The 65,570-nt window shown below is 45.9% G+C and overlaps 1 protein-coding gene across 1 annotated transcript; it reads left to right on the top strand.

Annotated features, from left to right (window-relative positions):
* Window positions 1-34,126: 34,126 nt before the first annotated feature.
* On the top strand, window positions 34,127-64,923 carry PARD6B (par-6 family cell polarity regulator beta). The gene is made up of 3 exons (XM_040435390.1): window positions 34,127-34,288; window positions 41,612-41,834; window positions 63,416-64,923. Exons 1-3 carry the CDS (start codon window positions 34,220-34,222, stop codon window positions 64,246-64,248), a joined length of 1,125 nt encoding a protein of 374 aa, XP_040291324.1. The 5' UTR covers window positions 34,127-34,219; the 3' UTR covers window positions 64,249-64,923.
* The last annotated feature ends 647 nt before the right edge of the window (window positions 64,924-65,570 follow it).

Genomic DNA, 65,570 nt, shown 5'->3' with positions numbered 1-65,570 from the left:
TCACCTCTCCTCTGCAGTGCTGCTGACCCCATCTATCACCTCTCCCTCTGCAGTGCTGCTGACCCCATCTATCACTTCTACTTCTGCAGTGCTGCTGACCCCGTCTATCACTTCTACTTCTGCAGTGCTGCTGAACCCGTCTATCACCTCTCCCTCTGCAGTGCTGCTGACCCGTCTGTCACTTCTACTTCTGCAGTGCTGCTGACCCCCGTCTATCACTTCTACTTCTGCAGTGCTTCTGACCCCGTCTATCACCTCTCCCTCTGCAGTGCTGCTGACCCCGTCTATCACCTCTCCTCTGCAGTGCTACTGACCCCATCTATCATCTCTCCATCTGCAGTGCTGCTGACCCTGTCTATCACCTCTCCCTCTGCAATGATGCTCACCCTGTCTATCACCTCTTCTCTGCAGTGCTGCTGACCCCGTCTATCACTTCTACTTCTGCAGTGCTGCTGAACCCGTCTATCACCTCTCCTCTGCAGTGCTGCTGACCCCGTCTATCGCCTCTCCTCTGCAGTGCTGCTGACCCCGTCTATCACCTCTCCCTCTGCAATGCTGCTGACCCCGTCTATCGCCTCTCCTCTGCAGTGCTACTGACCCCGTCTATCGCCTCTCCTCTGCAGTGCTGCTGACCCCGTCTATCGCCTCTCCTCTGCAGTGCTGCTGACCCCGTCTATCACCTCTTCCTCTGCAGTGCTGCTGACCCCATCTATCAACTCTTCATCTGCAGTGATGCTGACCCTGTCTATCACCTCTCCCTCTGCAATGCTGCTGACCCCCATCTATCACCTCTCCATCTGCAGTACAGTTTGGCACACACTATTGCAGTCTGTTATCAGCCTTTCCGGATGGGGAGAGGCCCTTTATGACTTTATATTGAGACATGAAATGAGTTATCATATTGCTGCATCTCTGCAACGTCACATAAACTCACAATTTATTTATCGCTATCAGGAAAGTGAACGCTGACACAGCAGGGGTTTTCCATTCTCTGTCCACGCATACAGATACTACACTACATTTATGTAATTAATGAGAGATGGACGCCTCCCCCCTCCCCCACCCCACATATTTTCCCATGCACCAATGCATTAGTATTATAATCAAAACACAATATTGCCAGGCCACATGCTTTCAGGAATGAGAGGAGGGTTGTGTGGGCCCCTTCATATGTATGTCAGGGTTCACTGACTTCCTATACATGGAAGCATTTACCATACAGCTCTGTGGACTATGGAGCACATGAGGTTGTGCTTCGCAGCATTTTTCCTGGCTTAGAAATATGATGCTATGATGTTTGTTCGAGTGTTAAGGATGAGCATTTCTATTCACATAGTAGAGGGAGAATTATCAAACTGGTGCAAAGGAAAACTGGTTTAGTTGCCGACAGCAACCTATCAGATTCCACCTTTTATTTTCGAAAGGAGCTCTGAAAAATATAAGGTGGAATCTGATTGGTTGCTATGGGCAACTAAACCATTTTTTTTTCTTTACACCAGTTTTGATAAATCTGCCCGTGTCTAAAAACTGTGTGGTTTTGCTGGCACAATAGGCCCACTATCAAAGAGATATGGCAGAAGTACTTGGTAGGCAGGCTCGGACTGGCCCACAGGGGTACAGGGGAATCCCCCGGTGGGCCCCTGAGCAAGGTGGGCCCCTAGTCTCCCACCCCCTGCACAAGTGACACATAACACATTCGATTTACTGCACTACATGCATATAGTCAATGTACAGCCCCTCAACCAGCTGTTAGATTATTTATTATATTTGAATGTATCTGTACGGTGGGCCCCCAAAATAAATTTTACTGGTGGGCCCTAGGTACCCCAGTCCGACACTGTTGGTAGGGGTGTAGAAGCTGTTTACACCAGCTGGTTGTAGTGACTGTTTGCAGATCTCAATCCCAAACATAATGGGGGAGATTTATCAAAACTGGGGTAAAGGAAAACGGGCTTAGTTTCCCATAGCAACCAATCAGATTCCACCTTTCATTTTTCAGAGCCCCTTTGGAAAATGAAAGTTAGAATCTGATTGGTCACTATGGGCAGCTAATCCAGTTGTACTTTACACCAGTTTTGCTAAATCTTCCCCCATGTTTTCTTTTTCTTTGAGAGACAATAAAAACATATCAATTAATGGGAATGTGGGTACCCAGCTTTAAGTTATCAGATTTCTTTATCTGTAATTGAGTCTTCTGGGACACCTATCTCTAAAACGACGCTCCCAAAGTGAACAAACACGCACTGTACACGCGCAGCCACCCTCCATTCATTCATTTCTATGCGAGCACTGGCTTGGCTATTTCCGGCAGTTTCATAGAGGTAAATGGAGCGGTGGCTGTGCTTGTGCTGTGCGCTCTACAGTACATTCATTTCTATGGGAACTCCGAAAATAGCCGAGCACGCCGCTTGGCTACTTTCGGCCCTCCCATAAGAATTAATGGAGGGCTGCCGCACGTATACCGTGAGCTCTTGTTCACTTTGGGAGTTCTGTTCTAGAGAGGCGCAGGTCCCAGAGGTGGGACCTTCACCTATTTGACATTGTTGGCATTTCCTAGAGATATGTCACAAATGTTTTAGGTGAGACAACCCCTTTAATACAGTACAGACCAAAAATTTGGACACACCTTCTCATTCAAAGAGTTTTTTTTATTTTCATGACTATGAAAATTGTAGATTCACACTGAAGGCATCAAAACTATGAATTGACACATGTGGAATTATATACATAACAAACAAGTGTGAAACAACTGAAAATATGTCATATTCTAGGTTCTTCAAAGTAGCCACCTTTTGCTTTAAATAACTGCTTTGCACACTCTTGGCATTCTCTTGATGAGCTTCAAGAGGTAGTCCCCTGAAATGGTTTTTACTTCACAGGTGTGCCCTGTCAGGTTTAATAAGTGGGATTTCTTGCCTTATAAATGGGGTTGGGACCATCAGTTGCGTTGAGGAGAAGTCAGGTAGATACACAGCTGATAGTCCTACTGAATAGACTGTTAGAATTGGTATTATGGCAAGAAAAAAGCAGCTAAGTAAAGAAAAACGAGTGGCCATCATTACTTTAAGAAATGAAGGTCAGTCAGTCAGCCGAAAAATTGGGAAAACTTTGAAAGTAAGGGCTATTTGACCATGAAGGAGAGTGATGGGGTGCTGCGCCAGATGACCTGGCCTCCACAGTCACCGGACCTGAACCCAATCGAGATGGTTTGGGGTGAGCTGGACCGCAGAGTGAAGGCAAAAGGGCCAACAAGTGCTAAGCATCTCTGGGAACTCCTTCAAGACTGTTGGAAGACCATTTCAGGGGACTACCTCTTGAAGATCATCAAGAGAATGCCAAGAGTGTGCAAAGCAGTAATCAAAGCAAAAAAGCTGGCTACTTTGAAGAACCTAGAATATGACATATTTTCAGTTGTTTCACACTTGTTTGTTATGTATATAATTCCACATGTGTTAATTCATAGTTTTGATGCCTTCATAGTCATGAAAATAAAGAAAACTCTTTGAATGAGAAGGTGTGTCCAAACTTTTGGTCTGTACTGTATACAATATTTAAAGTTTCCACAGATTCTGACTCCACCAAAATCAACTCCTAATGGTACAACCACACAGCATGGCCGTGCTGCAGATGGTCTCTTATTAACTAACTAGGACCGCATAGTTTAGTGGGCCTGCATTGTTAATGGTTACATGGCACCTGCACAACCGCGCGTCCATTAATAGTGAAGACCAACTAAACAGTGCAGTCCTAATTAGTTAATCAAAGGATGCTGTGGCTCATATGGCCATGTGGTACTCCATCGTAACTTGGCCATGTTGTATCTGCAATATAACAAAATAATAACAAAGACAGGTACACTCTGCAGTCTTACTAAACCCTCAAACTGATTTAAAAATTGAGAGATTAGCCAACATGTCCTACGGTGTAGGACATGTCTGAGCCCGAGCACCGCGCCAAGGTTTCTCAAGCAGTAGGCCTCATGCTCCTGTAATTTGCCCACTGGCTCCTGGTATTGCCCTTATGGCACAGGTAGGTGAGTGTTAGGTCCCGGAGCTCGGACTCAGACATGTCCTACACCGTAGGACATGTTGGCTAATCTCTCAATTTTTAAATCAGTTTGAGGGTTTAGTAAGACCGCAGAGTGCGCCTGTCTTTGTTATTATTTTGTTATATTGCTATATTGATTATCACATCCACATAATTGCTATCTTGTGTAGGATGTCTATTGTGGTACTTGTGGTTTGCTGTGGGCATCCTCCACTGTATACATTTTTGCTGGGGATCGTCATTAGCAACGGGCCACAAGTGCAGGAATTGCTCCCCTATATATATGCACAACTGCATGTGGGTTTGAGCACTTCCTGCTTGTTTAATACCACGCCATTCTTTTCATGTTGTATCTGCGGCACGGCTATGCCGTCTAGTTGTTTCCTAACTCCCACTTCATAGACCTGGTCATCACGGTTGGGGTACGAACGCTATCTCTGCAGCCCCCAGTAGATGGTCATTAATTACCCTGATGACTGTTTTCCAGACAGAGAGGCATTTTGGTAAGATGAGAGCAGGGGAATCATCCCCATTGTAGCAGAGTAAACAATTCTCCATAATAGACTCTTCCCTTCTGGTCGTTGTTTACACAGTGCTATAGTAGTGACAACAGGGATCAGATTGGGGAAGCCTTGTGCCGGTTGGATCATTATGACCCTTTATGTTCGGAAACAAATCTTCTTCCTAAATGCAGGAGACCCAACGAGGGTGGCAGAAGTGACGTCTGTGCAGCACTCAGGGCTCTGTAGTCCAGGAGAAATCATGTGTCTGAGCTGCAGGCTAAGGCTTCCCACATCCGCTGTGCAGATATCACAATCATTCCTATCATTTGTTTGTAAATCAAAGTCATGATCTTGTGGATGATGTGTAGTCAGCGCTATGCAGATGCTACTCACATCAACACGTGTGCAGTCATGTCTATTGCCTAACAGGTGCTGAATACAGATGAGAGAGCGTAACATTCCAGCGCTCCCTGCTACTTCATCCTCTGATCTGCGCCAATCACAGCATTTTCTGAACTGGTAAAGGGCGTTTGTTTAATTATTGTATAATGAAAGGTCCTGTAACTTTTGTTTCTGTTTCTCACCATTTTCAAGATTTCTGGTCCCTATTAGTGAACAGAAACAAAATAATAATAATAATAATAATAATAATAATTGTATCCATTACATAGTAAGTTGGTTAAAAAATATCTGTTGTTATATTTCTACAATCCTGCTCCTTTGCAATAGAATCCTGCCAACTCACACTTTCTTGCACGGGCGTCAAAACTTTGGATATTATGTATTTATTCAGTCCTTGCTATCCTACACTATCTCCCAAACAGCCATGACCAAATGGACAACTGATATCTCACAGTTAGGGCTTGTGCACAGGACCGTAGCCTGTTTTGCGGTCTGCAAAACACGTATACCAGCCGTGTATGTTCCACATTTTGCGGAATGTAACTTTCAGGCCATAGGAGAACAGTCCTATCCTAGTCTGTAATGCGGACGAGAATATGACATGTTCTATTTTTTTGCGGGTGCCGTGGAAAGAACATAGGAAAGGGGACAGTACACGGTGTGCTGTCCGCATCTTTTGAGGCCTCATTGAAGTGAATGGGATCGCATCTGACCCGCAAAAAATGTGGATTGGAAGTGGACAAAAAATAAGTTTGTGTGCATGAGCCCCTATTGATTGTGACTCTGCTTACTGCTGTAGAATGTAGAGCCAAGTATCTTCCTTCTAGCAGAAACACAGAGGCAGTGCATGCCTTTCCCTCTTTGGGGATGCAAAATGAATGTGTTCCCTACAGACAAATGTTTTAAGGGTTGTATGGTCATAGACTCTACAGGGCAAATTTCCTGGGGGGCCGATGCCCACCGGGCCACCTGAGCCCTCCACATGGCCGCTAGCCAGGTAAGTAAAGATTTGTCGTGCACAGAGTTATTTAATGCTTGGGGCATCAAGTAGTTATGTACCTGGCCGGTGTGACCACAGGTGTCCTCCTCATTCCTGAATTCAATTTTATTGCCATCCTGAGGCAACTGGAAAAGGAGGACAGAACGTGGCGGCTGACGCTGGCCACCACAGGGGTCAGCTTTTGAGGAGATATTTTGTGCTGCTGGGGCAGTATTTTGTGCTGCACTGTTTTTGATGCTGCTGGGGCACTTCATTGTGTCGCACTGAGGTATTTGGCTGGGGTGGTATTTTGTGTTGCAATATGGTATTGCTGGCCCTGTCTACTTGTGTTACCCCCGCTTTCTGTCAATTTGAACCCAATTACAACATGGGGCCACTTGATTTTTTTTCATGGCTTGGCCACTGGAATGTTTTACATGCCAGTCAGACTCGGCTGACATTTATCACTGTTTCTGGAGCTGTCCACTAGTACAAGTCTTTTGGGAGAGGGTACACACCTTTACCACTACACACCTTATAAATTATACCTCCCTCAACAAGACTTGGCCCATAATTGGCTATATTGATGTTGATACCCCGGGCAGTAGAAAACTACCTTACATGGTCTTGGCAGTGGAACACAAAACAACCTTGGACTCAACCTTCACCCCCTATGTTTGAACTATATTTGGAGAAACTGTCTTTCTTGATAAAAACTGACTGGGTGAAGGCAGGGGTACACATAGCCTTTCTGCTGCCTGAGGCAAAAACTGAAACGGCTCCCCCCCCCAATGCCAATTTCTTAATCTAACTCCTTTGCCAAAATGAAAGCCCTCATTGCCCATGGTCCTTATGCTCCCCCCCCCCCTCTTGCCCCTACCTGGTGCTGCCTGAGGCGATCGCCTCACCTGGCCTCATTGGTGGTGCACCCCTGGATGAAGGCTTTGACTCCATACTTGCTTCCACGAGCTTCCGATCAGTGCCTCCGTTCCATATTCAAGTGAATGGGTCCGTGATACGGTGCGCACGTGGCCAGTGCCCGTATATTGCGGACCCACAATACGGGCATGGACCTGCTAAGGTTGTGTGCTTGAGGCCTGACTGGAGACCCACCAGTTGTCTTGGAGTAGTTTTTCTTTTCAATGGTCCTATGCTGTGAGGTCCCATGATCTAATGATGACCTGTTAGAAATGGTAAATTATAATTGGGTGAGTTTACTGGAGCTATTTGAGAGAGACTGGGTTGTTGGTTGTTGGTTGACGGTTCTGGTTTTCCACCATTGTATTTTTCTGTTCCCTCCCCCCCTCCTTTTGTTTTCCTCCCCTCCCATTTTCCTACTTTCCTCTTCACTTCTGACAATGGACAAATGACATTGCCTGATTAGTTGTAGACTGGCATCTTTCAGCATAGATTGGTATTAGTGCTTAAGCCTCTTTCACAAGTCCATATCCATGATGATGTCCCTGACAAGATGGTCAGTCTTTCACCTGTGAAGGGTCCGTTGATAATCTGTGTATCTGATTTTTGCCCTCTGTATCATCAGCATTCCACTTACACTGCTAGGCTGGAAAGGGATTTCCAGAGCGCCATTTATAACACGGCTCTGTACATATGAAAAGGGTATAAATTCATAATACAAAAACAAGTACAATAAACAAGCTAGTACAGAAAGAGGACGCCGCCATTGTGCGGCCGTTCCGTGCATTGGGGGCCGCAATTTGCGCTCCCCAATGCACGGGCAGCATCTGTGCGGCAGGCGGGATGGATCGAGACCCATTCAACTTGAATGGGTCCGTGATCCATCCGCACAGTAAAAAAATAAAACATGTGGCACGGACAGAAACACGGCGGAAGCACTCCATAGTGCTTCCGTGGGGGGTTCCGTTCCGCACCGCAGCTCCAGATTGCGGACCCATTCAAGTGATTGAGTCCGCATCCGTGATGCGGGGAGCACACAGCCGGTGCTTGCATGGCCGGGCAACAGCAGTGTGCATGAGGCCTAAAAGGGATAGCGGAAGAAGATAGTAGGTGGGGGCAAAGCTGCTTATATGGCGGTATAGTGGCAGCACAGTTGCAGTAGGTTGTAGGCTTCTCTGAAGAAGTACGTTTTCAGATTTCTTCTGAAGGTTTCAGTGGTAGGTAAGGCTACTTTCACACCTGCGTTCGATGCGGATCCATCTTGTATCTGCACAGACGGATCCGCACCGATAATGCAAACGCTTGTATCTGTTCAGAACGGATCCTTTGCATTATTCTTAAAAAAATAAAGTCTAAGTCAAAGCGGATCTGTCTTGACTTACATTGAAAGTCAATAGGGGACGGATCCGTTTTCAATTGCACCATTTTGTCTCAGTGAAAACGGATCCGTCCCCATTGACTTACATTGTTAGTCAGGACGGATCCGTTTGGCTCCGCATCGTCAGAGCGGAATGGAGGCAGAACGGAGCCAAACTGATGCATTCTGAACAGATCCTTATCCATTCAGAATGCATTGGGGCTGATCCGTTTTGGGCCGCTTGTGAGAGCCCATGACGGATCTCACAAGCGGACCCAGAAACACCAGTGTAAATGTAGCCTAAGGCCTAGTTCACACGAACGTATGGCTTTTATAGTTTTTTGCGGTCCGTTTTTCACAGATCCGTTTTTTCCGTTTTTGAGTTCCATTGTGTTTCCGTTTCCTTTCCGTTTTTTTCGGTTCCGTTTTTCCATATGGCATAGACAGTATACAGTAATTACATAGAAAAAATTGGGCTGGGCATAACATTTTCAATAGATGGTTCAGCAAAAACGGAACAGATACGGAAGACATATGTATGCATTTCCGTATGTGTTCAGTTTTTTTTGCAGACCCATTGACTTTAATGGAGCCACGGAACGTGATTTGCGGCCAAATATAGGACATGTTCTATCTTTCAACGGAACGGAAAAACGGAAATACGGAAACGGAATGCATACGGAACTTTTGGCGAAACCATTGAAATGAATGGTTCCGTATACGGACCGTATACGGAACACAAAAAAACGGCCCTAACACTCGCAAAAAAAAAACATTCGTGTGAACTAGGCCTCAGTGTTCGGTCAGTGTTTGATCAGTGATTTCTTTTAGTGATTGTGAACCAAAACAAGGTGCAGGTCAAAAAAACACAACTAGGTGCAAATCTCCACTCCTGGTTGGCACACAATCACTGATGGAAATCAGTGATCAAATATTGACCAAACGCTGACTGTGTGAAAGCAGTCTTAGGCCTCTTGCACATGACAGTATGACTTTTTCAGTATTTTGCGGTCCGAAAAAAATACGGATGACATCCGTGTGCATTCTGTTTTTTTTGCGGAAAGGAACAGCTGGCCCCTGATAGAACAGTACTATCCTTGTCCATTATGCAGACAATAATAGTATATGTTCTATCTTTGAACAGAACGGAAAAATGGAAATACAGAAACGGAAGACATACGGAGTACCCTCCGTATTTTTTTTGCGGATCCATTGAAATGAATGGTTCCGTATACGGAATGCAAAAAATGGAACGTAAACAAAAAAACGTTTGTGTGCAAGAGGCCTTAGTGCTTATTCACATGAACATGTGAAGCCCGTGCCCGTGCTGTGGACCGCAAATTGCGGTCCACAATGCACGGGCACCATCCGTGGGGCAGGCGCATGGGTATTGCAGACCCATTCACTTGAATGGGTCCGCGATCCTTCCGGTCCGCAAAAAGATAGAGAAAGTTCTATCTTTTTGCGGTGCGGAAGCACGGAACGGAACCCCAGAAAGCACTCCGTAGTGTTCCATTCCGTTCTTCCGTTCCGCATCTCTGGATTTGCAGACTCATTGAACTGAATGGGTCCGCATCCGTGATGCGGAATGGCCACGGAATGGTGCCCGTGTATGGCGGATCAGCAAATGCAGTCCGCAATACGGCAACCCTTAAGGTGCATTTAGACGGCCAAAGAATCGGCAGATTATTGGGAACTACTGACCATGTAAATGTGCCACGCTCGTTCAGCAGGTGATCCTGTTGTTCATGCAGGCACCACAGATCATGGCTTCTGGGCAGCACATCATGGCATAAACAGCGATCTAGTGCTCAGAAACCATGATTCTGTATGAGGACGAGACTGTGTTCTCCACGGACAGCGCACGTACGCACTGATTTTAATGTGTTTATTCATGGACAAGCGCCACTTTGGTCCGCGATGTAGACCAAATACACTCATTGAAGTCTATGGCCCCTTTCACACGGGCGAGTATTCCCCGCGGATGCGATGCGTGAGTTGAACGCATTGCACCCGCACTGAATCCGGACCCATTCATTTCTATGGGGCTGTTCACATGAGCGGTGATTTTCACGCATCACTTGTGCGTTGCGTGAAAATTGCAGCATGCTCTATATTCTGCGTTTTTCCAGCAACGCAGGCCCCATAGAAGTGAATGGGGCTGCGTGAAAATCGCAAGCATCCGCAAGCAAGTGCGGATGCGGTGCGATTTTCACGCACGGTTGCTAGGAGGTTATATGGTTATAAGGGAAAATAATAGCATTCTGAATACAGACTGCATAGTAAAATGCACCTTAATCCACTTGATCGCGCAGCCCGGCTTCTCTTCTGTCTTCATCTTAGCTGTGTGCAGCAACATGACCTGTGGTGACGTCACTCCGGTCATCACATGGTCCATCACATGATCTTTTACCATGGTGATGGATCATGTGATGACCGGAGTGACGTCACCACAGGTCCTGTTGCTGCACACAGCTAAGATGAAGACAGAAGGAGATAAGGTGAGTTAAATAATAATTTTTTTTTTTTTAACCCCTCCAGCTCTATTGTACTATGCATTCTGTATACAGAATGCTATTATTTTCCCTTATAACCATGTTATAAGGGAAAATAATACAATCTACAGAACACAGATCCCAAGCCCGAACTTCTGTGAAGAATTTCGGGTTTGGGTACCAAACATGCGCGATTTTTCTCACGCGAGTGCAAAACGCATTACAATGTTTTGCACTCGCGCGGAAAAATCGCACCTGCACATTTTCCCGCAACGCCCGTGTGAAACCAGCCTATGGGTCTATGAAAAATCACTGACACAACATGGATGGCATCGCTCTGGGAATTAATTTTCATTTCAGCAGTGTCTGTGGAATATGGATGACACACAGAGGACAAAAAAACAGATTTTTCACGGATATCAGCAAGGATAAAACACAGACGGTATTTCCACAGACGTCAAATGGACACAGAAATGGGAAAAAGGCATTAGTTGGGAGGCCACAAAGAAAGATGTTGCAGTAGTCTACGTGGGAGATGATGAGGGCATCTACAATCATCTATCAATGGTCAGTGAAAACCACTGACACAACATGGATGCCTTCTGAGTTTTAGACTTCAATTGGTGTGTTTGGTCCAAAACACGGCTAAAGTAGCGCATGTCTCTGTTGCTTTCTCATTGACCCACTCACACCAGGTCTACAAAAGTGAGTGAGTTGGGGAAAGGGGACGGGCCGCTAGGCCCTCTCATTCATCATTTTCTACACCTGTTTTAGGCCTCATGCACACGACCGTATGTGTTTTGCGGTCCGCAAATTGCGGATCCTCAAAAAAAAACGATGACATCCGTATGCCATCCGTTTTTTTTTTTGCGGATCCACTGTAACAATGCTTAAAACGGACAAGAATAGAACATTTTTTTGCGGGGCTACGGAACGGACATACTGATGCGGGCAGCACACGGTGTGCTGTCCACATTTTTTGCGGACCCATTGAAAAAAACGGAACAGACACGGAAACAAACAACGTTCGTGTGCATGTAGCCTTAGGCATAGAAAGTGGTCTAAATCTACCAGCAAGGAAGCTGGCGTAGATTTAGAAGTGGCCGAAGTTATGTAGAGGGCGGCGCAGGGTTCCACCATTATATGTCTGCGATTTGCTGCGTATGAAAAAAAACTTAGGCTAGTTGCACACTAGGGCTATACATCTGGCAGGGAACAGCCTGCCGGAAGTCTTTGCATAGGCACCGATCATGTGCCCGCCGTCTGCGGACATGGACCCATTCACTTGAATGGGGTCTGCAATCCGCATCTGACGGTCCGCGGTGAGGAGGCATGTAAATGGGTCCGCGTCCGTGATACAGTGCCCACAAGGCTGGTGCCCATATGATGTAGACCAGCTGTTTGCAGGCCGCAATATGGGTACGGTCGTGTGCATCAGCCCTATATTAGGGAACGCTTCCTTCCCGACAATCACTTGCTCAATCGGCCTGCGTAATACAGGCGTTAGTTACAACAATGTACTTACCGCCTGTCATGTGTGCCTTTGTGAATATGAAGTCAGTGCCATCTGTACCACTCTACCCTTTTATTTAAAAAGTTCAGTAAAAACATTATTATATACAATATAAAAAAAAACATCCATCATGTTCAGCCTTTTAATACTCAGAAACCCATTCCGTGGCTAAAATCCTGTTCTGGACAGCTACTTCTCACAGCTGAGGGTTTGTTACAATTGTATTAGTCTAGACCATGGGCCAGCAACCTCCGGCACTCCAGGTGTTGGGAAGCTACATCTCCCAGCATGCACACTTGCTTGACTGCTCTCTAAACTCCCACACAGGTGGAAAGAGCACGCTGGGAGTTGTAGTTGCACAGCAGCTGGAGTGCCGAAGGTTGCTGATCCCTGGTCTGGAGTAGACAATCCTCTGTAAGCTATCAGCAGCACAAATCTCTCTGTGCCCTGAGGGTTTGGTAAAACGTATTGACTGCAGTCCAAGCTACTTAGCTCACAATAGTTTACCTATACAATTGTAAAAAAACCTCAACTGTTTGTACAGATTTATCACCCTCCAGATGTAATGTTACCATTTAGTGACCATTCACTGACAGCAAACAGAGATAATCAAAATGGTTAACCCATTAGCACCATAAACAATTGTAATTTTTCTTTATTCTTTCGCCTTTCCATAAAGCCTCCTGCACACGAACATGTGCACCCTGTGGCGGTGCTGCGGCCTGCAAAATGCAGGCCGCAATGCACGAACACTAACCGTGGGGCAGCCGCAGGGGATCGCGGACCCATTCACTTTAATGGGTCCCCAATCCAACCATTCTGCAAAAAGATAGGACATGTTCTATCTTTTTGCGGAACGGAAGTACGGGACGAAACCCCACAGAAGCACTCCGTAGTGCTTCCGTAGGGTTCCGTTCCGTGCTTCCGTTCCACCACCATTCTGCATCTCCGGATTTGCGGACCCATTGAAGTGAATGCGTCCGCATCCGTGATGCGGAATGCACCAGGAACGGTGCCCGTGTATTGCGGATCCGCAAATGCGGTCCGCAATACGGCAACGGGACACCTATGGTCGTGTGCAGAAGGCCTAACTCTTTTCCCTTTCCATTCAGGTGTTTTTTTTTGCAGGACAAGTAGTTTTTTTAATGGTAATGCCATTTAATGTAATACCTCATGTATTTAAAAACAGGAAAACCATCTTTGTGGGCTGGGTAAGATTTAAAAAAATTCAATCATTGTTTTTTTCTGCTTTAGTTTTTATGGTGTTCACTTTGATTTTTATAATTTTTTACTTCTGCTTTACCACTCCAAAAAATAAAGAATTAAAAAAGTTTCTTTTTGTCACCATTAGAAATGAGCGAAGTTATGGAAAATCCGATTCGTCTGCTTCGCCACATTTCACAAAGAAATTCGCTTCATGGCGAATTACTTCGTCACGAAGCGCATTTCTTTGTATATAGCAGGTGCAATGACGGGGAACGGCGATCGCGCTGCCCTCCATCATTCGACCCCTCAGATGCTGCGTTCATCACTGATTGCGGCATCTGAGGCTGCCATTTATGCTTTTCAGGGATTAATCAGGGTAAAAAAAATATATATAAATACTCACCTTATCCATTTGATCGCGTAGAGGCAGTCACAGGCATCTTAGTTGAAGACACCGTGCAAAATCTTGCGCAGTGACGTGATGACATCATCACACTGGGCGGCGTGGTGATGTCATACGTCACCGCATACAAAATTTCACGCAGTATTTTCAAGATGGCCTCTTCTCGCTCAAATGGATGAGGTGAGTACGTTTTTGTTTTTTTTTTACCGCTATTTCAGGGAAAATTGATTTGTTAACATGAAAATTCGGCTTCACAGCACAGCAAAAAAAAAATATGAAATTCAGATTGAAGTCAATTTGAGTGTAATTCGCTCAACACTAGTCGCCATGTTCTGACACAACTTTCTTTCTATTTCTGTCTACAGAGCTGTGTATTTGTTTTGGTACACTGGTTTTGGTTACTGGTACATACACCTTTTATTCAAATTTTTTTCAGGGTGTACTGAGTCTGAGAATAAAAGAATTAGCAATTTTGGTATAATGATTTGTTTCCTGTGACAGTATTCACTGTGCAGGTTAATACTTTAATATTTTAATACTCCAGACATTTTCAGACACGGCAATACCAATTATGTTTTTTTTATTGTTTATTTTTATATGTAATATTGGGAAAGGGGTCATTTGAATTTTTATTATATATAAAAAAAACAGGTGGGTGCAAAAAGCCTAATTGGGGATAAGCAAACCCCGTATATAGAAAACTGAAAAACGGGCAGCACTCCAAAAAATAAAGTATTTACCCATAAGGCAATGCAACGTTTCAGCTCAGTGCTAGAGCCTTCATCAAGCATTTTTTGGAGTGCTGCCCGTTTTTCTGTTATATATATATATATATATATATATTATTTTTTTTTTGTCCTCCTAGGAGACTTGAACAGGAGATAATTTAATACTTATATAGATTCCAATAATTTAGTATTGTTCTCTATGCTAACTGTGACTTCTTCCTATTAAGCCCTGACATAGATTACAATGGCAGACCTGGGGGGCTTCACAAGACCATATGATGCATGACAACTGCAATTTCACTAGAGGGAAGCCCTCTGACTAAGGCCGGGTTCACACGAACGTGTGTGACCCGTGCCTGTGAAGCGGCCCGCAAATAGCGGGCCGCAATGCTTGTTCGCCGGCCGTAGGTCAGCCGCATCGGATCGCGGACCCATTCACTTTAATGGGTCCGCGATCCGGCCGTTCCGCGAAAAGATAGGACTTGTTCTATCTTTTAGCGGAACGGAACAACGGGACGTAACCCCAGGAGGCACTCCGTAGTGCTTCCGAGGGGTCCCGTCCCGTGCGGCCGTTCCGCGATTCCGGATTAGCGGACCCATTGAAGTGAATGGGTCCGCATCCGTGATGCGGAATTCACACGGAACTGTGGCCGTGTATTGCGGCCCGCGATTTGCGGGCCGCAATACGGCCACGGGTCACGCACGTTCGTGTGAACTTAGCCTAAGGGCTCATTTAGACGACTGTATCCATTTTGCAGTCCCCAAATTGCAGATCCACATTTTGCGGAACTGACCGTCAGACCTATGATAGAAATGCCTATTCTTGTCCACAATTGTGGACAAGAATAGGACATGTTCTTATTATGCTTGTTAATAAAAACAAAATTTACAAGAATAGGACATGTTCTATCTTTTTTGCAGGACCACGGAACGGAAGTACGGATGCGGACGGATTGAAATGAATGGGTCCATATCCATTCAGCAAAATAGAAGAACAGATGCAGACACAAATATACAAGTCGTGTGAATGCGCCCTAACTACTCAGATGCGGTTACTATTGACCGTGAGATGTTAAGTCTCCGCGATTGGCGATAACTGTAAAACAGCCATCATCCACTCGCTATGATGCTGGCGATACATGTATGTCAGATGTCATCAAGGGGTTAAAGCACAATGAGGCAGATGCATCATTGATCTAAAGCCACTTTTATTGTATAAAAAAGATGAAAATATGGCGTGTGCCATGTTGGCACTGTAAAGTGTGACTATATACTTTTACCACTGTGAAAAGTAGGCAGGGGTAGCAGGAGGGAGTGTGGCAAAGTCACTAGAACTGACGGAAACCATAGTTTAGATCTACTTTACCATAGCTCATAGCTGGTGTTAATTTAATTTTCAGGAGCATAGACCATAAACCTTTGACTAATAGTGGCGTACAAAATGTTGATCTTATTGGAAACTGCCCTAAAGTCTGTTAAAAAGTCACAAAAATGTAATTAATATGAAGATTAAACTGAAAAACCCCCTTCATTTACACAAGTGCCTGGATGAGCCCTGGGTGTTATATATGATGTCATCAGCCTATTCTCATGCAGATGAGCTTGTTAATCTGGGGGTAAATGAATGCACATATCATCACCATAAAGGAGGGGCACCGGAGGAACACAAAACGCTGCATGCCAGGCTGGGAGAAGCGGGCAGGCAGGGTCACCCCGCTGAATGCAGTCTGTATATCATTTGTGCTTCCCACATTGCTCAGAATTCATTTCTACGGTTACTAAAGAGAATGTCCCCCTAAAATGATCAATTCCCAACAATATTCAGTTAATATGTCTACGTACAGTTGGATCCAGAAATATTTGGACAGTGACACAATTTAGCCTCTATACCCCACCACAGTGGAATTGAAACAGTATCATCAAGATATGATAGAAGTGTAGTCTTTTAGCTTTAAAGGGGTTGTGCCAAGTTTTGACGTTATCTCCTATCCACAGGATAGGGGAGAACTATCTGATCTGTGGGGGAGACGAACCCTCTACTTGGCTATCTCCGGCAGTCCCATAAAGAATAAGTGGTACAGCAGGGTGCGTGCTCGACCTGCTGCTCCATCAGATTGGGAACACGGGACACAGGTCCCAGGGGTCAAACCTCCACCGATCAGTTAGTTCTCTGATGCCAGGTTAAAGGAACTTTACTGTAACATGTTGTTGTACCACACATTAACCTTTTCCCTTTCTTATTGATCGGCATTCCAGAAGCAGCACTGTAGATAAGGTGAGCAGCCTCCAGAATCAGTATGGTGACTACAGAGAAAGTGAGGGGTCAGTCAATTACTACATCCAGGTTTAATATCCGTGTAATTATCGGCAGATGAGATAAAGGCGACGCTAGACTCTATGGTGATGTCATGAAAATAATGCTAATTATTAAAAGAATAAGGAACTAAGTACAAAGGGGAGTTCAGAGGTTTACAGTTAGGTCAACTACATATTAGTATGAGGTTTCATGTCATAGAAAATATGTACCGTATGTACCGACTTTTCGGTTCCTCTTATTCAGACCAATGAAGGGCGGGTTGATCAGTGCTCATTGAAAGGGCCTTTCACACAGCCCGATGCAAAGTGCAAGGGAGGCAGACGATCATTATTACCATTGTTTGTCCCCATTCACTTTGCATATTATTATTATTATTATTATTTATTATTAAAGCGCCATTCATTCCATAGCGCTGTACATATGATAAGCGGTGCACATACATAATACAGACAATTGCACTAATCATAAACAAGACAAGTTACAAACTGGTACAGAAGGAGAGAGGGCCCTGCCCGTGAGGGCTTACAATCTACATGGTATGGGAGAAGGACACAGTAGGTGCGAGTTAAGTTGGTCATGGTGGTATAGAGGCAGCAGGGTCACTGGTTGTAGGCTTGTCTGAAGAGGTGGGGTTTCAGGTTTCTTATTGGCAACAAGTGAGTATTTGCTTGTATGTCAGGTGATTGACGGAACCTTTACATTAGACAGTTATCAGGAACGAGTATTTGGATGAACATTCATTCCCAAAAACTGGCATGATCCTAGGCGCATCAGGTAGTTATGCACCCAGCCGACAGCGGCAGGTGCCCTCCTGACCTCAACTGTATTACCGTACTCAGGACGTCGGTGATACAGTTAAATACTGTGGCAAGGGCGGCAGTATTTTGTGCCTCACTTTGGTATTTGGTTCTGCTGAAGCAGAATTTTGTGCTGCACTGTGATATTTGGTTCTGCAGGGGCGGTATTTTGTGCTGCAGTATGGTATGGCTGACTCCACCTACTTCTGTTGTCCCTGCCTACTTGTGTTGGTCCTCCCCATCTTCTGTCAATCCTGACCTTCCTACAACATGTTGGGCACTGTTAGGTTTTTTCCAGGGCCACTTTAAAGGGAACCTGTCACTGGGATTTTGTGTATAGAGCTGAGGACATGGGTTGCTAGATGGCCGCTAGCACATCCACAATACCCAGTCCCCATAGCTCTGTGTGCTTTTATTCTGTACAAAAAAAATTATTTGATCCATATGCAAAATAACCTGAGATGAGTCCTATCCCTGACAACATCTCAGGGACAGGACTCATCTCAGGTTAATTTGCATATGTATCAAATCATGTTTTTTACACAATAAAAGCACACAGAGCTATGGGGACTGGGTTTTGCAGATGTGCTAGCGGCCATCTAGCAACTGATGTCCTCAGCTCTATACACACAATCCCGGTGACAGGTTCCCTTTAAGTTCCCAGTCTGCCCCTGGCTGATGGCACCACCCACACCATGTCTTTACTTTGCCCCCTTTCTGGAAAATGCCAACAGTGGCATAAAAACTACATAAAATATTGCACAAATGTAATTTAAAAAGCTGCAATCTCGAGATTTGAGACTTTTTTACACCAGAAAACTGGCGAAGGTTAAATGAGTGCCCAGCACTGGAAGCATGTAAACATCTATTAGCTATTTCATAGTCATGCTTGTCTACTAAGCTTACAGTCTTAAACTCCGAACAGCAGGATCAGCCCATGGGTGACCAGTTTATTTAGTAATCCTCAAAAATCTGTGTGGCTCGGGGTGGTCTAAAGACGGTTGTAATAATATTCCTAGAACATGGAACTAGATCTTATATGCCCTTACAGATGCATCCACACATGGCTGAGCACAGTGGCGTACATAGAGATGTAAGGGCCCCATAGCAAGGATAAAACCAAGCCCCCCACACAGGACAGAAGGGTTTCTGCCTAAACCCCTTTCAGTGACCCTTGGGACATTATTCCACTGCCTTATTTGCTAAAAGTTGTTCCTTTAGAGGGGTAGAGTCCTGACCAAGTTTTCAACCCCCAGTAGAAGAGGAGATAATCCCAACTAAGACTGGGCCCCTTCTTGCTCTGGGCCCCATAGCAGTCGCCTGGTCTGCTGCTATGGTAGTTACGCCTCTGACTGAGCAGTTCCCTGGTTTATGGGGTAAAATGTCAATTTCAGAAATGGTGTTAGAACATTAGAGAATATGGAGCTCCTCCAAGTTCACAGTTATGCCACTTACAATAACACAACACAAGTATAATATATGTCCCCAGCTTTGAGGCTGGAGCAGCCTTATTTGTGCCGTGCATCGGTCAGCAGGGGAGGAGTAAGGTGGAGAAGATAGGAGTGGTGTTGGCTGCAGCAACAAGGGTCCTTGTCTTCATGGTGGCTAAACCTGCTCCAGCGCTCCGCCAGGCTGGGTGTGCAATGAATGGAGGGGCGCAACCCTTCTTCCCCCCTGGTCACACTGTGGATTTGGGGGCTCCTGCCTGGTGGCGGTTGGGGCGCCCTTGATGGTAGACGAGCAGCAGGGTGCACGGGAGGAGACCAGGTTATCCAGATCAGATATGCAGACACATGCACTGTCAGGCCCAGCTGGTTAAAGCAAATTATAGTCTCTCTTTTACTGAGTGGATGCTAGGTGGCACAGACCAAGTAATGGGCACAGTCCTCAGATATATCACAAGGTAGACTTTTTTCCAAAGGCTGTGTATAGGAAGTGAAAATGGTAACAGTCCCTTGTAAGGCATGCAATTTCCTTTTCAATATCTCTTCAATTCCCAACTGCAGGGTGCAATCCTTCAACAGATGGCCAATCTGTCTGAGTAGTATGGCGGGCGACGGAAGCAATATAACCCAAACCATGTGCAGTGAAGTCTAGAGCCGTATGCGTGCATTACCTTTCGTTTGACTTACTTGCCCACACACTGTCCCTTTTAATGGCCCTAAACCTTCTATAGAAGTCTCTTCTTTCCCTCAGAGGCTGGCTTTTAGTACAGTTGCTTTTCTGGCAGCTTTTCACACACAGAGATGGTGTTTCCCTGGATAAGAATTCTTTTTTTCTGCTCCAGCTTCTATGGCTTACATCAGCAACTACAAGACACTTCTTTTCTCTTGGCCTTCTTGCAAACGACTCACTAGCCAGGAGGACGACCATCTGGCAACTGTCTGTAAGAGCTGCCAGTTATCTATTCCCTTCCAATGCAAAGCCTTTTGTAATAAAACATTTATAATATAGTTATATTAACCATTTGTACTACTGGAAGTGCACAGTTGGTACACATTAACCTTTTTCTCACAGTAAACATTTTGACAACTTTAGCAATGAATCACATTTAAGTATGGCATTAAACCTTCTAGCAGTGAACCACATTACAGTATGGCATTAACCCTTTTAGCAGTGAACCACAGGGTCACTGCATTTGCAACCAGTGAGAACGTGGTAACAGAGGAGAGGACTTCATCTTGATGCTGGACGGCTCTCTGAGTCTTGGGCCCATAAATAGCAGGAATAGAGTCTACATTTGCATTTCGAATGACATTTTAATTTCAGAAAAACAGGATCTTCTACATTTTTGCATAACCAGCCTCCTGTACAATGAAAAGGTGAATTCCTGACTCAGCCGAGTTTCCACAGAATGTGAGGGCAAAGGTTGCATCTCTGCAGCTGGTGTATTTATCAGGCCTCTGACAGCGGGCGGTTCTTACTGTCGCCTTGCTCTTCACTCCACTCATATGTAAGCTGGCTGGGAGCATTCCTCACTGAAACTGACCTAGACAATAAGAGGCACCAGGGCCATAGAGATGCAAAACCAAGGATAGACTCCTATGTGATCCAGACCTCCAAGAGTTTCTGTTAGAGACGGCCTGTCAACCGTCGGATTTGTGTTGGAGCTTTCTGAACATGGCTGTGCTTAGGCTGCATACACAGGTTGGAGCTTGAAGATTGACTTTGGAACACAATGTTATCAGTTGCCCTGAACACCATTTTCCAGTTTACTTACAGAATGAGTCTACATTGTAAGCATATTGCATTACTTATCCTGCACTGATACATCCTGTGTGTACATACTCCAGAGCTGTACTCACTATGCTGCTGGTAAAGTCACTGTGTAATTCATTAATGCCATGGCACTCTACATCTAATAGGGGGTATACATAATATAAAAACATAAGTACAATAGGCAAGATCGTATTAACAGACTGGTACAAAGGGGGAGAGGACCCTGCCCACGAGAGCTTACAATCAAGGGAAAGGGGAAGGGCACAGTAGTTGGGGGTAAAAGCTGCTCACTTGGCTATGTGGTGGCACCATGCTTATTGCAGGTGGTAGGCTTTTACTGAAGAGTTGGGTTTTCAGGTTGCTTCTGAAGGTTTGAATGTTAGGGTAGAGAGCAGTGATGGCTAGTTCGCCGCATTCGCCCGCGAACACATGCGGGCTGCCATCTTAAATCACAAATCCGGCAAGGCACAGGTAAGTCCTTACCTGTGCCTGCGCTGCGAGCCGGTCTGAAACAAATGCAGTCACCGGGAGCAGGCAGTTCCGAGATCAGCCCGATGAAGGCCCCCGGCGGCTGTTCTCGGAACTGCCTGCTCCCGGTGACCGCATTTGTTTCAGACCGGCTCGCGGCGCAGGCACAGGTAAGGGCTTACCTGTGCCTCGCCGGACTTGTGATTTAAGATGGCAGCCCGCATGTGTTCGCGGGCGAACACGGCGAACTGGCCATCACTGGTAGAGAGTTCCAGAGTATGGGGGATGCACTGAGAAATCTTGTAGATGATTGTGTGAAGAACAGACAAGAGGAGAACAAAGAAGAAGGTCTTGTGTGGATCAGAGGTTACATGCGGAGATGTCAAATGTAAGGAGGGCACGGATTGTGGAAGGCCTTATATGTAGTTGTTGTATCTTGAACTGAATTCACTGGGCAGTGGGGAGCCAGAGAAGGGACTGGCAGAGCAGGGAGGCAGAGGAGAAAGAGGTGGAGAGGTGGATTAACCTGGCAGCAGAGTTGAGGATATATTGGAGAGGAGCAACAGTTCTACATGGGAGGCCACACAGGAGGATGTTGCAGTAGTCCAGGTGGGAAATGAAAGGGACATGCACTAATATTCTAGGTACTTATCCTGTATCAAGCCTGAACTACTGCTTTTCTTATGCTCCAGAGCTGCACTCACTATTCTGCTGGTGGAGTCACCCGAAACATACTGTATATTACATTACTTATTCTTTGTTAATCCTGAGTTAGATCCTTGTTTATACCCCAGACCTGTGCTCATTATTCTGCTGGTGAAGTCACCCGATAAATATAGTACATTACTTATCCTTTGCTGATCCTGAGTTACAGCCTTGTTTATACTCCAGAGCTGCGCTCAATATTCTGCTGGCGGAGTCACAGTGTACATATATTACTAATCCTGAATTATGCACCAGAGCTGCACTCACACAAACGCAATATTATTTATCTAGTATTGACCCTGGGTTACATCCTGTGTTACATTCCAGAGCTGCACTCACTATACTGATGGAGAAGTCATTCTGTACATACATTACATAATTTAGCGTGTATTGAGCCTGAGTTACTGCTTTTATTATGCTCCTTTATCTGAACTCACTGTTCTGCTGCTGGAGTCACTGTTTATATACATCACTTATCCTATACTGATCCTAAGGTACAGTCTGCATTATACTCCAGAGCTGCACTCACTATTCTGCTGGTATAATTAAAAGAAAAGACAGCACTCGTTCATATCTTGCTAATATCACTTTATTAATTGTAATCCATATAAACAGATTTGTGGTATTCGGTCTTGTGAATTCACTGTGTGTGTACATCATATTACATATCCTGTCTTCGGTTACAGCCTATATTATACTCCAGAGCTGCACTGACTACTGTGTTGGTAAAGTCACTGTATGCATACATTATTTATCCAGTATGCATTCTGAGTTACAGCCTGTATAAGAGTCAAAGTTTAAATTTCCCAGCATTCCCTGTTGGTTCTAAGTCTGTGCAGAGCTTGCTCTGGGTATATACATTTTATAAAATGGCGTCTTTACACCAGGCTCTGCATATCTGATCTGATGTCGAAAGAAAAACCTAACAGCTCCTGCCTTTAATATATAAGCTCAGCTCAGCTGTAGGCAGTGTTGTCTATGTAGGTATCGGACCCCGCTGCTGGAGTATCGCCTAGAAAGGTTCCTTTCTTTTTTTTCTTTTTTTTATTCTCTTTTTATAAATTTTCATTTTAAAATTAATGTATCACAAGAGGAGGACACCTCGGGACGCAGCCCAAGAGAGTTACCTCCATAAGACATGTGCCATACAATAGAAAGGTAAGGTAAACATTAAAGAGGACCTTTCACCGATTCTTACCCTATGAACTAAGTATACATACATGTGGAGCGGCGCCCGGGGATCTCTCTGCACTTACTATTATCCCCGGGCGCCGCTCCGTTCTCCTGCTATGCCCTCCGGTATCTCCGTTCCCTAAGTTATGGTAGGCGGAGTCTGCCCTAGCGCTGGCCAATCGCATTGCAGAGCTCACAGCCTGGGAGAAAATAACCTCCCAGGCTGTGAGCTCTGCGCTGCGATTGGCCAGCGCTAGGGCAGACTCCGCCTACCATAACTTAGGGACTGGTATCTCCGCCTACTATAACTTAGTGAGCGGAGATACCGGAGGGCATAGCAGGAGAACGGAGCGGCGCCCGGGGACAATAGTAAGTGCAGTGAGATCCCCGGGCGCCGCTCTACATATCTGTATAGTTAGTTCATAAGGTAAGAATCGGTGAAAGGTCCTCTTTAAGTATGTAACAGAAAGGCACCAAGGAAATCGAATGGCAAGTACACAATGCCAGCATATGTCGGGAGATACCCAAACGTTCCTTTGATAAAGGTGCAGCCTAATAACCAATTAACTTCAGGTAGTATGCAGGCAAAAGGGAGAGACCAGGTCAGGTGGGGAAGGGAAGTGGGGGGAAAGGGCGGAGGGAGGGGAAGGAGGGCGAGGTGGCAAGAAATTGAAGGTAAAAAGAAAACTCAGAATGAGTAAAAAGAAAAGGAAAATAAATGGCCAAGAGAGATACCCAAGAGCTTCCTATCTTAAGAAGCAAGGAGAAGTCTATAGTCGTGAGTAGTTTGAAATGTCATCCAACCTTTCCATGTCTTAAGAAACTTATTTTCCGTGTTCAGAAGCGAAGCGGTTAGATCCTCCATCCTCATTATCTACTGGATTTTACCCAGCCATAGAGACATTGTAGGCATAGTTGTCTGCCTCCAAAGGCAAGGGATACATGCCCGAGCAGCGTTAACCAAATGTCGTATCACAGATTTTTTATAAGTCGCCATGGATAGGTCGCACTGGTGGAGCAGGAAAAATGCTGGAGATTTCGGGAGGTCAACCGTGGTTAATTTGGACGTGACCTGCCACACTTTATCCCAAAATTGTGTTAGTGCTCGACATTCCCAAAAGATATGTAACAAGGTCCCTCTTGTTTCACCACAGTGCCAGCACAGTGGAGACACTGTAGGGAATATGGCATTCAGCCTGGTGGGTACACAGTACCATCTAGAGAGTAGTTTAAACCCTGCTTCCTGTATGTTACTGGCTATAGAGGTCTTATGTGTGCACGAATAAATCCTATCTGTCTGCTCAGCCGTAAACGTCACTCCCAGGTCTTGTTCCCATTGTGTCATATATTTTGGGGGGGGGGAGACCCGAAGGAGAATTCAGGAAACCGTACATGCTGGAGAGAGTGTGTCTGAGGGTACCCTTTTGATCGCATAGTTTCTCAAAGTCTGTTTTATTTCTACCGTATAAAGATGCTTGTGGAAGTGTAGAGAGGAAATGTCGTAGTTGCAGTTCCTGCCAGTCAGTCAATACCGGAGTACTGGAGTCCAAGTGTGGAGTCGTCCATGTTTCCGTCATGATAAAGTGGTGAGCCCGGAAGACGTTATTAGATAGCAAAGTCCTGAAATTACCCTGCTCGAGTCCTGGTGCGAATTGTGGGTTCCCCAAAATTGGGTATAACGGTGAGGGCGAGGGTGAGATGTCCGCGCTATCCGCAGTGGAGGAGAAGGCTTGAATAGTCGGACCAACGGTTGGATGGAGACGTGCTTGCAAGGGGACATGTGCGGCTAACCACGGTGTCGCCGCCAACGGGGTGGATATAAAAGATTGTTCGGTGTGTACCGATTGTGTATGCGAACTATGCCGGCACCAGTCAATGATGCGCATTAGATGTGAGGCTTTGTGGTAGGCCACGAAGTTCGGTAGTCCCAAACCTCCACTGTGTTTAGGGCGGAACAGGAGGGAGCGGGCAATCCTTGGGGTTTTCCCCTCCCATATAAACTGTGTGAGCATTTTTAACAGTGTATAATAGAAAAGTCTGGGAATGTGTATAGGGAGCGTTTGAAAGAAATAGAGTATCCTAGGGAGAACATTCATCTTAAAGCTCGAGATTCTCCCGAACCAGGAGAACGTACCCGTATCTGACGGAATAGGGGGGGGGTGAAAGGTTCCTTTCTAGTTCGGAGCCATACACAGCTTCTGATATAGGAACACGTCGATATCCTCACAAATTGCCCTTTAATCCTTGAGCTTCTCTGCGGATTAACAAATTTACAAGGTTTATTATACTCACAAAAGTAGATGAGTTTAAAACATATCATAAAAGGTATCATAAAAGGTGTATATCCTCTTGTTCATGCCCGACCCGGGTTTCGCTTGACGCTTCATCAGGGGGCGAACATGCTCCAACGTTTTGGGCAGTCTTTTTGGAGCATGTTCGCCCCTGACGAAGCGTCAAGCGAAACCCGGGTCGGGCATGAACAAGAGGATATACACTTTTTATGATACCTTTTATGATATGTTTTAAACTCATCTACTTTTATGAGTATAATAAACCTTTTAAATTTATTTGTGGCTGACGGTACATCACTATTTGTGCGACCCCTTTGTTAATCCGCAGAGAAGCTCAAGGATTAAAGGGCAATTTGTGAGGATATTGACGTGTTCCTATATCAGAAACTGTGTATGGCTCAAACTAGAAAAGAACCTTTCCAGGCCATACTCCAGCAGCGTGGTCCAATACCTACATAGACTTGTTGTGTGAACTTACCCACTTCACTCCTGGACCTGCAGCGCACAACGAACAGGCAACGTATTGGAGACTTTTTATTGTTTTATATAGGCAGTGTTGTCTGTCCACAAGCTCACTGTTTCCACTAATAGCCAGCAGAATTGTGATTTCAGCTCTTGGGTATAATATCATTTGAAACTGAGGATTAGTATAGGATAAGTAATGTCATCTGAACATAACAAGAACACTTTGTACCCAAAAAAAGAGTCTTATAATTAGGAATAACGATTCTTACTATAAATCTAGTGATTTACTAGAATAACACTATCTTTAAAGTGTTTTCTAGTATTTTTACTACTGATGACCTATAGGATAGGTCTTTCATATCTGATCGGTGGGGATCCAACACCCGGGACACCAGCCGATCAGCTGTTCTGAGAAGGCAGCGGCGCTCCTGTGAGCGCCGCTGCCTTCTCCTTGCTCACCAAGCAGAGCGCCACACATAGTATAGCGGCTGTGCTTGGTATCGCGCTCAGCCCCATTCACTTCTATGGGTCTGAGCTGCTCCTAAGCCATGTGGCAGAAGAATGTGTAGTCATTCGGTCTAGGGAAAGCAGAGAGAAGGTCGCGACACTACTGCGAGCACCAGCTGATCGGTGTCGGACCCCCACCAATCAGATACTGATGACCTATCCAGGGAAAAAATCTCGGAAAACCCCATTAAATATATCTGAGTATCAACTAATGATAAAATTATGTCCAGGTGATATGGCCTTATCCCCACACAATGCACAGTAAAGAGTGCCAGGGACTTGTCCATACCCAATCCAATCAGTGGGGGCCAGTCCTCACATTGGTTTAATTGGGAAACAGGCAGTTTTTAGGGTTTCAGCTGAGTAGTCACAGTAGGGAAAGGCTTTGATGGCTGAGCCTATTGATGGACTTACAATTGGTAGTAAAGGCAGAAGACAATTGTGCTGGGCTCTGTTGGTTCAAGGCTTTGTTTTGTTACTAAATTTAGGAGAGGCATTTGTGGACATTCAGGCTGGGCTGTAGAGAGTGGAACTTGTAATGAAAGTGCAGGAAATGATCATTTACACTCATTGTTTGTGCTTTTGACTCTGGTTTACATGATTGCATGGGAGATATTGGAGGATCTAGGAGAAAGAAGAAACAATGAAGGAGAATGATTCCAATGTTCTTAAAGGGGTTGTCTGTTTTTTTTTTTGTTCTTTGTATGTTTCTAACTAGGCAAATGAAAGGACTTTACAATTCACTTACTTTATCTCCAGTTGCTGCTTTCTCAGATTTCACTGAGGGTCACATGACCTATGATGTCAGCTTCTCCCCCTGCTCTAATGATGTTTAGTGCACAAGCCTGAGAGAACAGATATGTGTCTGTACAGAAGACATCACTGTGCTGGCCACGCCCCAGTCTGCTGCTTATTGCTCTCTTCCTGGATTCTTGAGGAAAAACATTAACCCCTTCAGCTGCACAGACTCAGGGCTGAAGGCTTTACTGAGTAGCTGCAGGCAGTGAGGAGACAAATGCTGGGCACAGGAGCTGACAGATGAGTTCTGCAGAGCATTGCACAAGAACAGGTAGTGGGAAGATCCTGTGTGTATCAGCAGTGTCATTGTACAGCTGAGACTTGTAGTCCTACAAATACAACATGCTGCTAAGTCTACCAGCAGACAGACATGTCACTCAGGGCAGCACTTGTATTCACTCCCTTTGCAGAGCAGGGGGAGGGGCAGAGATTGTTATTGCAGGTAAACAAAAGGCCAGAAGAGAACCAGGGAAATTAGGAAATATAGATTTATTTTATTTTTTTGCCTAAAACTTGCTTAGCTTAGTTATATATTGCTGCCCATCAGATTTACAGTGCTATATATTTTTTTTTTCTAACTCGGACAAACCCTGTAATGTCACTCTTGTAGGATCACATAGCTGGTGGATTATCAAAATTTCCAGATTATTGGATTGCTTCATTATGGAGTCACAATCTGCTCCAGACATCCATCATGAATTTCCAAGCAAACTCCCTTCAACCTCCAAGTCATACTTGGACTTCTACCAGGACCCTAGACTTTAGTAGAGCTGAGGCTATTTCATTAGAGGTTACCACTACCAGACTTTTGGACTAATAAAATAGAACATATAGAATATACATCTGATCCTTTCTTTTCTTTGGGCCTACCCTAGACACGGGTAATTATCATCCTAGACATAAGTGAGATGTTCGTCCAACTCCTGAACAGGGGCGCAGCATCATTTATCTCAGGGAAATCAATGGGATTGGACAAATGGAAGTTCAACCAAACTGGTCATAGCTTGGTTTGTCAGGTTCTTTTGGGCAGCTTCTATGATGGGACCCTATAACAAAATTCTCTTCAGTTTAATGGTCACTTGAAGGCCCTTTATTTTGTCTTCTTAAGGCTATACAGGAACAGGTCCTAACATCCAAGTGGACAATAGAGGACACCAGTGCTTTCCAGACCCCCCTCAGAAGGCAGTCCGCCAGGCCACCTCCAGACCTTGGTCAGTCAGAACTAAGCAGAAAGTACCAGGTGTGTAAGTACTCAGTAGAGCACACAGTGATATTCATGGAATGTTCCTGTACATGCAGACTGGCCATTCCTGTTTTTTTTGTCATGCCTGCTCCTCCTTGAGACACCTGGTTATGTAAGTGACACCTGAAGAGTCCTGGATTCCTGAGATATGAGTGGCTCTGTGGACTGTGAAAGGTATGTGTTTACATTATTCTGTCCATCCAAATATGTCAGAAATCAGAAATTTCCTGCACAAGCTGAGCCTTTCCTGTGTGTGGTGGAACATGGAAACCTGGCTACGCCCTGCTGAGGAACGACAGATATTCTGGCTATTTCACGGAAGAACTTCGCAGCTTATCTTGTATCAATAACGCAGATAAGACGTTGACCTCTGCCGCCAAGAGATTCTCTGTATGGAACAGAGCCATCAATGATCCTTGATGACAACACCTCCACAATTATCACTGCCATAAATTCCATCTTTACATGCCATTCCCCACCTCACCTCAGCTCAGCTGTGCACTACCACAAACATGGTTGCCCAGCCCGGGCCGCTGTCATCATTACAGAGTGCCTAAGTACATTGCACTTGATAACTCAACTCCAGGCTCTGGATGGTTGCAGACACTTTATCTCTTGATTCTCTTCTGCACTGCTGACAGTATGTAGCAGAGCTGGGCATAGATTACAAACCACAGAGAATTGAGGCCTGAGCTGTCGCTGCCATTTAAATAACCATGTGCTCTTAACCACTGAGCCAATATTATGTATTGCCTTTTACCTTTACAAATAAGATATACAAGAAATGTAATGCATCCAGATTAGATGAATTAGAGGGGATGTCCTTCCTGATAGTTGGGGGGAACAAGGATCTTGTTGAAGATCATCAGGTTGTAATAGGTCATGATTTTGCAGAACCTACATGGTGTCACTTATGTACAGTGAATAAACACTGCTGTCCCCTCGGATGAAGCCTCTTTGTGACCACCTCCACTTTTGTGACCACATGAGCTAAGAATACCCTAAGAGGGGAAAGCCCTCTCAACATGGGTTCCTCGTAGATTTCACTGCGTGAACTGCAGAGACGACAGTGGGAGATGTCTGCATCTTACATGTAGGTGGATGTCACTATATTGGGAAAGACAAGGTGTTATATACAGGTAGATGTCACTATATGGAGTAAGCCAGGTCTTATATGCACATAGATGTCACTATGTGGGAAGAGACCTAGATTTATATACATGTCTATATGTCACTATACGTGTGGAGGGGGGGGGGGGGGTCTCATATGCAGATAGGTGTCACCGTAAGGCTCGGACTTATATACAGGTAGATGTCCCCAGAAAATAAGGGTGCGCTGTAGTCTGTGCTGGTAGATGTCACTATATATAGGGAGGCCCTGTAATGTCTGCAGATGTCAGTATATGGGGGAACATCTGCGGAAGCCACCTTGACGCCTGGTAGATGGGCCCGACACGTATGTGCGCTAAGAGCTTCCATTATTCATGTATACTCATTTATAGTCGGTATTGTACCACTTTTATCTAGAATGACCCCCATCTCTTAGCTCTATTGTTTGTATATATAATGGTGTGTAGCAATTTTGTTTTTTGTATATGGGGGAGCAGTTATTTTATACAGGTAATAAATGTCACTATATGGAGGGTATAAATGTTTTAGGTGTCGTATGTGTAGTGTCCCACTAGGTAAATGTGGGCACTACACAAGGGTCAATTGGGTCACGTTTGTTCTCCACCTCCTGTGGAACATGGTTATTATATTTTATATTGCATTTTAATGTGAATTGTCATGTTATTTATGTTTATCTCCTGTGTACCAGGCCTGTAGGGGTGTAGTTCCTCCTCCTAGACAGTAGAGGGAGCTAGGGAACCCCCTAGTATAAATAGCCAGGTCTAGACCAGGGAGTTGTGTAGTCAGAAGCCAAGAGTGATTTCAGCGAGAGAGGATCTGTGAGTAGCCTCTGGCATGCAGCTAGATAGCCCAGGCTTCTAGTTGCCACCAGGAGAGGGTTTTTACCTCCTGAGAAACCTAAAGTTGCCATAACAGAGGACAGTGCAGAGCCAAGGTGTTTCCAGCCAAACAGCGAGCTGAAGGGCAGAAGGATATATTCAAAGCAAGGAGTCATATACGAGAGGAAGTTTCCCTAACCAAGGATAAAGCCAGCAATAGGGCATACGGGCCTTGAGATAAAGACAGACAGGATTCTGAGGAAAAGTGCAGCCTGATCTGTAAGTGTTTAACCCTCTGAGTATCTTGCAAGAACATTGTACATGCCAATTGATGTCAAGCCTGCATGTTACTTCCTCTTACTTATGGAGCTTTTGACCAAAGACTGTAAATAGTTAACTATTCAGTAAAAGGAAGTTTTGGTTCACTGCAACGTGTGTTCCTCCGTTATTGCTATAATAAATCGGTGTGCCACCGTTACCGTCACTGGCGTCACGAACTTAAAGGGATCTTGCCACCGGCACATTAAACCTACAACACCCAGGGCACCTCACCTACCATCTGGCCTGGTCCCTATATACAAAGAGTGCCCCAGAGGACCCCTGTGGCAGCCTCTCCATCACTGCTGTACGCCTGCCCAGGGTCTTATAAAAACTGTGAGTAACCAAAAGCAACCCTCGTTTTGCCTATTAACCGTGACCTCACCATCGGTCACCCTGCAGGGTGCCCCAGAGGACCACTGTGCCAGCCTCTCCATCACTGCTGTACGCCTGCCCAGGGTCTTCTATAAACTGTGAGTAACCAAGAGCAACCCTCATTTTGCCTATTAACCGTGACCTCACCATCGCTCACCCTGCAGGGCTGCGTATTGCATATGCAAGGTAGATATCAGATCTGCAGATGCCACTATACAGGGGAAGTTGTCCCTATTTGTAGGGCAGGTGTTATATACAGGTAAATGTCACAATACAGGGTTAGGGGTTGTCTTCTATATAGATAGATGTCACTATCTATAGGACAGTTGCTATATACAGGTAAATGTCACAATACAGGGTTAGGGGTTGTCTTCTATATAGATAGATGTCACTATTAGTAGACAGGTGCTATATACAGGTAAATGTCAATATACAGGGTTAAGTGTTGTCATATATAGATAGATGTCACTATGTATAGGACAGGTGTTATATACAGGTAAATGTCACTATACAGGGTTAGCTGTCATCTATTATATAGATGTCACTATGTACAGTCAGGTCCATAAATATTGGGATATCGACACAATTGTAACATTTTTGGCTCTATACACCACCACAATGGATTTGAAATGAAACGAACAAGATGGGCTTTAACTGCACACTGTCAGCTTTAATTTGAGGGTATTTACATCCAAATCAGGTGAACGGTGTAGGAATTACAACAGTTTGCATATGTGCCTCTCACTTGTTACGGGACCAAAAGTAATGGGACAATTGGCTTCTCAGCTGTTCCATGGCCAGGTGTGTGTTATTACCTCATTATCCCAATTACAATGAGCAGATAAAAGGTCCAGAGTTAATTTCCAGTGTGCTATTTGCATTTGGAATCTGTTGCCGTCAACTCTCAAGATGAGATCCAAAGAGCTGTCACTATCAGTGAAGCAAGCCATCATTAGGCTGAAAAAACACAACAAACCCATCAGAGAGATAGCAAAAACATTAGGCGTGGCCAAAACAACTGATTGGAACCTTCTTAAAAAGAAGGAACGCACCGGTGAGCTCAGCAACACCAAAAGACCCGGAAGACCACGGAAAATAACTGTGGTGGATGACCGAAGAATTCTTTCCCTGGTGAAGAAAACACCCTTCACAACAGTTGTCCAGGTCAAGAACACTCTCCAGGAGGTAGATGTATGTGTGTCAAAGTCAACAATCAAGAGAAGACTTCACCAGAGTGAATACAGAGGGTTCACCACAAGATGTAAACCATTGGTGAGCCTCAAAAACAGGAAGGCCAGATTAGAGTTTGCCAAACGACATCTAAAAAAGCCTTCACAGTTCTGGAACAACATCCTATGGACAGATGAGACCAAGATCAACTTGTACCAGAGTGATGGGAAGAGAAGAGTATGGAGAAGGAAAGGAACTGCTCATGATCCTAAGCATACCACCTCATCATTGACGCATGGTAGTGGTAGTGTCATGGCGTGGGCATGTATGGCTGCCAATGGAACTGGTTCTCTTGTATTTATTGATGATGTGACTGCTGACAAAAGCAGCAGGATGAATTCTGAAGTGTTTTGGGCAATATTATCTGCTCATAATTAGCCAAATGCTTCAGAACTAATTGGAAGGCGCTTCACAGTGCAGATGGACAATGACCCAAAGCATACTACAAAAGCAACCAAAACATTTTTTAAGGGAAAGAAGTGGAATGTTATGCAATGTCCAAGTCAATCACCTGACCGGAATCCGATTGAGCATGAATTTCACTTGCTGAAGACAAAACTGAAGGGAAAATGCCCCAAGAACAAGCAGGAACTGAAGACAGTTGCAGTAGAGGCCTGGCAGAGCATCACCAGGGATGAAACCCAGCGTCTGGTGATGTCTATGCGTTCCAGACTTCAGGCTGTAATTGACTGCATAGGATTTGCAACCAAGTATTAAAAAGTGAAAGTTTGATTTATGATTATTATTCTGTCCCATTACTTTTGGTCCCATAACAAGTGGGAGGCGCATATGCAAACTGTAGTAATTCCTACAACGTTCACCTGATTTGGATGTAAATACCCTCAAATTAAAGCTGACAGTCTGCAGGTAAAGCACATCTAGTTCGTTTCATTTCAAATCCATTGTGGTGGTGTATAGAGCCAAAAATGTTACAATTGTGTCGATGTCCCAATATTTATGGACCTGACTGTATAGGGCAGGTGTTATATACATGTAAATGTCACTATACAGGGTTAGGGGTTGTCTTCTAAATAGATAGATGTCACTATCTATAGGACAGTTGCTATATACAGGTAAATGTCACTATACAGGGTTAGGGGTTGTCTTCTGTATAGATAGATGTCACTATTAGTAGGGCAGGTGTTATACACAAGTAAATGTCACTATACATGGTTAGGGGTTGTCTTCTATATAGATAGATGTCACTATGTATAGGACAGTTGCTATATACAGGTAAATGTCACTATACAGGGTTAGGGGTTGTCTTCTATATGGATAGATGTCACTATTAGTAGGGCAGGCAGGTGTTATACACAAGTAAATGTCACTATACAGGGTTAGGTGCTGTATTCTATGTACATAGATAATGTCACTATACAGGGTTAGGTGCTGTATTCTATGTACATAGATAGATGTCACTATGGGTAGGGTGGCCCTTATATACAGGTAGTGTTCCTATATAAGGGGAGGCTTTTTCCTATATTCAGATAGATGTCACCTATACAAGACTCCCCTCAGTCTTGTACACACATTGCGCTCCCCTTCTACAATCACTTGGTTGTTACAATTGTTTCTGTTTCCATGGTAGCCGGCCGCGGTGACGTCATTACGCAGCGCAGCGTCCCTATACAGGTGTCCTGCTTCCCGTGTGATGGGTGTGGTCTGTGGTTGGGGCAGTAGGCGGGGTGCTGACGCAGCCGACCGGGAGGCGGGGCGATGACGTAGACGGCCCCGGTCTCCGTGTCACACGGGAATACCTTCCAGGCGCAAGGTGGACGACGAGGCAGGAGGATAGAGAGCTCAGAGCGGCAACATGAACCGGAGCCACCGGACTGTGGGCACCAGCAGCAGGTCCCTGGGCACCGTGGAGGTGAAGAGCAAGGTACGTGCTTGAGGCGAAGGAGGGTACACGGAGGGGCACCTGTTCGGGGTGAGGGAGGGGAAAGAGACGGGTGTATGTTGGGCACATCTGCTGCAGAAGAGGAAGGGCGTCATTGGGGCACCTGCCGGATAATGTGTGCAGAAGGGGGGTTCATATTGGGGGCACCTGCTAAAGGGGAGAGGGTTAAATGCTGGGGTATCTACCAGGAGAAGAGGGGGGGGGGGCGCTGGGCATATAGTAACGGGGGCATAAAGGTGAGGTGAGGGCGCTGGGCATATAGTAGGGGGGGGGGCATAAAGGTGAGGGCACTGGGCATAAAGTAGGGGGGGCATAAAGGTGAGGGCACTGGGCATAAAGTAAGGGGGGCATAAAGGTGAGGGTGCTGGGCATATAGTAAGGGGGGGCATAAAGGTGAGGGCACTGGGCATATAGTAGGGGGGGCATAAAGGTGAGGTGAGGGCACTGGGCATATAGTATGGGAGCCAGTAGCTGAAGAGAAAACGGGATCCCTGTGGGCACCTGAAGGGTAGGACTGGAAATGTGACAATCACCTGCGAGGTGCAGCGGGTTTCTGATGGTGGGCACCACCTAGTGACAGGAAGGCACATTCCTGAGGCTTACCAGGGAAGGGAGGGCTTTGCCAGGGCTACTCTAGAGCAGTGGTGGGGCACTGTGGGTGGTGTGTCCTGCTCTGGAGAGGAGAAGTGTTGATGTAGGGGATGGATATGCGGTGGAGTATTGCAGGTTGTGTATGGTATGTGGCGGACGCCTCCCTACACCCTTTTATGCCCGTCTGGCTGTTGTGTGATTGTATACAGCGCGCCAGTCTCCTCGGTGCATGCCCCCCCCCCGCCCTCCTAAGTTTTATGTAGTACGCCTTGTCATCTCCTGCTCTTATCTGTACCTGTTACGTAACACCAAGCTTTAGGTGTGTGGATTGTGAGAGCTAAAAATAGAATAGAGAGCAGCGGCGCCCGTGGATAGAAAATCGCCCAGGGCTTGCATAATAGGACGAGAACTGCCGTGTACACCTTGTCCGGAGGGATCGGTGCGGTGACAATGAGCCCCTGACGTCACTCCTACTGTACACAGCTGAAGGCGCATATCAGCCGCTCTGTAAATACACCTTCTGCGGCGCCTCCCGTACAGTTGCAGCAGGATGTATTGTCCACTCTCTTCCAGCTAAAATTACTGGGAAAGATGGGCGACGTCCAGTTGGGCCAGCGGCAAGATTGTAATCCAGCTTTCCAACAACATATGTGCCTACTTAAGTAAGTGGCATATCCATCTCTATATACCGTAACTAGGCAGGTTTGCCACTCAGGAGCCTGGGAAAGCTGGCAGATCTTGCCCATATTGATGAAGGCCATGCTGGCTGTCGCCCAGCGTCAGATCTGGGTGGGCGTCCAAACTGCCTAGCGAGACACAATTATGAAATCCATCACTGCATGACTACGCAGATTTGCCATTCACGAGCCTGGGAAAGCTTTTTGCACAGGCAGCCGCTAGACCTGGATGGCAAACCCATAGTGCACGGGCGGCGATGTATCCCTATGGAAACTGCGGAAGCCATATTGGTTGTCACCCAGCTTTCCCAGAGTGATAAATCTGCTTCACAATATGAATTTGCAGATCTGGAAAGCTGGCTGACAACTTTTGTGGCGGCAGTAATGGAGGGTATATTGGTTGTCAGTTGGTTTTGTTCCCGAAGATCCCGGTTGCCCCAGCAGGTGTCCTGCAGAACCCCTGTGTACTGTGGTCGCAGAGGCTCCCCCCAAGGGTTATATTTAGTATCCGGTGTCTTGCTGTGTCCTGACCTGGTGACGTCACCTCCTGCACAGTTCTTAATCCAGTGCAGCCAGACTGTGGACATTGTACTGTATACCAGGGCAGCGCGCTGCCACCAGCCCTGGATCTACAGGTGGATGTCCTGGACTTCGCACCTGCTGTGAAGCTGAGGGGGCTTTAGTGCAGCAGCCGTGATTACAGTTCTTTGGTGTTTTGTGTGGTTTCCTGCGTAGACCGCTATCGATCGTTAAGACTCCCATCTTTTCCACTTTTCCCTACTTATAGCGAGTGAGTCTCCTTTAATATTTGTAGTAACTGTCCTTAAATCCTCTGTGCCACCTGCTGCCAGACTTATCATTTGCAGCATCCCTAGCCACTTCTTCTCCAGGTGGTCCCTAGGGGGGGGGGTCCTGACATGAAAGCCCTAAGGCTAATTTCACATGAGCGTGTTAGTCCGTTGGATGGCTCTCTATCTGGGCACAAACTCTCAGCACTGATTTCCTGCCTGGTCTGTACTGTACTCATGTCATGCTGTGAGTACAGTACAAGAAGCCCTGCAGTAAAGAACTCACAGCATCACAAACCACGATGATGCTGTGAGTTCGGGTCAGAGGAGCAGCGTTTGGTCCAGGAAATTCGGCCGACACACAGACAGTGCTTCCTGGACTGATCGGGGCAATAAGACACTGGCAAACGAAGGCGGACATGCCATAGAGCAGGGATGCCCAATCTGCGGCCCTCCAGCTGTTGCAAAACTACAATTCTCAGCATGCCTGCACAGCCTACAGCTATTAGGGCATGCTGGGAGTTGTAGTTTTGCGACAGCTGGAGGGCCGCAGGTTGAGCATCCCTGCCATAGAGGCTAATGTTTGGGTCCTGGTCATGTCGGCACTTTTCCCTGATTCCCCACAATCACAGCAACACTGACCAGGAGCCGAAATTGCTGGATGGGTCCGTCCTACCTCGTAGACCGATCCCACAATCCTGGCCATAGCCCTTGTTATCTCCCCACCATATGAGCACCCTGTGCGGGAAGACGGGTGCTGGGGGAAAATCTCGCATGTGACAGTTTTCCTGCTATCGATCGTTAGGAGCATCTTTTCCACTTTTCCCTACTTATAGCGAGCGAGTCTCCTCTAATATTTGTAGTAACTGTCCTTAAATCCTCTGTGCCACTGTAAGGCTACTTTCACACTAGCATTTTAGTTTTCCGGTATTGAGATCCGTCATAGGGGCTCAATACCGGAAATAAACGCGTCAGTTTTGTCCCCATTCATTGTCAATGGGGACAAAACTGAACAGAACGGAGTGCTCCAAAATGCATTCCGTTCCGTTTAGTTGTGTTCCCATACCGGAGAGCAAACCGCATCAAGCTGTAGTTTGCTTTCCGTCCTGGGATGCGGAGCAAGATCCGGCATGACCCCCAATGCAAGTCAATGGGGACGGATCCGTTTTCTCTGACACAATAGAAAACGGATCTGTCCCCCATTGACTTTCAGTGGAGTTCATGACGGATCCGTCTTGGCAATGTTAAAGATAATACAAAGGGATCCATTCATAACGGATGCAGACGGTTGTATTATCAGTGATGGAAGCGTTTTTGATGATCCCTGTCGAATCCAGTAAAAACGCTAGTGTGAAAGTAGCCTAACTGTACCACTTGGAACCGAACCCGCGTTCGGTAAAAGTTTTTTAACAGTAGAAATAAATTTTTGAAGTCATTACCCGAAGTCTCGCGAGACTTCGCAAAGTAACAACTTGCGCCCCGTACAGTATTCTAACAAAGTTTTATGGGAATCAACTTCGAATGTTTCATCGCTTATCCCTTGCTGCCCACTTTTTTGAAAAGCAGCAAGCGTGCGTGGCACAACCCCTCAAGAAAGTTGTACATTTTCATGCAAGTGAATTTTGCTCCAAAATCAGTGACTTTTGTGGCCCAGTTTTCTGCCATAAACCAGTGATAAATTCCGCCTATGGCCTCTGGAGTTTTCTTAAGGCTTGTGAATGTTTCCAGTCACTGACAGCAAGCTGGGATATTACAAATGGAGAATAATTGAAACTCAAATTAAGTTCTGTGGCGACAGAAAACTGGATGAACCCATTCCCTCCACCATTATGCCCAGTAAGCCTATCTGTCAGGACTCCTGTGTGATGTGTCTAATCCTACAGCATCCCATAGCAGGGTGGATGCAGTATATCTGTGATTGTAGCACTGGGCACGGGCGCCTCCGTAGTGGCACCTGCTGCTAGTGGATTGGGGACAGCTTTGACTTGTATAGCCGGAGCTGCTGCTGACCATGTAGAGGCGAGCCTGGCTGACTACTAATGCTATCAGATTGTCTTCTGACCCCCAGGCCACAGGAAGAGTTAACTTTACCATAATTAAATGGGTTTCTCTGAAGGTAAACAGATTAAACCCCACGCACCCTGCGTCTTCGCCTGTGACGGGCACTGGTGTACCATGAGCGGATTATGGGGTCCACGGGGAAAGCTCTCAATCACAGCAAATACAAATGGCTAAATTCCGTAACATACATTCATACATATACTCTCAGAACGCGCGCCACACATTTCTAGTAACCTACACATGGATGCTCCCAGAATCCCACATAGAAACATGTGGAGTAAAGCCTTATTGTAAGGAGAGAATCAGATCAATGCTGTACATATATAGTACACACACCCGCAGGTAGGCGCAAGCATACACGGATGACTACGCGCACACTCGGGTACATAGATGCATAAACAGACGCGCAGATACGTACATGCATGAATACACACATGCACAGGTACGTGCGTGCAAGCATACACGGATGCTCAGGTACATGCATAACTGCGCGCACACGCAGGTACGGCCAGGCATGAATACACAGTCACGAGTACATGCATGCACGCACATACTCGGGTGTCATTATCAGCTCTGTCTGTAACAAGCGGCTCTTTTTACAGCACATTATCCATTCTAGTAAATCTCTTACAATGTGGTTTTTCCGCTCCCTCGGCGGCTCGCTTGCTCATACGATAATGTAGCATGTTTCATGAGCAGCTTAGTAACCTTTGCTGCAGTCACTCGGCGCACTTCGGGAAGTCTCAGGGTTCAGCAGAGATAGGCATGAGGCCAGCAAATACCTTTTTTTTTTTTTTTTTTCCCAGATCCACTTTGGTTGCCGTTTTGTTTTTCTCATTCCGTGCTTTTCTGCAGTGTCTAGGCTAAAGAAAGCCCCATCCGGTTTGGGAGCATTTCCATGTGACCCCACCATTTCGCCGTTAATAGAAAATGAAAGGGTTCACGCCGCATATACCTGGGAACAGTATGCTATAAATGCTTCCAATGTGTACTGTATTAACGCAGTGTTCCCTGCCAATAATCGGGCCGCCTGTTATTACTCTGAGGAGCTGAAGGGGTTAATTAGTGCTTGCAAGCCGCATACCTGCAGCAGATGAGGCACAGGGAGGTATTTGGCTTAAGCCTCGGTGCATGGTGTTTATCTGCCTGACTCAGGCTCTCGGCATTGTCCTTCGCCCAGCCGGCAGAATGTGTGCGCTGACCTCTTAGTCACACATAGGTGTGTCCGATCCAAGTGGAACAAGGTTTCGGGACGCAGGCAGCTGACGACAGACCCAGGGATGTCTCCTGCAAAACAATGGGATTGTGACATTTCCGCAAAAATTGAAAAACTGAGCCAACGGGAACTGTACTAGTGTCAGGTGGCCTGATTGGGTACTTTTTGGGAACTGTGCAGGCCCTAAAACTGAAACTGCTCTGCACCTATGCCATTTGTTACAGATGAGCTGTGATTAGTTGTTGCGGGCGGCAATGTCACCGTTTTCATAAATCCCCCTCATTTTGTTTTGTGGGTCCCACGAGTCTGTGAGCTGCTGAGTCTCCCCTCTGAGTGAGCAGGATTTATGACTGTGTTCATCCAGTACCTCCTGGTTCAGTCATAGAATGCCAGAAGTTGAGACTGACACTTAAAAGGGTTGCCTCACTTCAGCAAATAGCATTTATCATGTAGAGAAAGTGAATACAATGTATTATTACCAATATTGCTTCCTTTGCTGGTTTGATTCATTTTTCCATCACATTATACACATTATGCTTATTTCCATGGTTACGACCACCCTGCAGTCCAGCAGCAGTGGACGTGTTTGCACCCTATAGGAAAAAGCACCTGCCTATGTGCAGTCCCATGGTCCCGGCCACCAGAGAAGCCCGTGCTTTTTCATATAGTGTGTAAGCAAGACCACCAGTGATGGATTGCAGGGTGGTCGTAACTATGGAAACGAGCAGTGTATAATGTGATGGAAAAATAAGTCTAACCAGCAAAGGAGGCAATATGGTTAATAACATTACATTAGTAAGTGCCCTGTATTAACTTTCTCTACATGATAAATGGCACTTGCTGAAGTGAGACAACCCCTTTAAGGGTGCCATACATATCCAACAGCTATAGGCCAAACTACTATCTCCCCTGACTCCCCCATACACGTTCGGTTCATTCAAACATGTACAGTAGATATACAAAGTCTACACACCCCTGTTTAAAATGTCGGGTTTCTGTGATGCAAAAAAAAATGAGACAAAGATAAATCATTTCAGAACTTTTTCCACCTTTAATGTGACCTATAAACTGTGCAACTCAATTGAAAAACAAACTGAAATCTTTTAGGTAGAGGAAAGAAAAAATATAAAAATAAAATAATATGGTTGCATAAGTGTGCACACCCTTAAACTAATACTTTGTTGAAGCACCTTTTGATTTTATTACAGCAATCAGTCTTTTTGGGTATGAGTCTATCAGCATGGCACATTTTGACTTGGCAAGATTTGCCCACTCTTCTTGGCAAAAACACTCCAAATCTGGCAGATTGCGAGGGCATCTCCTGTGCACAGGCCTCTTCAGATCACCCCACAGATTTTCAATCGGATTCAGGTCTGGGCTCTGGCTGGGCAATTCCAAAACTTTAATCTTCTTCTGGTGAAGCCATTCCTTTGTTGATTTGGATGTATGCTTTGGGTTGTTGTCATGCTGAAAGATGAAGTTCCTTTTCATGTTCAGCTTTCTAGCAGAAGCCTGAAGGTTTTGTGCCAATATTGACTGGTATTTGGAACTGTTCATAATTCCCTCTAGCTTAACTAAGGCCCCAGTTCCAGCTGAAGAAAAACAGCCCCTTGGCATGATGCTGCCACCACCATGCTTCACTGTGGGTATGGTGTTCTTTTGGTGATGTGCAGTGTTGTTTTTGCGCCGAACATGTCTTTTGGAATTATGGCCAAAAAGTTCAACCTTGGTTTCATCAGACCATAACACCTTTTCCCACATGCTTTTGGGAGACTTCAGATGTGTTTTTGCAAAATGTAGCCTGGCTTGGATGTTTTTCTTCGTAAGAAAAGGCTTTCGTCTTGCCCCATAGCCCAGACAGTGCCCACCATTTGCATAGCCCCATGGCGGTACTGATTGGTAGCCAAGAGGTGTGACACATTTATGGCCTAATAGTTCCCTGATTCACATTTGTGTTATTTTGCCTTTACAGTTTGGCGCAGAATTCCGGCGGTTTGCCTTGGAACGGTCTAAGCCAGGAAAGTTTGAAGAGTTCTATGGATTACTTCAACATGTGCATAAAATTCCCAATGTGGATGTGTTGGTGGGGTATGCCGATATCCACGGAGACCTGCTGCCCATTAACAACGATGACAATTACCACAAAGCGATAACCACGGCCAACCCATTACTGCGGATATTTCTACAGCGAAAAGGTAACGCCTCGTTCCTGCATCTTTACCTGTTTAGCCCACCATAGACAGATCCCTTTCTCCACACCTTCCCTGTCTCCGTCTAAGGCTCTATTCACACGTCCGTGGTGTGTTGCGGATCCGCAACATACCTGCCCGGCACCCCTATAGAAATGCCTGTTCTATCTTTTGCGGAGCTGTGGACCTGAAGATCGGGGCCACGCTCCGCAAATGTGCTGTCCGCATCCATTCCGTCCCCATAGAAAATGAATGGGTCCGCACCCGTTCCGCAAAATTGTGGAACGGATGCGGACCCATTTGCAGACGTGTGAATGGAGCCTAACTGGATGCTGGGTGTGAAATGGGGCTATATTCGATGACTGTACAGTGCCTGCTGTAAAGATGACGCATCCCATACTGTAAATCGTCCTCCCTGAGCAGAGACTGAACGAGCAGAGAATCCTGGAAGATTTCAGCTCTGAAGCTGCAGAATTGTGAATGCAGCTCTGGAGTCTAATATAATGGTGTTTAAATGTGAATATCAGGGGCGGATTAAGTGCATCATAGGCCCAGGGCTGTTTAGTCAACTTGGGCCCCTGACCGTTCCCCCTTTATATACACACAGTTGCTTACTTATATGCTGGGGGTTAACCTGGGGCAGAGGAGGAAGGAGAGGATGCTCTTCGCCGACACCACTGATGATTTCCATTGCTTCCTGTCCAAGCTTACAGCCTAATATGTGTTTGTGTTCTATTAAGATGGTGGGTCGTTTGGGCGGCCATGGGCCCCCGAGAAGAGTCAGGCCCGGGGCTACTGCCCAAAACGATTACATTATAATCCGCCATGGGTGACTATAAATAGTAACGCTGAGTGAAAGTGAATACTACTCGCATTTGATATTAACCCCCTCTGCCAGCTATGGGAATTGCATTAATAACCGTTTCCTGATTTTTGTGTGTTATTGGAATCCGAGGCGCAGATTCCCTCTTGTTGCAGTTATAAAGGAAGTAGTGATTCCAGTCGTAAACAATAGAAGGAAATTATTATTGAAGTGTTAAGCCGGCCATGAGATATATGTCTGCAGATCATTGCCAGATCCAGTTTATTTTAGTAGGGTCCTTTCTTAATCTTCTGTGTGCCGACCTCACCAAATGTATTGTCTGATGGTCTAAGGCCCCTTGCAGACGAGCGTGTGTCACACTGCGTGCCCGCAGCGCAGCTACCGGCCTGAGGTCAGACACGCAGCATGACAAACGCTCGTTTGCAAGGGGCCTAATTCTTATGTCTATGGTCTACTTTAGGCCGACGTAACCTGAAATAGCTGTCAGCCAAAGGGGTTTGTTCAGCTGACACCTGTTCCTCCCATACACATGCATACTTAGTCTGGCCAAGCGTGAATGTATTCTGAATGTGCAGGCTTAGGGTAATTTTCACATGGAGTTTTCCATATCATCACCATGACGGCCAGAAGGAGATTGACCCCTGACCTCTGTAGGGGCAGGAACAGAGAGAGGTTAAAACACCCCTTTCCTCCACCATACACCAGTGTTTCCTGCCCTACAGAGGCCAGGGCAGAGAAAGGTCTCCCTGTTCGTCAGGGAGATGAAGGAAAAAGATTTTCTTATGGAACGTGGAACTATCGAAGGGGAAGTGTTGCTGGCACTTATCTGACGAAGTGTAGCCCCCCCCCCTGCTCTCCGGCGGTCCAGTACCGATGCTGAGCAGGAGAGAGACTGGAGGGCTCGCTCTGGTTGATTCGGAGCCTGCTCCCGGGGTTGCGTCGTCCTCCTTGCCCCTGGTGGGTTAAAGCTGGAGTAAGTGCCCGGCGCGCAATGCGCTTGGAGTACGTCCCTTCCGGCATGCCAGGGAGTGACTCGAGAGGCGGCGGTGTGCAGCAATGGCATCCAGGTTTGAAAATGCTGGTGAGCATAGCGGCATAGCCATGTGTCGGATCTGATCTGTGGTCTGGAACAAAATGTCGGGTCCTGAGCCGCACTTCCCCAGAGAGCTTGATGCTCCAACTATGCCTCCTGTAAGTTCCCTGCGGGGATTACTTATTATCCTGCGGGTTTTGTTTAATCACCATCCGGTTAATACGGGGCCACTCTTGTGGAGAGGGGTCTTTTCCCACTCCCCTAATCAATATTGCACAGTGGTGTGTGTGTGTGTGTGTGTGTATATGTGTGTGTGTGTGTGTGTATATATATATATATATATATATATATATATTGGACACCCCTTCTCATTCAAAGTCATTTCATGACTATGAAGGCATCAAAACTATGAATTAACACGTGGAATTATATACATAACAAACAAGTGTGAAACAACTGAAAATATGTCATATTCTAGGTTCTTCAAAGTAGCCACCTTTTGCTTTGATTACTGCTTTGCACACTCTTGGCATTCTCTTGATGAACTTCAAGAGGTAGTCCCCTGAAATGGTTTTCACTTCACAGGTGTGCCCTGTCAGGTTTAATAAGTGGGATTTCTTGCCTTATAAATGGGGTTGGGACCATCAGTTGCGTGTGGAGGACGTTCAAAAACCTCACTCTATTCAGGAGGAGATGTTTGTGGGTCTAAGGACAAAAAGAGCCAGAGTATTCCCAATTAACAAAAACATTACAGATGTGATCTTGGAAGAATGGTCAGACCCTGAGAGGAGGCTAGGGGTGTCCAGAGAATACAAGAACCGCCTGTTTGATCTGGCACTATTCAACGAGATCCCCAAGATAGATGTACACGTGGCCAAGGTCATTAAAAAAACCTTGTTGCCCTTCGAGGACATATCACAATTGAGAGACCCCATGGAGAGGAAAGCTGATGGGTTATTATGCAAATCTTGGGAGGTGTCTATGTTTAATCTCAAATCTAACATCGCTGTGACCTCAGTAGCGAGATCTATGTACCTTTTTGGCTGAATGAGTTAGAATCCCATTTGAGGAATAAAACCCCCAAGGAGGAAATAATATACTCTATCCCTCTCCTTAAATCAGCAATGGCCTTTTTAGCGGATGCTTCTGCGGAGTCCATCATAATTTCTGCCAAGGATGCAGGTCTTTCTAACGTGGCATGTCGTGCCCTCTGAATGAAATCCTGGTCTGGGGACAAAACTTCGAAAATCAAGTTATGTTCTATCCCTTTTTCAGGTGAGTATGTCTTCGGCCAGTCTTAGACAAGATCCTGGAAAAGGCTTCAGATAAAAAGAAGGGATTTCCGGAGGATAGACCTTTCGTTCCTTTCAGGGCCAAGAGAGATCTTACAGAGGGAAAGGCAAGTCAGGCCGCTGGAGTTACCCCAAAGGAGGGAAAGGGTTTCTCCTTAACCCCCAGAGTAAATCCAGCGATAAACAATGACGCCAGAGTGGGGGGAAGACTGAAGAATTTATTTGCCTGGGAAAAGATAACATCAAACCCCTGGGCCCAGGAGGTATTCAGAGCGGGCTACAAGATAGAATTCTCTTCAGTCCCCCCCAAAGAGTTTTTTTAAATACCAAATCGGGGGTCAAGGAAAGCTCAGTTCGTCATTTGGCAAAGTATCAAGGACCTCATAGGGCTAGGTGTCGTAATTCAGGTCCCAGTCTCAGAACAGGTCCTGGGATTTTACTCCAGTCTCTTTCTGGTAAAAAAGAAGAAAGGATCCTTCCGTATGATCATAAACCTGAGATTCCTCAACAAGTACATTGCCTACAGGAAATTCAGGATGAAATCTCTGGGATCCCTGATTCCCCTAATAAAAAAGAACGCATGGATGTGTACTGTGGACTTAAAAGACGCGTACTATCACATCCCGATCCACCACAACTCTCAAAATTTGCTAAGATTCTCCATAAAAGACCAGCATGACAACACTTGCCATTTTTTATTTTACGGCTCTTCCGTTTGAATTTCCTCGGCTCCCAGAATATTCACAAAATTGGTGATAGAGATGGTCACATTCTTGAGACAGAAGGAGCTGAATCTGATCCCCTATGTAGACTATTTCCTACTAGTGGAAGATACGGTAGATCAATTACTAACAGATCTAGACACATTTTTATTCACTCTAGAGGAGCTGGGCTGGATTGTCAATCCTCAGAAATCCTGTCTACATCCATCGACCAGAGTACGGTTCCTAGGTGTCTTCCTGGACTCGCAGTCACAGGCCACCTTCCTGCCCACAGACAAGATTCAGGCTTTGGGGGGAAAAATCGTGACCTTCCAGAGGAAGAGAATCTGCTCTGTGAGAGAAGCTATGAGTTTGCTGGGAACATTGACGGCATGTATCCCATAAGTAATGTGGAGCCAGCTGCATTCCTGTCCCATACAGTCCTGGATTCTGGACATCTGGGACAAACAACAGAAGTCGCTCAATTGCAAGGTTCAGATTCCAGGCTACGTAAAGACCTCCTTAAACTGGTGGAAGGTGAGCAGCAATCTCACAGGGAGTAGCCTGGAGGAAGTCTCCGTATGTCCAGATCAAGACCGATGCCAGTCAGTTGGGCTAGGGTGTAAAAATTGGGGACTCTTATTACCAAGGTTCCTGTGCCCTTTCGGTAAGCAGCCAATCCTTAAACTTCAGGGAGCTGAGTGCAGTGTGGGAAGCTTTAAAGGTGGCCGAAGAGACCCTTCAGAATCGCCACCTAAGGATACTGTCGGACAATACAACGTCGGTGGCTTACCTCTCACATCAAGAAGACACAAAATCATAGAAGCTCCTAGACCTTTCAAACAGGATATTTCACTGAGCAGAAAGGAATGTGAGGTCTATCTCGGCGACTTACTTTAAAGGGGCTCTCAATCAGGATGCGGACTACCTCAGCCGTCACACATTGGACCAAATAGAATGGTCTCTAAATCCAGAAGTCTTCAAGATGATAATAGACAGATGGGGGACATCAGACATAGACTTATTTGCGTCAAAAGACAACAAAAAAGTGAACAGATTCTGTTCCCTGGATCCCAGGAGCAATCCTTGGGTGTTAGACGCATTTGCCACAACATGGGACTGGAACCTGTGTTATGCATTTCCTCCAATACCAATTATTCAGAGAGTAATTCAGAAAATCCTACAAGAGAGTTCGACTATCATGCTGGTGACCCCCTTCTGGCCAAAAAGGAGTTGGTTCCCCTCCCTCAAAAGACTCAATCTACCAGCCATGGTCTCTCACACTCAGGAAAGACCTTCTACATCAAGGGCCGATCCTATATTCCCATTCAGAATTCTTAAAGCTAACAGCCTGGATCCTGAGGTCGAAATACTGAGGCATCAAGGACTTTCAGATAAGGTCATAGTTACTCTCAGGGCCAGTAGGAAAAATGTAACATCGGCCATATACCTGAAAATCTGGAAGAGATTCTGCTCTTGGTCAGGGGAATCTTCTCCTAACCTAGTTAGACCAAAGATTCAACAAATCTTAGATTTTCTCCAAAAGAGCATAGAGTTGGGTCTTAAGCCATCTACTCTAAAAGTACAGGTATCTGCACTAAGCTGTTTCTTTGATGCGGACTTAACAGGCCACAGGTGGATCAGAAGATTCATGAGAGCGGCAGCAAGGCTGAGACCCACACTAAAATCACGAGTTCCTTCCTGGATCCTTTAATACCGTTTTAAATGGCCTAACCATGAGTCCCTTCGAACCTCTGGAAGACTGTCTGCTCACATTTCTGTCTTTTAAGACTGCTTTTCTGATTGCGATAACCTCTGCTAGGAGGCTGGGTGAGATACAGGCGATATCTTAGAATCCTGGAAGATAGGATAGTACTCAGACTAGACCCAGGGTTCCTACCCAAGGTGGTAACTGATTTCACGTCTGATTTCCACAGAGATCAAGAGATCATTCTCCCGTCATTTTGCAATAATCCCAAAAATAGCAGGGAGAGTTCTTTTCACTCTATAGATGTTAGACATACAGTTTTAAAATACTTGGAGGTCCCAAAAAATTTCAGGAAGTCCGATAGTCTTCTGGTTCAGTTCTCAGGAAATAACAAAGGGAAGAAGTTATCTAGGCCTTCCATTGCTATACCGCTCGGGGAGCTTTTGTCCAGCTAACTTAAAAGCACATTGAACTAGAGCTATGTCCTCTTCTCGGGCGGAAAGAGCAGGTGCCTCCCTGGAAGACATTTGTAGAGTGGCAACCTGGTCCAGTGTACATACCTTTTTTTTATAAAGCATTACCGCCTAGATTTTTCTAATACTGCTGATCTGTCTTTTGGACATCAAGTCCTTCAGGCAGTTGCCCCCCCTTGATATTATAATTTTGGATATCTCCTTGTGGAGGTCATGGTGATGATATGGAAAATCGGAATTAGACTTGTCGGTAATTCGGTTTCCATGAGATCACCATGACAGCCCGTTATTCCCTCCCTAAATTTATCTTTCCTTTTTGTTGAGTACTGGTATGAGTCAATACCTGCTAATCAGATAATAAGAATACTATAGATTGTCTCCACTTTCACTTGATAATTTTGGAAAGCACTGGTGTATGGTGGAGGAAGGGGGGATTTTTAACCTTTCTCTGATCCTGCCCCCACAGAGGTTAGTGGTCAATCTCCTTGTGGCCATCATGCTGATCTCATGGAAACCAAATTACTGGTTAGTCTAATTCCGATTTGTTTGTTTTTTTTGTTTTGTTTTTTAGGAGGATTTAAGGCAGATTTTCCTACAGGTTTTTCAGCCAAAGCCAAAAGTGGATTTTAAAGGAATCTGACCTATAAAGGAAGCACTTGTACTTCTTAAATCCACTTCTTGTTTTGGAAAAACCTGCAGGAAAATCTGCCTCAAAACCTCCTCCAAAAAACTGTGTTCACCTACCCTAACCTCCCTGAGAACAAAAGCATCAGGCATGTTGAAGTTCATCCGTCTTGCCCCTGCTTTCTGTGGTGGGAGAAAAGTCAGCATCTCTCCATGCACATAAGGGTATGTTCACGTCTGTGTAGGAGACTCCTTTCGGGACCTCTGTTGCAAAACAAAGCGTACAAAAAAGGTCCAGCATGCAGGACTTTTTTTTTATTCCTCTAAGAAAACGGACTTGCGAATGGAAACTAAAAAGACCCCATTATAGTCACTGGGGTCCGTTTGGCTCCATTAGTTTCAGTTATGTGCCGATATTGGAACCTCCGTTATTTTCGTTCTGCTTTTCTAACGGAACAGAGCAACAGAAATAGCGGTGATGTGAACGTGGCCTTGGATGGATAGCTTGTCTCAGGTTTAGGACCTGTCCTCAATAGGACACATATAAATCTCTGCGTTCATGTTGTCATATAAAGCACTACATTGGTAACAGTGTAATGTAGTTCACATTTAACGGCCGTCGATACTGTGTGTTACATTTCGTGTGGTGGCGCTGGGGACGGAGCAGTAATCTAGCGCTGTGGTATTTTGTGCACTGGACCCTGCTGTAACTCTGTTTTCATTCTAGACAGAAAATATTAAGTAACTTTTCTTTTTTTTTTTCTTTTAATTTAATTCCTTTGGTAGAAAAACACCTCCCACGTGTGCATCCTGCGGAGCTCAGCATTTCCTTGGGCTCCTGTGATGTGCGGACATCAGATACTTTGTGTTTTCTGATGTTCTCCCCGCTGTTAGGGGCTTTTCTGGTACATTAACTTGTCTTTGTGTTTACTTATGGTTCAGGTCAGCAGCCCTAGATTTAAAGAACATTTTGAGGGGTTGATAAAGGGACACTTTCATCAGGAAGTGGTATTTTTAGGGCATCTGTCAGCAGATTTGTACCTATGACACTCGCTGACCTGTTACATGTGCATTTGGCAGCTGAAGGCATCGGTGTTGGTCCCATGTTCATATGTGCCCGCATTGCTGAGAAAAATGAAGTTTTAATATATGCAAATGAGCCTCTAGGAGCGATGGGGGCGTTGCCGTTACACCTAGAGGCTCAGCTCTCTCTACAACTGCTGCACCCTCTGCACTTTGACAGGGCCAGCTGTGATCATGTTTACACTGCATCGCCCTATCAAAGTGCAGAGAACGTAGCAGTTGTAGAGAGGGCAGAGCCTCTAGGTGTAACAGCAACGCTCCGTTACACCTAGAGGCTCATTTGCATATATTAAAACTTTTCTCAGCAATGCGGGCACGTATGATCACGGGACCAACACAGATGCCTTCAGCTGCCATGTACACAGGTAACAGGTCAGCCAGTACAAATCTGCTGACAGATGCCCTTTAAACTCAATGTTCATAGAATTTTTAACTGCTTTTTCTTTTTCATGTACAGTACTGTTTGGCAGTACTATATAATTTCTTTCTATAGCAGCACAAATGCTAAGACCTCCTACAGTTAGATAACCCATTATCACTTTACTGCTGCTGTGAAAGAAAGATGCTGTCTGTTAATATAATAGTAGATGTAGAATTGGGATAACAGTAGATTTGGGGGGCGTCTAGTTCACTTCATAACCTAATTTTCACACCAGTGCCTGACAAGTCTGGTAGGCTGTTCCAGCATGGAGCAGGCTGCCAAAGCTGTCTGGTTCCGGCAGAGGTATATGTCTGGCCTATTCTCAGCATATTTGCCGGTATCTATCATAGTTAATGGGGCGGGGCGGCATCCCTGTAGCTTCCGGCAATGCTGTCAGCCGCTAGTGTGAAACTAGCCTTAGTCCGGACTAGGGCTGAAGCGATTATTCGATTGAATCGAGTAATTAGACACAAAGAAGATTTGTTTGTGTCACGTGACCAGAGAGCGGGAGTGAAGCACTTGCTATTACTCCCGCGCCGTGTTCTCCCGCTGGCCGCAATACTCACCTTTCCAGACACTCCACAGCACATCCATGGTGACGTACGCACGCCGAGACCTGACGCGCTGTGTGACGTCAGACACAGAGCAGTGCAGAACGATGGAGTGTCGACGGCGCCCCTACTGGAAAGGTAAGTTGGTGTGACTAAGGCCGGGCGCCCGGAGTGCACAGCGTCATAGCAACCAATGACGCTGTGCACTCTGGGTGTCAGAAGGAGCAGGGGGAGAGCTGCTGGCACAATGGGGGGAGAGCTTATGGCTCTGGGGTGGGGGAGAGCTGAAGGCACTGGGGGAACGGAGCTGATGGCACTGGGGGGAACGAAGGGTGTTGGGGACTGATGACAGGGGGTCTGATGAGTTTTTATAAAGGGAAAACAGTCTATTAATTAATTTTTTCTTATTAGAGTACTCGATTAATCGTAAAAATAATCGATAGAATACTCTATTTCTAAAATAATCGTTTACTGCAGCCCTAGTCCGGACGATTCTTGGCATATTTGCCGGGTTGCTGCCAGATCTCCGCTGCTCCCAATTATAGTTAATCAGGCCGGAGGGCATTCAGGTAGATTCTGTCAATGCCAGATACAACTAGCCTTACTGATTTGCTAATTTGAGGAAGCAGGGTGATTACCCCTGTTTGGCACTTATGGTGACCATATTGGTTTTCTCCGAACTAGCTCTAAGGCTGGGTTCAGACCTGAGCGTCTTTGATATGCGCGTTTTTGACGCGCGTTTTTTATGCGCGTTTTTTGCAATAGTAAACGCGCGTTTGACGCGCGTTTGTGTGATTGACTGCAATGTCCTATGGCCCCAAACGCGCTGTAAAACGCCCCAAATAAGCTCAAGTACTTGTTTGAGCGTAGGGCGTTTTACAGCGCGTTTTTCAGCGCTGTAAAACGCTCAAGTGAGAACCAGGGCCATAGGGAAGCATTGGTTTTCATGTGTTGAGCGTTTTACAGCGCGTTTGAACGCGCTGTAAAACGCTCAAGTGTGAACCCAGCCTAAGGGCTCATGCCCACGAACCTAAGGGCTCCGTGCCGCAGATTGCAACTAGCGGTACGCAATGCACAGGCTCTGGCCGTGTGCACTCCATGCTGCAGATACAGCCCCGTTGATTGGAAGGGGTCCACGGTCCGCAAGATACGGCAAAAAATAGGACATGTCTTATCTTTTGCAGAGCGGAGGCACGGACCCGAAAAGCACTACGAAGCGCTTCGTAGTGCCTCCGCTCTGCAAAACATAGGACATTTCCTATTTTATGACATACCTTGGAGATCGCGGATCCATTTCGCAACACTGAGTGCACACTGCCGGTGCCTGTATATTGCAGACCTGCAGTTTGCGGTCTGCAAAACGGGCACGAAGCATTTATATTCCTGGGCATGAGCCCTAAGAAAGTGAAAGCAGTTTATTTTAGTTTCTAGGAAAGTCGGTGACAAGCAATATGGCCACCATTTCTTCTGCAGCAGGAGCGGTCGGGCAGCTTTTCCCGGATCAGGAGGATTAATACATATACAGATATCGCTTTGTGACGTGCATTTGTCTGCTCGGTTTCTGTCCCTTTCATTAAGCGCTGCCGCCGTATAATGAACTGATTGTATTAGATGTCGCAGTCTGCTCCATAGTTCAGTTTCTTTCACACGGCAGGTTCCAGATGCCGCCCTGGGGCGATTCCTGCAGATTGGCGCTTTGCATATATTCAGTTTTTTCAAAGTTTCAGTACATAATTGACTTCTAGAACTGGATTTTGTGTTCAGTTCGTAGGAAATTGATTGTCTGAAGCCTCCATTTGTGAGCTCCACCCTGAATGTATTACTCTGGTTAGTGATGGGTGACTGATGGCCACTATTGCCGTACTGGTGGGGGTTGTCACTCATCCTTCCACTGACCCTGAGGATTAATATACAGTTACGTGCTCCCTCTCTTCTAGCTCTGCCATTGTTTTTACTGTAGCTCTGTTTGTGAACCAGGAAGCTCAGGATGAAATGTATAAATGAGCATATAGATCCCACCCTCACAGGGGAATGCGGCAGAGGATGGAACAGAGACATGTGAGTGTGTGGGATATAACGATAAGATCCAATAGAAATGTTTGTGCAGAGAGAGCGGGTGTCCGCAGCAAGGTCCCATGGGTGCGAGGGAGGGGAGTGTGGTGTTTGTCTAGTGTTGCCTGGTGACTCTTCCCCTATGTATGTAGATGATACACCGATGCCATAACACGGCCTTGGTGATCACCTGGCCACGGACAGCAACAGAGTGGCCCCGCTGGCACTGTGTAGCGGTGTGCTATAGACAGACGGGTTTTTATATATTATATGTAATGAAGCTCCATCGTTGTAGAATGAAAAGTTCTGCAACTTTGTAATAGCCTTTTTTTTTTTTTTTTTGCTTGGTGTCAGTGAATGGAAACATTCTGATTTGTATGCAGTGGCCAAAAGCTTCTACTGTGCATACAGCTGATAGAACTGAAACACGATCTTTATGTAATACAGGGAATAAAGGGGTATTCCCATCTGGACATTTATGGATAGATGGGACCAGAGAGAGGTCTCATCTCCCACCCCACTCAATCCCTGCCACCGTGTCCATAACTGCTATAGGTTGTATTAACCCCTTAAATGGCACCGTCAAAAGAGACCACACATGTAAGGAGTTTGACTTAAAGGGGTTGTCTCACTTCAGCAAATGGCATTTATCATGTAGAGAAAGTTAATATAAGGCACTTCCTAATGTATTGTGATTGTCCATATTGCCTCCTTTGCTGGCTGGATTCATTTTTCCATTATATTATACACTGCTCGTTTCCAGGGGTCACAACCATCCTGCAATCTATCATTGGTGGTTGTTCTTGCATTCTGTAGGAAAAGGCGCCAGCCTATGTGAGCTCCCAGCCACCAGAGAGGTCAGCTCTTTTTCCTATAGTGTGCAAGCACGACCACCGCTGTTGGATTACAGGGTGGTCGTAACCCTTGGATACAGGAAATGTTTAAAAATGAATGAAGCCAGCAAAGGAGGCAATATGGACAATTACAATACATTAGTAAGGGCCTCGTATTCACTTTCTCTACATGAAGAATGTAATTTGCTGAAGTGAGACAGCCCTTTTAAGGAGGTGGGGTACCTCCGTCAGCTCGTAGGCGCCCCTCAATATGACTGTGGGATTCAGTGGCATTCGGATTCTTGAGAGGCCCCAGATCTGCCATCTATAAGAGCATGATGGGCAGTAATGCATTGGTATACGATGTATTCTAAAGCATTATATAAGCCATCAGTGGATCACCGCTTCTAGTCCCCTGGGAGATGGAATTAAGCTACGTTTAATAAAATCTTCTGAGAATTCAGTTTAAACGAATTTTTATGACCCCTCGGGAAAGCAGATAAGGGATAGAGAGGGAGTCATGAGATGGCTTTCACTGTGACGGCGGGAGCCGCCTGCACTGCGTGTGAACCGTCAAAACCTTTCTAATTGGAAAAATGTTTTTAGTCCCAAATAAATAAGAGGCAATAATACAAAAAGCATTCAAAGGTGTCCATAGCCTTTAACCCCTTCCCGACATCCATAGAGCATGTATGGCAGATGTCCGATCTTTAAGGACCCTTTCACACGAGTGAGTTTTCTGCGTGACGTGAACGCATAGCACCCGCACTGAATCCTGACCTATTCATTTCAATGGGTCTGTGTACAGGAGCGTCAGTCCTGCGTTGCGTGAAAAACGCAGCATGTTCTATATTCTGCGTTTTTCACGCAGCCCTGGTCCCATAGAAGTGAATGGGGCTTCAGTGAAAAACACATTGCATCCGGAAGCAAGTGCAGATGCAGTGCGATTTTCACTGATGGTTGATAGAAGATGTTGTTTGCAAACCTTCAGGTTTTTTATCACGCTCGTGAAAAACGCACCAAAACGCATTGCACCTGCACAGAAAAAACTGAACGCAATTGCAGACAAAACCGACTGAACTTGCTTGCAGAATGGTGCGAGTCAAAATCGTGGTAAAGACCTTTAAAGATGGCACCCACTCAGGAGCTGAGCGGGCACAATAGCTGGAAAACAGCCACCAGCAGTGTCCGCGATCAGTGACAACACTGGTCACGGCTGTTTAACTCCTTAGATGCCATGGCAAATTGCAACCACAGCATTTTATTTATTTTTTATACTGGTCTGCTCCCAGTGCCTGAATGTTTCCCTATAGGAAAGTTTGTACTCCATTTTGATGTCACTTCCGCTTAGTGTAGTATGGTAAAAATTCATGGATACAGGAAATGCTTTGTAAAAAACGTGACATGGTACATTTTTTTTTTTTTTTTTTTTTTCCAAGCAGGACAAAAACAATGAATATCTATGGGGCAAAAATGCCAGTAAAGGAGGGAAAACGCTTTACTGAAAGCATGCTATAATAAAAAATAAAAAAAATAAAAAAAAAAAAAAATTGCCCTTGAACGCACCTGAAGTATCTAAAAATGGCACTAAACAAATGCATTTTTGTCCTTGAACTTTTCAAATAGCCATGAGACTGCCATGCTGCAAAAAAATGCACCAAAAACTGCAAAATGCATTAAAAGGCCAAAAAAAACACCTGTGTGATACCAGCCTCAAGGAGTTAAATCTCCAGCTCCACCTTAGGTTTGTAAGACTCGGTGTAAGCGACTGGATGGAATTTACCCCGGTTTATCTTTACGGTCTGTAGTTGCAGGGAAACTTGCAGGTCTTGGAAGGATATGTTTTCTACTTGGCAATATCCGCTGCTGGGGAAATTCTCTTTAGACATTTCTGACCTAGAAATTCAAGACTTATGAGACCTCTTCTCTTGTTTGAAGACCCTACAGGAATGCTAAAGGGTTAAGGAGGACCAGTCGCTTCCTAATGTGACATGTTGATTACAATCATGCACTTGATGTCGGACGAGCCCTCGTTTAGGCGCCAGCTATTCCTTCATACACATGCATGCTCGATTCAGCCGAATGTGCATGTGTTCCCAGTGGGGAGAGGGGAGGAATCCACTGCCAGACACTTCTGGCGGCACCTTATCTTCCCTAAAGGAACTGGCCTATTGAAGTCCAACAGACATCTGCTGATGGGGGAGAGTCGGGACACCCCCATACATATTAGATGTAATTAAAGGAAATGGTGATATCATGTGAGGGGGTGAAGTCTGGTGTAAATGGAGAAATGGGTGTTCCTGAGGGTAGAAGCATTAGGCCTCTTTCACACTACTGTGTTTTGCGGGCCGTATACGGAACCATTCATTTCAATGGTTCTGCAAAAAAAACGTAATGTGTTCCATATGCATTCCATTTCCGTTTTTCCGTTCAAATATAGAACATGTCCTATATTTGGCCGCAAATCACGTTCCGTGGCTCAATTCAAGTCAATGGGTCCGCAAAAAAACACGGAACACATATGGAAATGCATCCGTATGTCTTCCGTATCTGTTCTGTTTTTTCTGAACCATCTATTGAAAATGTTATGCCCAGCCCAATTTTTTCTATGTAATTACTGTATATGCCATACGGAAAAACGGAACGGAAACACAACGGAAACAAAAAAACAGAACAACTGATCCGTGAAAAACGGAATGCAAAACACTGAAATCGACATACTGTAGTGTTGAAAGAGGCCTTACATTGTACTGATGATATAGCCCTTGCGTTGTATGCGCCCCTGTAGGCCCCCGTGCACATGTTGCCATGTTGTCTGCGGTGGGTCAAGGGCTGAGTGTGAATAAAAGATGAGCGTCGGGGTCCAGGTGTTCCTGTCCTTCTATTCATTGCAGTAATAATATCCAATGCGGAGTGGCCCCTGCATGGACTGGTACAGCTCCGTCCAGCAGGGTAATGCCACATATTCCAAGTCCAATGCCACAAAGATACGGCCTAGTGGTTATCATGTCACAAAGGGGTGTGAATGATTCCTGTATACCAGTGATCACATTGATTCAGCGCTCATTACTTGCTTCAGGTTATTCCTGGTGATCTGCACCGCTTGGATACTATGTCTGACCGTGTATCTATAGTGTGTGCGTATATATATAATATATATATATATATATATATATATATATATCATCATTGAAAGTATTTGCATGTATACAGTGTTTGTATACATTCTGTCTGCGTGTATTTGTGTTTACAGGTATATTGTATATGTATGTGTTTGTGTGTACACTATGTATGTATAGGTCATTTCTGTATATGTATATTGAGTGTATGTATAGTGTGTGTGTGTGTATAGTGTATTGTATAAGTGGCTCAGATTTACATGGTTTTCCTCTCCTTCCTGTTAATCTTTGACTTTCCTCCAAGCTCTATACCCAGTCTTTGCTGCCCCTGAGTCTATAGTACTTTAACTTGCGGAGTGGGGAGGCGGAGGAGATTGCTTTCTGTAATGATTTTGTCATTTGTTCAGCAGCTCGGTCAGGAGGCCTCATATGCTGGAATGTGGCAGAAGGCACAGGCGGGCTCTGCTTCAGTGTAGACCAGGCCGCATTTCCCCTCTTCGCTCTCAAACTCAGCAGTCCTTGAACCGTCCTTTTCTGTTAATCTAGTCAGCCATTCCTTATTCGTGCTGGGTGACAACCCATGGCTGCCATTACAGCCATGGCCTCCCGTGTCATTTAACTCCTTTTGTGCCATGCCGCATGGATATATAAATTTAATAAGACAGCTGACTGCTGTTTCAGCTCGGCATAATAAGAGCCATTGTTCCTGAAGCAGATAATGGAGTGTACTAGAACTCATGGGCTGGGACGTACAATGAAATTGATTTAATGGGGTGTAGTTGGCAGGTGCCCAGCAGGTATTAATGTTTCCTTTCATGGTAAAGGGCACATAAGGACAAGCTAATTGCCCGGCAGAGGTTGCCCCATCCCCGCTGCATATTCCTTCCTGTGCTTTGATATTGATTTTATTTTTCTGGACACAAGCTGCGGTTATTGTTATCAGTGGCAGACATTTGTCCTTGCGCTGCTATATGACGCATTGGTGCCAGTTGTCCGGGTTTCCCGTCCTTTTCCTGGCAATCCAATTATCTTGTCTGTGGGTAAATTTGGTTGTATCTGGGATTACGTTATTGGATCATCATTCACAGAGTAAGATCTTTTAGTGGCTAGGGAGAGGACTGTTCCGGTTATAATTAGGGGTGCACCGAAATGAAAATTCTGGTCCGAAACCGAAACCGAAAATTCAGGATGCCCTTGACCGAAAACCGAAACCGAAACCGAAACTGCCTTTTTGCCCAAATACTTTTAAAATACTTTTTTTTTAATGATTTTATTAATAATTCTTTTTCATGAATGAAATTCATCTGTGGGTGGCGCTGTTATGGAGAGGGGGATCTGTGGGTGGCGCTGTTATGGAGAGGGGGATCTGTGGGTGGCTCTGTTATGGAGAGGGGGATCTGTGGGTGGCGCTGTTATGGAGAGGGGGATCTGTGGGTGGCGCCGTTATGGAGAGGGGGATCTGTGGGTGGCGCTGTTATGGAGAGGGGGATCTGTGGGTGGCGCCGTTATGGAGAGGGGGATCTGTGGGTGGCGCCGTTATGGAGAGGGGGATCTGTGGGTGGCGCCGTTATGGAGAGGGGGATCTGTGGGTGGCGCCGTTATGGAGAGGGGGATCTGTGGGTGGCGCTGTTATGGAGAGGGGGATCTGTGGGTGGCGCTGTTATGGAGAGGGGGATCTGTGGGTGGCGCTGTTATGGAGAGGGGGATCTGTGGGTGGCGCTGTTATGGAGAGGGGGATCTGTGGGTGGCGCTGTTATGGAGAGGGGGATCTGTGGGTGGCGCTGTTATGGAGAGGGGGATCTGTGGGTGGCGCTGTTATGGAGAGGGGGATCTGTGGGTGGCGCTGTTATGGAGAGGGGGATCTGTGGGTGGCGCTGTTATGGAGAGGGGGATCTGTGCACTGTTATGGGCATAACAGTGCACAGATCCCTTTCCCCATAACAGTGCACAGATCCCTTTCCCCATAACAGTGCACAGATCCCCCCTCCCCATAGCAGTGCACAGATCCCCCCTCCCCATAGCAGTGCACAGATCCCCCCCTCCCCATAGCAGTGCACAGATCCCCCCTCCCCATAGCAGTTCCATAGACCGATCCCCCCTACCCATAACAGCCCCGGCCCTGCTGCTCACAGCATCTTTATTTTACCTTACAATCGTGAGGCTCCAGTAACTAACAACTCTGCAGGCAGAGCGGAGGGCGGCGTAACGTCACTTACTCACGTGACGCACCTGCTCCGCCCACTTTATGAATGAAGGAGGCGGAGCAGGCGCGTCACGTGAGTAAGTGACGTTACGCCGGCCTCCGCTCTGCCTGCAGAGTTGTTAGTTACTGGAGCCTCACGATTGTAAGGTAAAATAAAGATGCAGTGACAAAGTAAACCGCCCGCCTGGCGCCCGCCCGCAGATGGTGGGTGACAAATCCCACACCCCATATTTTCGGCCGATATGTAACAATATCGGCCGAAGTGGATTAGGTGCATTTTCGGCCGATATTTTCGGCTGCCGAAATTTCGGTGCACCCCTAGTTATAATGCTTTGCAGTGCGTTGTACTGCTTTACGCAGACGCCGAACCAGCAGGGAGGGTGTGATCTTGCAGTCTGAGAGCTGACAGAGAATGGCGATTGCAGCTCCTGAGGTAAATGCAGTACAAAGCAAGGGATATCCAAGATGAACTAATGTTATTGGGTGATCCAGACTTGTCCTGCATGATTCTGCCCAGTATACAGTCACCTGTATGGAGCCGTCCTGGATTTGAGACAACATAGAGTCCATAGTTGTTTTCCTGGACACTGGCCAGTCCAGTATGCTTCTCATTGGGTGCCCATATACCCATATAGTCATAAGAGGGCACGTTTTGTGTGGTCATATAGTCCCATACTTACGTGCTTTTACTGCCTATGTAAGCAAAAGAGTCAGAGCAAAAATTGATGTTTCTTCCCTGCCAAGCACATATATGAAGGGCCGGGGGGGGGCCGTCAGGTTGCAGCCAGTACACAGAATGTAAGACTTTGAGGAATGTCTGGTTCCTGGTACAGCCCTGCACGATGGATAACATTCCCCACACTGGGCGATAAACCCTCGGCTGAGCATGTTCCCTGCCTATTTCCAGTATTCCTTCTCGGGTGATTCATATGCGCAGGCTGATGGGGGTGGTTGTGCCACATACTTCTATCATTACTAGTGAAGAATGTGAGCAATAGACGTAAGCCTGCCATAAAGTATTGTATGTATGAAATGCGCCTCTCTGCCGAATGACTCCCTCCCAGCGCTCCTGAGGTATCTACTGAATGCAACCGCAAATATTTGTATCGGTTGCGACAAAAGAATGTTGTGGGACCCGTATGTGTAGTTGTCCTATTCGGTTGTGTGCACTTTATGTACCAGGTTGTAGTCCGAGTCCGGGCACTACCCAGCGACGCAATCCTACTTGAGCATGAAATGTGGAAGTGTTAAAGAGGACCTTTCATCAGAAAATGGTACGTTCAATTCTTATACAACCTTATGGGGCTGCTCTCACTGATGTCCGGGCACTTATATATTTTTTTAAATGGACCCCCCGTTCGGCCGCTACGCTCTCCGTTAGTTTCGTCACCTCATATGCAAATGAGGCGGCGAAGTTATAGTAGGCGTTGTTCTCTAAGTTCTGGTGGGCGCGGTTATGCTCTCCCTGGCAGCGAGCGCATCCAATCGCAGCGCCCCGCTCTTAGTCAGGAAGAAGGAGCTCCAAGATGGCGCTCAGTCCAGATGTCTAGAAACTCAAGTTCTTGCGAATCTCGTGAGAACTTAAGCTCCTTCTCCCTGGCTAAGAGCGGGGCGCTGCGATTGGATGCGCTCGCTGCCAGGGAGAGCATAACCGCGCCCACCAGAACTTAGAGAACAACGCCTACTATAACTTTGCCGCCTCATTTGCATATGAGGTGACAAAACTAATGGAGAGCGTATCGGCCGAACAGGGGGTCCATTTAAAAAAATATATAAGTGTCCGGACATCAGTGAGAGCAGCCCCATAAGGTTGTATAAGAATTTAACGTACCATTTTCTGATGAAAGGTCCTCTTTAAACTCTTATGTTCACTGCTGTGATTTTAAAAATACTCTTAATTATTATTATTTTTTTTTTCTTTCAATCTCAATTATCGCTTTTGATCTTGCTCATGCCGCAATGCTTGTGAGCGATATTTGCAATGATCTTTAAAAAGTCATATCCGTTGTGGTGCATACCCCTTTAAGAGCGTCCTATAGGGGAGAATACCGGGGCGCTGCTTGGCTCAGGGCTAGGTGTACAGTGACGACGTTATAATGTGGCATCTAACACCATTTTTGGGAAGATTGGTGCATTTCCTACATGGGTGGGGAGGTCAGGTGACGGTGCTGGGCATACGTCATGCCTATTGGTGAGGTTTGTGTGTCACTCCTGCAGAAACTGGAGAGGGGGGGGGGGCACAGTATGCCCGTCACCTCCTCATGGTGATGTCATTGCCTGGTCATGTAGGGTAAAGGTAAGCGGTGATTAAACTTGCACTCACGGGCTAATTATATTATTGTACGGTGTGTAAATGACTTATGTGTAAGCCTGACCTCGATGTGCTGCCCCAGAAATACAGCCCTCAGGCGTTGGCAGCGCGGCCCCTGCATACCTGTCAGGTGTGTACGTAACAACCCGTCCGTCCGGATTCTGTTTACCCGCAGCCTCCACAGTAAATGGGTCTCCACAGCAGCGTCATCGTCTGAACAGGATTCTGGGAGCACCTTGTGTTAATGACTTCATTACTGTAAAATAGCTATTTCTGACCATGTGTATGCATGATGCCGATCTTCTATCACCTGCTACCAGTCCTGCTCACACAGCTGACGGATTGCAAAAATGGGGGAAATGTTCTAGTGCCACGGGTTGCCGTGTTTAGCTCACATAGGGTTGCCCACACTGGTACACAGGCTATTGAGTTAGGGCCTGTTTTTTAGCCTCTGAATATAAAAATGAACTAGCACAGAGCTCCAGCCTGGAGCGCTGCTCTTGTTGGGTCAGGTTCTACGTATTTAGCCTCTAATTTCACCTTCGTTTGTAGAGCTGTAATGGTCTCCATGAGCATATATAATTTATATTACAGCTCGTGCAGCTTGAAAATAAAACATAAATTATCCTGAAACCAATCGTGCCACCCGGCGGTGTCTGTTACAAGCTCCTTATAAAGACTGTGCTGTCTATATCCACAGTAAACCTCGAATTCCTGATAGGGCTGTGTTCACATCTGTTCTGACGGAGCACCTGCAGCAGATTTTATGGGCTCATGCTGTGTGCGGGTCTGCAATATACGTGCACCGGTCGTGTGCGCCCCGTATCAAAGATGAAGATCCATTCACTTGAATGGGTCTGCAATCCGCAAGATATGGAGCGGAAGCACTACGGAGCGCTTCAGTGGGATTTTGGTCAGTGCATCCGCACCGCAAAAAAAAAACAAAAAACTTTTTTTTGTTGTTTTTTTTGCTGTGCGGACTGAATCTTGCGAATTGCGGACCCTTTCAAGTGAATGGGCCCGCATCTGCAACCGGGGCCACACGTGCATTGCGGTCTGCAGCCCTTAAAGGAAACATAGAACAGCGTGAAACAGTTTTGTTTTTTTTCTGGTAAAATTAAGGATGCCTGAGGGACCCCATGAAAAGCCTGTGATGGATCCGTCACTGATTAAATTCTATTTTTCTGCTTGTGTGATGGAACCCAAAAAAATATTCATAAGGTGGCATTCACATTACAACAGCAGATCTGGCAGGCTGTTCAGGCAGAGAACTGCCTGCTGGATTTTTCTAGATACGGCATTGCCAAATTCTACAGTTCGCAGCCGTATTCCCCATTAAGGGCTCATTCACACGACCGTGGTTTGGTTCTGCATCCGAGCCGCATTTCTTGCTGCTCTGGTGCGGACCCGTTCATTTCAATGGGGCCGCAAAAGATGCGGATAGCCCTCCGTGTGCTGTCCGCATCCGTTTCTCCGTTCCGTGGCCCCGCAAAAATTATAAATCCTGTCCTATTCTTGTCTGTTTTGTGGACAAGAATAGGCATTTCTATAAAGGGCACACGGACGCCATCCGTGTTTTGAGGATCCGCAATTTGCGGACCGCAAAACACAGCACTGTCGTGTGAACAAGCCTTAACTGTAATGTGGTCTGGCGATGATCCAGTCGCTTTCTGGCTGCCAGGTTTCGGCCGGACAAACAGTTGTATGCAACAGTTTTTGGTCCGACCTGTGCAGATCAGGCAGCCGGATCAGCTTGCCGATGATGTCAACTAATCTGGAATGAGACAAAAATATTGCCGGATGAACAGGAATTTCTGCTACTTCAAGCCTTTGTGGCCATGAGGATCCTTATCGCCTGGGCTGATGTCTGTAAATGCGCTAGAAGTGGCTGATGCTGCATGATAAATCTGGAGCGCCTTTAGTCTGTATAGACCACCTTACTTTGCTGTGAAATTTTGCTCCAAAATTCTGTCGCAGTTTTGACAACGGCACATCTTTAAGTCTTGCTCCTTTACTTCTAGGCTACATTCACTTTCCACTAAGCCAAAACAGCTTGTTGAGCCGGGTGGAAAAATTGTCTAAAACCCTTAATATATGTGGTGCAAGGCACATCCTCCCAAATTTTGCCACATTTGCCATAGTCGATCTGCCCATTGTTTTGCATGTGGATCCAAAATGTACAGTTACTGTGCACTGGTGGTCATACTGGTGCTGGACTATTGGAATTTTCCAGTAATATTAAATGAGTAGGTTTCTGTTTTGGTTCTAGGACTTTTGTTTTGTTCACATTAATCTTAATGATCCTTGTCTGTTCTTATTGGAATATTCTAATTTCCTTCTTCTTTTTCTTTCTTCTACAGAAGAAGCAGACTACAGTGCCTTTGGCACTGATACTTTGACCAAAAAGAAGAATGTACTTACAACAGTTCTTCGCCCAGACATCATCAAAAAGAAGCCTCATCTTGTCATTGGGATGCCCAGCGACTTCAGGCCAGTTTCCTCCATCATTGACGTTGACATTCTCCCTGAAACTCACCGACGAGTGCGACTCTACAAACATGGCATGGAGAAACCTCTGGGATTCTACATCCGGGATGGCTCCAGCGTCCGCGTTACGCCGCATGGCTTGGAGAAAGTGCCAGGCATCTTTATCTCCAGGCTCGTTCCCGGAGGACTCGCCCAAAGCACTGGATTATTAGCTGTCAACGACGAGGTTCTCGAAGTCAATGGCATTGAAGTTTCCGGGAAGAGCCTGGACCAGGTCACCGATATGATGATCGCTAACAGCCACAACCTCATCATAACCGTCAGGCCGGCCAACCAGCGGAACAACGTGGTACGTAACAGCAGGAACTCTGGCAGCTCTGGGCAGTCGACGGACAGCAGCACGAGCATGTACAACAGCCTTCCCCAACAACAGATCATCCAGAACTACCATCCCGAGGAGGCACAGAGCGACGATGAGGACATTATCATAGAGGAGGGTGGCACCTCAGTCATCCCCAGGGCGGCACAATCAACTGAGAGTCTGGAGTCCTTAACTCTACACAGTTCTTATCATGATTCCCCACAGAACGGATTTATATCCACGTATCGCACACACTTATCTGCCAGCTCCGGCAGCCTGGACCACATTGGCCATAACCACGGCACAAAGATCTTGGAAGAAGATGGCACCGTTATTACACTGTGAACGCCAGATCGGACGTGGCGAATGGCGCTGACTCGTTGCACATTATTATTATTATTTTATTTTTTAGTCTTTAGCCTTTTGATTCGTGTGACATTCTACTTGCGAAATCATTTTTTTATATTATTAAGAAAATATATTGTATAGTTTATCTCATCTGCAGTTCTTGTATCTCTGGAGAGCTTGCAATTCTATTTTTGTGAAATGAAGGAAAGGAAAAAAAAATTTTTTTTTTTTTTATGTTGGTTTTACATTCCATAGGCGAACAAAAGGCCCCTTCCCCTATAGCACAGTCATTAAGGAGACGAGGTGCCTGGATCTATATATACAATATCCTGGATTTTGTATTTTCATATCTTTGTTTCTAATTCGAGCAAAAAATGAAGTGTTCCGTTTGGAGAGGGCTTGGCCACCATGATACGTGGCGTCCGTGTACAACGAACGGACTTTTTGGTTTTCTACACTGGAATTATATTCAAAACTCACCCAGTAATGGGAAGTTGTAATCAAGCCTGTGGACCCCCAAAGTTTTTGACCTGCAGCCAGCTGGTTGTCGCTGGTTTCTTATCCCTGTCGGGTGCCCTCTGCCTGCAGTCTCTGGTTTTTAGCATTTATTGTATTTGGCTATGTATACTGGATTTGTTTGCACATCTAGGCAGTTTGCTGTTCGGAAGCAGATCTGTTGTCTGCACAGAGGATGCAGCAAGGCTGGTGCCAAGGTGGGGGGCTGGCAAGCAAGGTGCCAATTTTTATTTTGTACATGTCAGGAAGGAAAGCAATGATTGGTGGAGTACCTGTCGATCCCCAGACACTCTTCCAATCATAGCTACCTTTCAGCAACTGGAAGAGAGGTGCGATTGACCATAGTTTTCCACTGGCGGGGGGGACAAGATGCTTTGGGGGTGGGCAAAAGCATCTTCTCCTGCCCATAGTGTATCTGTCTAAGATGGCCTGCAAGCCAATGACCCACTGGCTCCTTATTAGTGTGCCCCCCAGCATGGCCCCAGTGTGTAGGCGACAGGTCAGTCTTGGCTAATAATTCCCAGCACACGATATACATGACATGTAATGCTGGATCTGTTGCATTAATGTGTTATTTCTACTGTGACCCCCCCCCCCTATATGTCCCCGTATGCGCCCGCCCAAGTTTCCTGTGTTGTGTTAATATGGCTGCTGTGTGGACAGTGACACATGGAGAACACGCATCATAAAAGGATTCAGTGACTTCTGGGTACAGGCCGGACTCTTCCTCTACTCCCTACCCGCATGGCACCTGTGCATAGTCTAACACCATACTACAAATGTATATATTAAATAAGTCTGAT

Source organism: Bufo bufo, chromosome 6 (genome assembly GCF_905171765.1).
Source record: "Bufo bufo chromosome 6, aBufBuf1.1, whole genome shotgun sequence".
Classification (NCBI taxonomy): domain Eukaryota; kingdom Metazoa; phylum Chordata; class Amphibia; order Anura; family Bufonidae; genus Bufo; species Bufo bufo.
This window is presented reverse-complemented; position numbering and strand designations above follow the sequence as displayed.

Excerpts from the sequence above, each read along its gene's own strand:
- PARD6B (XM_040435390.1), top strand. The coding sequence starts at position 34,220 with ATGAACCGGAGCCACCGGACTGTGGGCACCAGCAGCAGGTCCCTGGGC. Across the intron at positions 34,289-41,611 it reads CCGTGGAGGTGAAGAGCAAG|TTTGGCGCAGAATTCCGGCG; the intron begins GTACGTGCTTGA and ends TTGCCTTTACAG. Across the intron at positions 41,835-63,415 it reads GATATTTCTACAGCGAAAAG|AAGAAGCAGACTACAGTGCC; the intron begins GTAACGCCTCGT and ends TTTCTTCTACAG.